Here is a 71,412-nt window from a genome sequence, read left to right on the forward strand (position 1 = left end):
CTCGTTCTGCTAGAGGTGTTGAGGCCAGGGAAGCCAGCGACTTGGCATTTTCCTTCCTGTCCCCAGCGTGATGCCTGGAGACAGGACAAATATAGCGTAAACAATAGTCACAGCCTGCAATTTGGGTGCCACAGCCTTGGATGTCAGCTTCTTCTCCTTTTGTGACTTAAAAAAAAAAAAACATTTAATGAGAGAGAAAGGCACTGGGTGTTTAGAAATAAAGTCTCCTTTTTCAGGTCAAGGTCTAGGCTCAGATTTGAATGGCTAGAGCAGAGCCCTCCCTGTTTCTTGGCCCAGGTTAACAGATGTCTTAATTTGATGGCAGTGCTGCCTCACTGTGGTAGACACTGTGTGGGCCACTAGGAAGAGAGAGGACCCAGAGCTTGGGAGGGGCTGTGGTCCGTCAGGTAGGGATGGATGCAGAATGAGTCTGAATATGCAAAATAAAGGTCCAGATGCTGAGTACTTCGGAGGGGAGGATGGAGGAGAGGAGGGCGTAAGTGGGGACCCTATGGTGGACATCAGGAGCTGCAGACCGTCAGATGTTCTATCTCCCCGACCCCACTAGTTAAGTTGTTCACTGCAGAACAAGATGTCTGACAAAAAAACAAGCTAAGTCTGTCATGGCAGCAGAAGCTTGAAGCAGCTCGACACACCGAGTCCGTAGTGAGGAAGCAGAGAGAGGTGAACGCTAGGGTTAGATTACAGTGGAAAGTTCAAGATCATCCCCGCTCACCTATCAGGTTTGAAGCTCACAAGGACTCCCAGAGATCCTGTCTCAAAAAACTCATATTGGTTTCTTTTCCTGTGGCGGTGATAATATAGCAAAGGAAAGCAACTCACAGTAAGAAAGGGCCAATGGCTCACGGGGGGTGGGAGTGGGGATACAAGATGGCAGGTGCCTGAGGCAGCTGGTCTAATCCAAAGTAAGGAGAGAGAGAGACAGACAGACAGACAGGCAGACAGACAAAGAGACAGACAGACAGTGACAGACAGAGACAGACAGACAGACAGACAGAGACAGACAGAGAGCAACAGAGACAGAGATTCAGTGCAGACATGTCCTTGAAGACAAGACCAGAGGTTTGTTTCCATGGTGATACAAGTCCACAATCTGTGTTAACCATCACAGTTTTCCACCACCACCACTGAGACCCAAATGACCATCTACTGACTCGCTTCCCTGCTTCCCTTGAGAACCCCCTCACTGACAACCAGTATTTCGCAGAATCCTTGCACAAACGTCTAGGGATTTGCCTAACTAGAAGAGACAGAAATGAAGAAATGACAGACAGAGAGACAGATAGACAGGAAAGCTGAGATCTGATAAGCTAAACCCCCTGGTAGAAAAGCCCTAGCACCCCAGAAGCTCACAGTGTGTTTATTATATACAGTTGAACGGGGAGGTAGGCTTATGGGATACAGGCTTAGTTAATCTTGGTAGGAACAGTCTCTGTGGGGGAGGGGAGTCTTCAGGCCACAAATATCTCAGGAGAGAAAGCCGTGGTAGACATCTGCACACAGTCGACAGTCACTCTCAGGCCCCTAAGAAGGTTTTGCCATCTCCCTCTGAGCCTTGCCCTGGGCACTGGGGAGACGCTTTGTCTTTTTCCTGTGGGTCTGACAGGACCGTGCCAACAGCCTGCCTCTTCTCCCTGTCTTCCAGATGCTGCCTCCTCTGTGTCTCCCCAACACAGCATTGATAATACTTCTGCCCTCTGCCTTCTACACACACTGTCTTTCTGATTCCAGGGCCTATCTAAGTCTCGTTAGTTCTTTTTGGGCTTGCTTGCGTCCCACATGGCTATCCCTTGGAGCTCTGGGCTTAGATGGGATAAAGCTTGTTGCTGGCTTTAATGTTCTAAGTCTCCGTCTCAAAGGTTTTTTTTTTTTGTTTTGTTTGTTTTGTTTTGTTTTAAGATGAGGGTTCTCTAGGTTGCCTTAGCTGGCCTTGAACTTAAAATCCTCCTGCTTTCCCCGGGAGCTAGAATCACAGGTGACTGTCAGGTACCATGTGGGTTCTGGGAACTTAACCAGGGCCATTTGCAAGAACACCAAGTGCCCTCGACCGACCCCTGAGCCCCGCCTTCAGCCCCAGTTTGCAGTGGTTTTTGAACAAAGCTCTGTTTTCATTTTGCTGTTACCCTGCCCTGCGAACTGTGGGGCAGATCCCACCTCTTACCCGGACACCCTGTTCCTCCCAAGCCTAAGTCTGCAATGAGCCAGATGCCCCCTCACTGGGACCTGTCCCCCTCACTTTCCCAAAGGCACCGAGCAATCCCTCTGGACCACGGATCAATTCCAGTCTCTCTATAAGTCCATCCCTGTGACCTACACCTTGACCTTCACCTCTCTGTCTATCGTTTGTTTCCTGTTCAGACCAGTCTGCCCATCAGTTGTCCCACGAGCCCCCTGAGACTAGTGGTCCATCTGGGTTGAGTGAACGGCCTGGGACCAGGAGAAGGGTGGGTATCGGATGGGGCTGGGCTTGTAGTCGAGAAGCGTGGCAGGGGTCTGCTTCCCCACTCAGCGTGTTGTTTTGTGCCAGGCTTTCTCACCCCACAGCTGCTGCTTCTTTGTCACTAGTGGGACCCTGTGTCCCTTCAGCTTAACTCATCCTGTGATCTGGGTTACTCCAAAGGCTTTGAAGTTTGAGGATTTTAAGGTTAAAAAAAAAATCTCATTTTAGGGCTGGAGAGATGGCTCAGTGGTTAAGAGCATTGACTGCTCTTCCTAGAGGTCCTGAGTTCAAATCCCAGCAACCACATGGTGGCTCACCACCATCTGTAAATAGGATCTGATGCCCTCTGCTGGTGTGTCTGAAGATAGTGACAGTGTACTCACATACATAAAATAAATCTTTTCTCAAAAGCTCTTTTCATCATAAGATAACGTTGTATACATTGATCATGTTAAGACACAAAAATCATGGGCTAGAGAGATGACTCCGTGGCTGAGAGCACTGACGGCTTTTCCAGAGGATTTCAGAGGACCTGGGTTCAAATACCAGCACCCACATGCCAGATCATAACTATAACTCCAGTACCAGGGGATCTGATGCCCTCTTCTGACCCCATCGAGCACTCTTTGAACATGTGCATACATATGTGTGTGAAAAAATAGTAAAATAAGTTTTAAAGACACAAACACAGCCAATCTAATACAATTTCAGGCAGCTTTATTTACTTGTTTGTTTGTCTGTGGGTACTGGTGTCCATGTGCCTCAGCATGTTTGTGGAGGTCAAAGGACATCATTCCAAAGTTTGTTCTTTCCTTCCACCACGGGGTCCTGAAGACTGAACTCAGGTTTACCCCCGAGCCATCTTGCCAGCCCCGTGGGGAGGGCTCTACTGTTTACTTTCCTTATTGGTGTTTGTGAGTTTGTTCCCCAGTCTGGTCTTGAACTCTTGCCCCTCACACGTACCTGGTGTTCTGATCTGGTTTTCATTCTGGGCTGTGGCTGGGCCGGCACTAGAACACGTGGTAGCCACTTGGAGACAGGTTAGCTCTTTGTCGGTAACAGGGTGGGGCAACTGTTTTACCACAGTTATACTGCTCAGTTACCGGCTTGGCGAGTGTTTCTATTGCAGCTTCTCATTCTTCTGCTGGACAAAATAAAAGCAATTTCTTTCACCCGCCCTCTTCCTCCCTCTCTTCCTCAGCACTCTTTCTCTACCTCCTCTCCTTTTTCTTTTTTCCTTGATTTTTTTTCCAAACTAGTTTCTCATGTAACGCATGTAGCTAAGAATGACTTTGAACTTCTGATCCTCCTGCCTCCATCTCCGTAGTAGTGGGATTAGAGTGTGCGCTATAAAGCCTATTCCATGCAGTGTTGGGGTCTGAACTCGGGGCTCTGAGCACGTTAGGTGAATATTCTGCCATTTCTTTTGAAATGGATGCCTGCATGCGTGAATTTGTGTGTGTGTGTGTGTGTGTGGTGTATGTGTGTGTATGTATGTATGTGTATGTGAGTGTGTGTATATGTGTATGTGAGTGTGTATGTGTGGTATATATGTGTGTATGTGTGTGTATGTGAGTGTGTATGTGTGTGTGCATGTGTGTGTTTGTGTGTGTGTGTGAGTTTATATGTTTAGATCTGGAATTCACTCTTTAACCCAAGCTGGACTCAGACTCTTGGCAATCCTCCTGTCTCAGACTTCTAAGCTCTTCCTTCCTTTCTCTTCTTCTTTCTCAGTCCCGCTCTTTCTTGGTTTATTTCTGAGACATAAAATCCTTGTTATTTTTTCAAGCTGGCAGCAAAGCCCTGGATTCGAGTGAGCCTCTCCCCTCAGCCTCCCAGTGTCTGGAGCTGCAGACAAGCCCAGCTTTCCCCTTTAGCCGAGCGCCAGTTAGTAATCCAGGCAGGACAGCTCTCATGTCAGCATTGCTCCATCTGTGTCCCATTACAGGGCTTAGACCTTCCTGGCCCCGAAGGCTGTGAAATTCTAGACCTGAACCAGCCGGAGCAATTTGTTTCTGACGTCAGCAGTTGATCCTCAAAGCCCTGAAGCTGGGAAGGAAGCAACTGGAATTTTTCTCTCCCAGTTGGAGGTGCTGAGACATGGCTCTAGGAGCAGAGAGAGGGAATGCTATCCAGGCGGAGTGCCCATGGTGTGCTGCTGGGGAGGTTGCTTGTCCCTCAGTATTTGCGGTACATTTCCAGAGGATATTCACATTTGTGTTTTGATAACGAGTTGAGACTTCTGCTCCTTCTCCGTCTCCTTCTCTTCTTCTTCTTCTTCTTCTTCTTCTTCTTCTTCTTCTTCTTCTTCTTCTTCTTCTCCTCCTCCTCCTCCTCCTCCTCCTCCTCCTCCTCCTCCTCCTCCTCCTCCTCTTTCTCTTTCTCCTCCTCCTCCTCCTCCTCTTCCTCCTCCTCCTCCTCCTCCTCCTTCTCCTTCTCTTTCTCTTTCTCTTTCTCCTCCTTCTCCTCCTCCTCCTCCCCCTTCTCCTTCTCCTCTTCCTCCTCCTCCTTCTTTCTTTTTCTCTTCTTCTTCTAGAGAAACACTACCACCACCAACTTAAGACTGCTTCTGAGACAGAATTCAAATCGTATTTCTTTGAAGCATTCAATTAAAAGTGGCACATGTCTATAACCTTAGCACCCAGGAAGCTCTACAAGGAGGGTCTAGGATTCAGGCTACCAGAATTTCATTTCTGTTGCTGTGGTAAAACTTTCAGACCAAAGCAACTTAGGGGAGAAAGAGTTTATTTAGCTCACAGTTCCCAAGTAGCGTCCATCACTGTGGGAAAATAAGACAGGAGCTTTAAATAGCCAGCCATATTGAAAGGATGAATAAACCCCATTTGTCTATATTTAAGGGCCAGGGCCAATTTCAAAAAGAAGGCCAAAAGGCCATAAGACTCCAGGAACAGACCATAAAATCCAGAACAAGATCATAAAACCCCTGCCCAAAGAACAGCCTGGGGATAACCACAAAAATGGGGAAATACCTTATCTCAGAACGGGCCATCAGTGCCTGGCAGCCCTCTTTCATCACATGGGTGAACATTCATGACACAGAAATGCGGAGGAATGATCACCTGTGACCCTCAATCCCCAACCAGTGAACATTTAGATTACCTAATCCTTCTAGAGAGTTCCTCTGCTTCCCTTCAAGGAGGCTTGCATACTTTTGTCTGGGCTCACAATTTTGGAGAATGGTTGACCCACACATGCTGGTGGTTTCTGCAGAATAAATGCCCTCTGCCTTTGCATACTATCTGAGTCTATGGTCTTCCTTCAGCTGGTTTCGGACCCTTACACTATTCCATCCACAGTCAAGAGCAGAAAAAAAAACTGAATGCATGCTTGCTTGCTCATAGCCAGCTAATTCCAATGCTCATATAATTCAGGACTTCCTACCTAGGGAATGCTGCTACCCACAGTGGGCAGGTCCTCCCACATCAAGTAACTTAACTAAGACGATTCCCTGCAGACATACTCACAGGCCAGCACTTTGTGGACAATTCTTTATTGAGACTCCTTTCCCAGGTGGTTATAGGTTGTGTCAACTTGACAGTTAAAGCTAACCAAATAAAACACAAGCCCATCCTGGAATACATAGTGAGACCCTGTCTCACAAGGAAAAGGGGAAGGGCTATTATTTCTTAATTACTTATTTGTTATATGTAAGAACACTGTAGCTGTCTTCAGACACACCAGAAGAGGCACCAGATCTTATTCTAGATGGTCATGAGCCACCATGTGGTTGCTAAAATTTGAACTATGGAAGAGCAGTCAGTGCTCTTAACCCCTGAGCCATCTCTCAAGCCCAAAGGGTTATCATTATTGTGACAGTTGATTACTTATTCCCTGAGACATGAGGGCTAGGACTGTATTCCTCTTGGTGACAGATTCTCCTATCCAGCTAATTCAAGCCTATCTTATCAGCCATTTTCCGAGCCACAGACTCAGCCTGGGCCTCTTAGGGGAACTGAGAGGAAAGGACAGTTGCTGTGAATTGGATGTGAGACACTGACTTTTGATGGGGCATGTATGGGAACAAAGAGAGTGTCAGCCTTGTCCCCACTTAACAGAAGCAGCATGAAGTCCCAGAGCAGTGGTCTCAACCTTCCTAGTACTGTGACTCTTTAACACAGTTCCTCTTGTTGTGGTGACCCTCCCAACCACAAAATTATTTCATTGCTACATCATAACTGTAATTTTGCTACTGAAATGAATTCTAATGTAAATGTCTGTGTTTTCCGATGGTCCTAGGTGACCCTTGTGAAAAGGTCATTGAACCCCAAAGGGGTCCCAAACCATAGGTTGGAAACTGCTGTCCTGGAGGCGGTTGGAGCTATGCATTCAATTCCCTAGTACTGCAGTGTAGATGTGAGGTATCCCCCAAGGGTGCAGGTATTGGGAGCTTGGTTCCCAGCCTAGCGCTTCTGGTGGAGTTGAAGATGTAGCTCGGTTAATAGAGTGCCTGAGGCAAGGGGAACGTATACCACATCATGAGCCACCCACGCCTACATCTGAATTCTCACTTTGCTGATTCTCACTCACCGTGAGTGTGGGGACATCTCTTACCCCCCTAAATGTGACCATCACGTTTAAGACGGAGCTCATAGCTAGCTCACAGCATTCTCACAGGATTGTGTTTAGAGTGAAGTTAGATGTTGTACTGGCTGGTTTTGTGTCAACTAGACGCATGCTGGAATTATCACAGAGAAAGGAACCTCCCTTGAGGAAATGCCTCCATGAGATCCAGCTGTAAGGCATTTTCTCAACTAGTGATCAAGGGGAAAGAGCCCAGCTCACATGGGTGGTGCCATCCCTGGGCTGGTAGACCTGTGTTCTATAAGAAAGTAAGCTGAGCAAGCCAGGGGGAGCAAGCCAGTAAGCAACATCCCTCCATGGCCTCTGCATCAGCTCCTGCTTCCTGACCTGCTTGAGTTCCAGTCCTGACTTCCTTTGGTGATGAACAGCAATGTGGAAGTGTAAGCTGAATAAACCCTTTCCTCCACAACTTGCTTCTTGGTCATGATGTTTTGTGCAGGAATGGAAACCCTGACTAAGACAGATGCCCTGAGGAAATAGCCCCCTCCTGTCCCAAACTTAGAAGCCTGTCAGTCAACACCCATTAACACAGAGAAACATCTCAACTATTTTATTTGTTTTTCCCCCCAAGTTTTCTTGTTCTTGTATATTTTTTAATATAAGAAAAATGGTCAGTTTCCACTATAAAAGCAATAATGTTTAAAGGTTTGCTGAGGTTCCGGCTGTAATTTTATTCCATCCAAGAGCCTAAGAATATTCTGAGGAGCCATTTGAGGGCAAGGGAAGTAATAGAGAAAATGATTTGAACTATAAAAATTTCAATTTTCACCCAAGCTTTTAGGCACTCATCCCAGCAGAGAGGGAAAGTCCCCTCATGTCCCCTCAATGTCCCTCTGTTTGCTCATTCCTTTCACGGGCCATCTCAGCCGTACGATCTCTCAGAAAGTCGGCTAGGACTCTTCCCCGGGTCTCATCTGCAGAATGCTGCTCTTCAAAGACCGGGTCTTGTTTCAAGGCAGCAATTAAGCCTCCCTGTGCCCGAGCCTCTTCTGCACATTGTCATCTTGCACAGAGGTGCTTCCAGCCCGATCTCCACACTTCAAGGGATTGAAAGTCACTGCGGCTCTGAGGCAAGTGGTCACCCGTGGACAGCTCCTGAATAACTAATCAGCAGAAGGAAATGAAGCCTCTCAACACACAGCTAGTCTTCTGCCTCGACAGGGCTTGTGATTAAGCTAGGGAAGAGGCCGGGATTCGTGTGTGTGTGTGTGTGTGTGTGTGTGTGTGTGTGTGTGTCCATCAAGGGTTGGGGAAGACATGACAGCAAAAGTCATGAACAAGTCAGCAATGAGGGCACCAGCCCCTGGGATGGTACAGTCCACTTTTTAAGGTGGGTCTTCATATCTATAGGGACCTAATTAAGAAAAACCTTCATAGGCGTGTCCTAATCTAAATTGTCCCCTGTGGGCGTACCAGGCCTGGAGGCTCGCTTTATAGACGATTCAAGATCATCTTACCGATAATGGTCAGCCAGCCATAATTGGACATGCTAAAAAAATGGGTGTGAAATTGTGTGCCCACCTTTTCCCGGACAGCCCACACGCCCAACTCGTTCCCATCCTTCGCTCAAAAAAAACCCACCGTCTTTGGAGGTCATTCACTCCCCGAAGATGGGACATTGGACTTCCTCTCAGACACAGGCCCATCCAAATGGAGCCTTGCTAAACTGACTCACGTGGTCCCAGCCAAGTGTTTCCACTTTAAGCACAGTGCTGATTAAGTACAGTTCCGTAGTAATTTCGAGCACTAGCTACTCTTTCAGAGGACCCAGGTTTGGGTCCTATCATCCACGTCAGGCCGTAACTCTGGTCCCCAGGGATCTGCTATCTTGGGCTTGCGTGTGCACCTGCACTGTCAAGCACATCCTGTCCCCAGTCCCCATAATTAAAACAAAAGATTTAGGGAGGGAGAGCATTCTGTGATAAACTAGCCTGGTCAAATCGGGGTTTAGGGGTGCTGAGAAACATGGACTCATGCCTACGGCTTAGATCTTCTCAATGCCAACACCATGTATCTGACCCAGAGCAGGTTCAAGGCCTCTGGGCACACAGGACTTAATACATGCTTTCTGCCTGGCTTGATTTTTTTTTTTTTTTTTTTTTTTTTTTGCACAATTCACTCATTTGCTGCGCCGAGTTATTTTTTTGAATGGTGTTTGTCTTCTCTGTGTCCCTCTTCCCTTTCCTTCTGCCGTCTCTGTTTCCTCCATGAAAACCCAACAGCACCTCATCCTTCTGGGGCAGAGAATAACGGTGGTATGGGTTTAGGGAAAGGAGAAAGAGATATTGGCACACACCAAGGCTTAATTTCGTCCTCCTGTGAAAGTTTGGCTATGGCTTGTTCCTCGTCAAGTTCGTGTTGAGATGTAGCCAGGGGTGCTCACCAGACAATGTTCGGTTCAAAATTATGAGCCAAACAATTCCCACTATTTTCAAAACCACCCAGCTCTGTGTATCTTACTTTAGCATCACAAGCTGGATGAATGCACCTCTCCTTGGCGCCCCTTTGAGGAATACACCGCACCCTTTGTACGAAGGAAGGATTTACCTCAGGGAGGCAGCTTTGCCTGAGTCACATGACTTGAAGGTCGTAGGGAAAAGAAAGCAGGCGTGGAGGTGCCTCCTGGGAGCACCTCAGACAGAGGCTGTATTCTTGTTTCCTCCTTTGCTTTTTGCACTTGCTTAATTTTACGTTAGTGAGGGAGAGGATCGTCAGGAGCTCTTCTCTGTAGCCTTCTTCTGTTTGTGCTGGGTGTGTGAGTCCATTGCACTACGACATTGGCCGGAAGCGTAGTCACACCCCACAGGGTCTCAGATGGCTGGTGTGACTCTCAGGCCTCTTGCGCTTCCGTCGTCCCACTGGTTTTAAATCCGAGATTTCCCCCATGCAGGTCATCCAACTATGGTTTCCCAGCCTCCAGCGTAGTAAGAAAGAAATCCCTGTTCTCTAGAAACTACCCAGTCTTGGGTACCCTGTTAGAGGAACACAGTGTAGGAGCTCTGTGAGGTAGAGGCCAGCTTCTTGGGTTCGTTCACCTGTGGACCCAGCATGAGCTACAGCTCCACTTCCAAGGGATCTTGGCCTCTGTGACACTAGGCTTGAAAGTGGCACATAAGCACACGTGCAGGCCAGACACCCGTACCCACAAAATAAAACAAAATGGGAAATAAATAAAACCTTAACATTTGCCAGCTGGATGGTATTTGAGGGGTCTGGTTACGCTAAGTCAAGGTTGGACAACAACTGTAGGTTGGCCCTGGGTCATGACTTCAGGAAAAAAAAAATTAAATGAATTTGTTCTATGAGAAATAGTTCGGGATACTCAGAATGTGCGATGAGGAATGTTAGGCAAGTTATGATCATATTTAAACCACATGCTGTGTATCTCTCCTATCAGAAAAGCCAATAATTACTCGTGCGTGCACAAGGAGAAAAAGTGGGGAAACACATATCATCAGTGTGCTGCTGGTTCTGACCAGGATTCAGCCCAGTGGATAATATGCATCCAGACGCGCTCCCCAGATGACAGTCTTCACTAGAACAACCATAAATCATCATCGGGACGTAACAGGGAGCCGCAGCCCTGAGAGTCAAGAGGAGCTGGCAGCTTATGGGAAAAGTAGGCTCTATTTATTTCCCACCTGCCAGTGGAAATGGATTCATTTTTCCCTCTCCAAGGGCCAGCCGGCCTCGTGCATTCCTCTTCAGATCTTGCCTCTCGGAGATCAGACTGCCAGCCCGGCTGTTTGAGGTCCAGATAATTAAACATCATGACTACTGCTTCTTGGTAGGAGTAGGCTGCAGGAAATCCAAAGCAAAACAACTTGACCCCCCCCCCCGATTAACTCACTGGTTGCTTCTCTGAGAGGTTCATCATCCTTGGGGGGAACCGATCTGATTGGATTTTCATGTAAGCATCAGTATAGCGTGCTCTCCCGATCCCACAGAGCTGATAAGAAAGACACAGAACAAATGATTTGGAACTTTTTTCTCCCCTTTACCGGGCAGTGGTGGCACACACCTTTAATCCCAGCACTCGGGAGGCAGAGGCAGGCGAATCTCTGAGTTCAAGGCCAGCCTGGTCTACAGAGTGAATTTCAGGTATAGGCAGGGGTTACACAGAGAAATCCTGTCTCAGAAACCAAGACTTGTTTTCTTCATATTCTCTTATTTACTGGGAATGTGTGTGTGTGTGTGGGCAGGGGATCCCTGTGCCGTGGCGTGGAGGTCAGAGGACAACTTGCTTCGAGTTGGTTCTCTCTTACTCTGTGGTAGGAGAGAGCTATCTCAGTGGGTCTGAATTTTTTAGATTTATTTATTTAATGTGTGTATATGTGAGCATGCACACTCTACGGTGTGAACCTGGGGGTCAGAGGACAAACTGGGGAAACGATCTCTCGTCTTCTGCCATGTGGGTTCTGGGGATCAAGCTCAGATCGTCATGGTTGTGGGCAAGTGCCTTTACCCACTGAGTCACCTCACTGGCTAAAGGATTATTCCTACTGAGGCAGGAGCTTTCCTGGATCCCTGAGTGGTCCTCCGGTCTCCACCCTCTTCAGAGCTGAGCTTACCAGGTGTTTACAGGAATACCTGGCTTGTTACCATGCCGGGCACTCCTGAGTCCAAGGCAGGCAGAACTTCGTGAGTTCAAGGCTAGAACGGTCTACGCAGTGAATTCCAGGACAGCCAGGAAGGAATACGTAGGTTCTGATTTATAAACAATAAGCTCTTACGGAACAGAGAGGAGGGAGCTGGGTGGGACACACTCAGTTTCTGCAAGTTGGTTTTTCTACGTTGAAAGGCCACAGGCAGCCACTTCCCATGGCAGGGCAAGTCCTGAGGCGCCAAGCAGCTGCTCTCCGCGGGTTATGTCCAGCAGTGACCTTGACCCGGCTGCTATTGCACGAATCTGACTTAACGTGTTATAACGAACCTTCTAGAACTGAACCCAGAGGGACCCAGTGTCCTTTCAGGACCACAGCCCGGAGGCTAAAGTGTGATGTCTTCACCAGCACAGCCGAGCTTGTTCTCTTTACCTTTGAAAGGGAGCTCCGCTTTCCGTAGCCCGAATTCTGCACTTGGGAGAGATCAAACGGGGACAAGGAGAAGGCAGGGAACAGGACGGGGAAGGACAGAGAAGGTGAGAGAGCTGAAGCTTTGGACAGTGCTGGGAGGTGGGGTCTGGAACCGGAAACCACTGAGCACACTCGGAAGCTACAGAGACCAGTGCTGGGGGCTGGTTACTTGGGTCTAATGCTATTCAAGTGTTAGTGACAAATAGCATCTACTTTAATGATTTTAGGCTACGGGGTGCTATTTCTAGAGTTTGACACCGTTAAGAGTCAGCCTGAGTTCCAAGACTCTGATCATATTTTCTCTAAGACAAGGATCTTCACTGAGCATGCGCAGTGTACCTCAAAGGGGTCCTGGCTTGAGGAAGTGTGGGCGAGCAAACTGGCAGATCTGTGAGGCCGGAAGAGCACCAAGCATTTGGAGAAGGACGGTGGGGAGCAGGAGGGGGGTCCTAGAATAGGTGCAACCCACACACGGAAAGGTGCCCGAGGAGGCCAGAAGAGTCACCTGATTTGGGTGATGGGAACCAAACTTGAGTCCCCTAAAAGAACAGCTTTAGCTGCAGACCCATGCCCAGGTATTTGAAGGTTGAACAGGAGCAGAGATGGGGAATCTCTTCCAGACAGAGATGTGATCCAGAGAGAAGGAACTTTACTCATAACGGCGCAAAGGCCCAACAAAGTGGTGCGAATCTCTCTACGAACGGTTCACTAACCTGTAAAAACCCAGGCTTCCCCCTTCCCGGCCCATGTTAGCATTCCGTTTCTAAGTCTGTTATAGGGACCAGGGCTATGGAGTGAATGTGTTCTCCCAACAAAGCCTTGCTGCAAAAAGATAAGCCTTATTCCTGACTCTCTCATCTCTCCGGGTTTACTGTTATTCTGACATGACGCCCCAGCCAAAGGGACCCTACTGTCACCAGGGACTGAAACAATGGGGCTGCCCAGCTGTTCTGGAAACCAGATAGGGCCACAGAGTATTTACTGAAAGGAAAGGGATAGCAGGCTTGGCTTGATGCTTTAATTTCTCTTGTCTCTTCTGACCCACTGAAGCCAGCCCTAAGCTGCCTTTTCTCCTAGTTCCTAGCCCACAGAAACTCAGTAAATTGTATCTTCAAATTGAACCAAATGTTTCCAACTCCTGGATTCTCTTAGCATCAGAAGAAAATGGCAGGAGCTGGAAGACCCAGGTTTGATTTCCAGGACCCACGTGGGAAGCTTAGAACGTTCTACAACTCCAGTTCCAGGATATCCAGCGCCCCCTTCTGGCAACTGTGGGCATTGCATGAATGCAATCCACAGACAAAACCGGCAGTCAAAACACCCATAGTTATAAAACAAAAGTGAGTAAGCCTCAGGAAATTTTAATAAAAAGATGACAACAACTTCCCTGAGTACCTTAAAGGATCTTAAAACAAACAAGAGCCAGGCGCGGTGGCGCACATCTTTAGTCTCAGCACTTTGAGGCAGGGGCAGGTGGATCTCTGTGAGTTAATTGGAGGCCAGCCTGTCTACACGGTGGGTCCCAGGCCACCCGGAGCTACATAGTGAGACCGTGAGTCAAAAATAAAATAAGAACAAAATAATGGACACACAATCTATCACTAAAAGGCTGTGAGGGCTCAGTGGGCTAGTAAATCCTTGTTTGGAGAGATCACCCGGCTACTCGTCTCGATGCAAGGTGACCTTACTGGGTTCAGGAAGTGCTGAAGCCCCCCAAAGCCTTGGGCATCTTTACAGTGCACATGCATGTGACTGGGCCAGGTAAAAACATAAGAAGAGTTGAATAAGAAGAATTCGTCCACAAATTCAACCCCATGTCATCTTCAGTCCTTCCCCGCTCCTTTCCCTCCATTCCCGGTTTACCCAGACATCATCTACCTCAGAACTATCTGTTCTCCTCAAACCTGTTATCTCTGGCAAAGGCTCCTGGCTGCCTAAATCTATCCTGCCTCCTTCCTCAGGCCCTGGGGCCTGCCCCTTTCCCTAGCTCCTCTCAAAATAAAACATGGCCACAGGCCACTTACGGAAGAGAAAAGAGCAGGCTGGGTTTTGGTGCCTTCGGCAGCCCCTTCAGGTTCTCTCATCCCTTCTTCCTGCTGGCTCAGCAGGTGAGACCCAGCCCCATCCAGAAGGAGGTTTACAGAGATGGGGTGGATTCTGTATGCTTGTGTGAATGGGAAAGACCACGAGGCGCCCAAGTCTGGAACTTCCCTCCCAGGGCCTCTCAAGACCAAGCCACTTCTTCTGAGTTTCTCTCTCTGTCTGTCTCCTCTCTGTCTCTCTGTCTCTCTGTCTCTCTGTCTCTGTCTCTGTCTCTCTCTCTCTCTCTCTCTCTCTCTCTCTCTCTCCCCCTCCCTCGATAGTCACCCAGCAGCACCCAGAAAGCTTTAGACATGGCCCCTGTCTTTACTTACCTCCCCACCTCTGAGATTAAAAATTTACAGCACTGTGTGGCTTTCCCCTCCCCGACGTGAGACAGAGTCTCACTGTGTTGCCTTGGCCGACCTGGAACTCAATATGTAGACCAGGTTGGCTTCAAACTCAGACTCACAGAGATCAACCTGTCTTTGCCTTCTGGGTGCTAGAGTTAAAAGTCACTGAGAGTTTCTTTAAACAAGCAAGCAAACATACGTACAAGCTTGGCAATCAAACCTTAGCATCACTGAGTGAGCCATTTCTCCCCTACCCTCATTTCTGACTTCCCTAACAAACCTGGGCTCTCTTTATTATAGCAGCCAAAGCCTCCCTTAATAATGTCAAAAGTGCTTGACGACAATCCTGGCTTGGTCTTTCTTATCCACTGCAGTGTACCCACTGTCTGAGGTAGTAGCTAACCCCTGTGCCAATGAATGGAGAGTCTGCCTGCATTAGATTTGTGCATTAGGCTGTGTGGCCTTGGCCATACGGGCCTCAGTCTCCTCACCTGTACAATGGGGGAGAACAGCTCGACCTGTATATTTAAAACTCAGAGAGCCACACCTCATATTCTAAAAGTGCTCAGTTAAATGGTAAAAGTGATCATAATGACCGTTTTTTTGTTTTGTTTTTGTTTTATTGAGAAAGATTTTCTCTATGTGCTCTGCCTGTCCTATAACTTCCTATGTAGACCAGGCTGGCCTTGAACTTACAGAGATGTTCCTGCCTCTGCCTCTCCAGTGCTGGAATTAAAGGCCACTGCCACCTGACTGATGACTATTTTTTTTTAACGTTCATCTTTATTTTATGTGCATTTGTTTTGCCTGCATGTGTGTTTAGTTCATGCATGCATGCAGTATCCACAGAGGCCAGAAGAGGACGTCAGCTGCCTTGGAACTGGACTTAAGGATGGTTGTGAGTACCCTGTGGATGCCGGGATTTGAACTCAGGACCTGTGGAAGAGCAGCCAGTGCTCTTAACCACTGAACCATCCCTCAAGTTCCATGATGACTGTTTTACTGAGGAAGTATTGTGTTCTCCGAAGTCTCTGGGGTCTCCATGAATACAGAAAGGATGTCATATGGAAGTAAAGCTTTAGGTAAGGTGTCTTTTACTGAGCAACTTACTGTTCTGTGAACTCAGTGGGACGGCTTTGGGAGATGCATGCAAATGCATCCAAGTCACATACAGATTCACATTAAAGTAGTCTGTGAGGACCACCTCCGCATTTCCTAGAGAGAAATCTGGTGGCTTTGTACCAAGCCTCCCTGCGTTCTGTCAGGTGTGTAATCTGTCCTCTCTGAAAGACGCGCCTGGTAGGGAGAGGTGTGCGCGTGGCTGTGCGTGTGTCTCAGAGGCAGAGGGGTTGATGGCAGCGGCTTCAGAGCTGCTTAGCAATGAGACAGAAGCTGCAGGCCCAAGGCTGTGGGCTTCAGTATTGGTGCTGGCGAGATGGCTGAATGGGTTAAGGTTCTTGACGATCTTAGTTTCAGTCTTTGGGGCCCACGTGATAGAAGGAGAGGATTGGCTCCCACGGACTTTCTTCTGACCTCCACATTCCCACAGTGATAACCAGTGTGCTCCCCGTGCCCCTCCCCCACCCCCGTCCATACAAAATAAATATATAAAATACAATTTAAACTATCCTTTGGGATGTCAGAGTGCTCTGGACAGCTGTCACCCTCTTAGTCACCAGGGTTGACTAGGCTGGTCTGGGTGACTAGGTGGGCATCCGTGCTCCCCGCAGGTCCTTCCCAAAGGTGAGTGGTCCAGGGAAGAGAGCCGCACTTCTCAATAAAGGAGGGTGGCTTTTGGGTTCAGGGGAGGAATTGTGCTCCACAGTCACCTACAAACAAGCTCTCAAGGTCCAGACAGGTTGGTGCACAGCTTTAAACCCAGCACGCAGAAGGCAAAGGCAGGCGGATCTGTCAGTTCGAGGCCAACCTGGTCTATACAGTGAGTTCTAGGACAGCTAGGGCTACATCAAAAGACAGTGACTCAACAACAAAACAAAGAAGCAAAGGGACGAAATTACTGATAGTTTTGGCATGTTGATGTACACCTCTGGTCTGCCGTGCCAGTGTGTGTGTGTGTGTGTGTGTGTAAGCCAAAGGTTAGCATCAAGCGTCTTCCTCGTGTTTTACCACCTTACTTTTTGAGGCAGGGTCTCGTACTGAACCTGGAGCACACCAAATGCTAGCTGGCCAGTACACTCGGGGGGGACATGCCTGTCTCTTCACCTTCAGCACCAGAGTTACACGCACATGCCACCAGCTTGTAAGTGGGGCTAGGGATCTGAACGTAGGACTTCCTACCTGCACAGCGAACACTTCACGCACGCGGCCATTTCCACAGCCCCAGCTGGGCAGCCTTATTCCAAGAGGAAGGTGAAAGAAGGTGGTGTGGAAGGAGGGTTAGCGCAGAGCCACGAAGCAGTCTGGGCAGCAATGAACTTCCAAAAGTAATTCAGTCTTCAAGCGCTTGGTCCAATTATCATTCCGGACAGCAGGCTCATTTGTTCCTACAAGCATGCACCCGTTCATTCATTCTGACAACGATTCACAGGGCTCTCCGGTCTGCTCTCTGCAGGGTTCCAGGACATAAGGGCAGAAAAGACACGCTCGTTTTCTTTGTTCCCATTAGAAGGAATCTTTTTCTCGCTGCCCTTGCTCACCGGGGCTTTTTTATCTCAGAGCTTAACCACCCAGAGCAGGAGACAAACGTATCACCCAGAAACACCATACGCGAGTTGGGCCTGGCAGCCTAGGCTGCAAGAGATACAGAGGGAGAAAGGTCTGGCTGTACCTGGGAAGGTCAAAGCCACACGAGGAAGGCACTGTGTCTCAAGGATGTGCGGGAGCCTGCCAGGTGGGCTGACAGAAGGGATGCTGTGTGCCGGGGCGCAGAAGCATGAAGCCACACGGCTCTGTGTTCCAACTGGGAAGTTTGGTCAATGGTATCAAGATGTACTTTTTTCCCTGGTGGCTCGGCTCTTACAAATGCTGGTGACATTTATGGGCCCCGGGTGCTTGCTCCTCAATGTGGCAAACAGCGACTCCGCGTTGTTTGTCCTCCGCTGTTCCCTACGCTTTGTCTCTTCAAGGAGACTGAGTCACCGAGAACTGGGGCTATCTGGTGTCCCCGCCTGCCGGAGATCCGGGACAGTACCTTCCCCTGGACTCTCAGGGAGGCAAAAGATGGAGTTTTCAGAAAGTGTAGGAATGGAAAAAAATTCTCCCACCTTCATGATGACCCTCTTCACTGAGCACCCCTCCAGTGACCAGCAGTTGAGAGTCTGTATAGTAGTATCTCACTTAATCACGACCTGGGAGGCACGTACTGAGTCCCCACTTTACAGGGGAGTGAGGGAAGATTTGGAGGCATGGCCTTGCTTGTAGAACAGAAGCAGCCTAGGAATGCTGACTTTGGGGCCGGGAAGATGACTCAGAGGGTAAAGATGCTTGCACTGCAATCATGAGTATCCAAGCTTGTATTTTCAGAACCTACGTAATGACCAGATATGGCAAAGCGTCCCTGTAACTGCAGGATTAGAGGATGGGGGAGAAGCACAGAGAGAGGAGGATCCCAGGGCCATGACGGCCAGCTAGTCCAGTCGGAGGATGACCTCCAGCTTGAGACCATGTCTCCAAAAGCTGTGGTGGCGAGTGATAGAGGAAGATACTGGAAGTCAACCCCCAGCCTCAACACAGTCATGCCTGGGTCGATGCATGCTTGCATATGGGTAGCACACAGGCAGACGGATGCTGGCTTTGACTGCAGACCAACTGGTGTGAGGGCCGAGGCTCTGATCTCTGCTTTACCCAAGCTTATATACTCTCATCTCAGCATACGTCGTCCAACAGTGTGACTTGATTTGTTTTAGTGTGTGTGTGTGTGTGTGTGTGTGTGTGTGTTGACTGTGTGTATGTTTATGTACTGTGTGCATTCAGTGTCTGTGGAAGCCAGAAGAGGGTATCAGATTTTCTGGACCTGGAGTTTGGAGGTGATTGTAAGCCATCACATGGGTGCGAAGAATTGAACCCACATTACAGCTCTTAACTGCTGAGCCATCTCTCCAGGAAGCCCGGAGCACCAGCAAAATTCATGTTACTTCTTGTGGCTCTTTTCCTAAACCCGAGAACCCTTTAGGCTAGGGCTGTATCCGTTCCATCTTTCTACCCCACACGTAGCAAAACAGTTATTCTCCTAAGAAGGAGCATCCAAAAGGTCTGGGTAAATTTGGAAAATCAAGTTTCCTTAAGTAATTGCAGATTCTGGGGAGAGACAAGCTGGGAGGAGCCTTTTAAGAAAGTTTGTGGGGGGCAGAATAAGCTGTGGGGTGCTGCCTTCTTGTGAGCAAACTCTAAGTCTATTTGGAACCCTAATTCCCAGGCTAGTGCTGGGGTACAACTGGGGTGTTCTGTGACACACACACACACACACACACACACACACCCTGACATATCACAGGACCAGATCAGAGGCTGTGTTTGGAGAGACAACACCCTTGCTCTATCCCAGAAGGCTAAGCGAGTGTCTACATCTAGGTGGGACGCCGTGGAGGGAATGTGAAACCTGGCTAAGCATCATGTGCAGTCTACAGCTGGTTAATGGTTTAAACGTTTCTTGAGTGCCTCTTGTATGTTGAGGTGGATTTTGGGAACTGAGACCCAGCATCTCTGATGGTTTACAGCGATTGTCAACTTGATGAGAGTCACTGAAGAGGCACCCTTCAGGGTGGGTTGTCGAGGATGCCTCCAGGAGGGACAAGCCCATCCCCCAAGAGTGGGCAGTCGTTTCCAGTGGCCCAGGTATAAACATGTCCCAAGAGAAATCAATGCGTACCACCTGACGTGGCTTCCTTCCGGTGAGGGAGTTTAGTACTGTTGCTGTTGCTCCACTACTGCCCAGTGCCATCAGAAACCAGCTTCTTTGGTTTTCTAACCTGGACTGACACCAGCGGCGCTCCAGGAATCCTCCAGACCCTCAGCACCAGACCGAAACTGCCGAGACATCCAGCCACTGAAGCTATCGATCGGCTTCTAAGTTCTCAGCTTTTTCCAGCGTGCAAGGCAACCGTTGTTGGGCCACCGAGACCACAGTGTGTGAGCCACCCTGATAAAGTCCCTTTGTAATACGCATTCGTGACATTGGTTTTGTTTCTCTAGAGAACCTTCACTGATACAGTGTCCCATTTCCATTTTAATGAGGGACAATGGAAGGAGGAGGGACAATGGAAGGAAAGAAACGGTAATAAGCATCTTGACAAGAAGACAGGGACGTCTAGACTGATGGAGAGGCTGGGAAGTAGAGGCAGGCCTGTAGCAGATGATATTCGGACTGAGAAAACCCAAAAGACAGAATGGCACCAATTAACCCAGAAGTTCTCTCTCTCTCTCTCTCTCTCTCTCTCTCTCTCTCTCTCTCTGTGTGTGTGTGTGTGTGTGTTGTGTGTGTGTGGTGGGGGTGGGTGAGGAGCTCGGTATCTATACAAAGGATACAACTAAGCAATGACCTTGAGGCAGAAACCGATAAGAAATAACATAAAGAGAAGGTCAGGCTAGCCAGAGGCTGGTAAACTAGAGGCAAAGAAAGGGTCACGCGCTCCCGTGGAAAAGAAACATAGAGCCGGATCTGGTGAGATTTTACTAAAAGTGATTGTATTAGTTAGCTGCTGCTGTATAACAAATTGCACCCTCCCACTCCCATTGACTAGCTTAAACGTAACCATGGTTTTATATCAATTTCTCTGAGTAAGAAAGGACTTCGGGTTGGCCTGTGGACAGCTTCAAGTTCAACCTGGGAGGTTCTGCTTTAAGCTGTGGATGTTGGCCAGGCTCAGTTCCTCGTGGGCCGTGGCTCTGAGGACACCCTTTCGTCATTGCTATGTGGGCCACTCCAGGCTGGCAGCTTGCTCCATTGAACTGTGCAAGCCAAGAAGGTGACAGTCTGCTGGCAATGTGGAAAGAAACCACTGTCCTTTGCCACCCGGTCTCAGATGTGATATCTTTCAAGGCTGGGAGCTGTCTTGCAGGAACAAGCCACGGGTTCCATCTGCCCTCATTCGAGAAACACCTAGAGGTGTGATCCCGAGAACTTAGAAATCTTTCTGCCACACACAGGAACCTGCTGGCAGTATCTGAGCAGGGGGTGACAAATTCTCATGTATATTTTCAATGGGCACTTTGGTGTCCTTGACTATCAGATTTCTGAGTTGCGGGTTGGGCAGGAGAGTTAGCAAGGTGCATGGCTTGGGTAAGGAGATAATGGGAAAAGGGTCTTGTCAGCGGATAAGAGAGGGGGACAGGTGGAGAGGGAACGGGGGTGGGTAACAGGTGGGCTTGCTGGAACACATCTTGTCCATAGGATGATGATGATGCCTGGGACTCACGCTTTTCTCTTTAAGAGACAGGATGCCATTAACCCATCCTCCTCCCACCCTCCATGAGACCACACACTTGATGGATGGTTGGCTGCCATTAGGAGCACTGGCCATGAGTACCAGGCCAATGGACCAATCCCATGTCCTGAGTCCCACACACATCCTAACTTGCTCATGCTCAGACTAAGCAAGCTACTGAGCAAAGTGAAGGGTTACTCCCCATCCCACTACAAGTGAGTCAGAGCTGGAAAAGAAAGTGCATGCGTGCGTGTGCGTGTGTCTGTGTGTGTGTGTGTGCGCGTGTGTGTAGAAGAAATACCTGCCTCCATTTCCCTTTTGAAACCTGTGTGAGCAGCACATAGCACCCCTGGTGGCGATGGTGCAGAAGTGTCGGGAGTTGAGTTGAATCTTTCAGTAAGGGACACAGACATCTATCTGTATCAAGCTGCTGCTTCAGGAAAGGGGATAGAGTATGTTCTCATTTCGGGAGGGAGGGTGGTGGCGGGGGAGGGAGGGAGAGGGGGATGTCCTCCTGCCTCCTGCCTGCCCTGGCAGCCAGGCACTGATCAAAAAGTGATTCACACCAGTAATCCAAATGACATCACCCAACACAAGCCACAATCCTTATGATTCCAACAGAGCCTTCGACGTACTGGCATCATCTTGCTTAGGGGACAAGGCCTGGGACTTTGGCTAATTTAGATGTCAGTCTGGCAATGAAAGGGGAAAGCCTGTCAGTTGCATTGGTTTTGTTCTCCTGGCTCCACTGGGGGATTTCCAGGGGACTTCCATGAATGCAGCTCCCCTGGACCTCTCCTCCTAGCTAATGGAGAAGGTTGGGAAAAGGACAGGACAGAAAGATCTCTGAATGAAGAGTGGGGAGTATAGGGAGGTTTAAGGATGAAGGGGATGGTGGGAAAGAGGAGGGGACAGGCAGAATAAGACCTTATGTTAATTTTTTTTAAAAAAATGTATTTATTTGGAGCTGGAGACATGGCACAGCAATTAAGATCCACCGGCTGCTCTTCTGGAGGAGCTAGGTTTTGATTTCCGGCACCCACATGATGGCTCACAATCATCTAGAACTCCAGTTTCCAGGGATCCAAGTCCTCATTTGACCTCCTTGGGCAGTAGGCACACACGTAGTGCACAAACGTACAGGCAGGCAAAACATGCAAGCACATAAGATAAAAATTTTCATGCAACCAGTAAGACATTTTTAGAAATTAAATTCCATTCCTGTATTTAGTGTGCTGGTGTGTATGTGTACAGGTGTCTGTGTAGGCACACGTATACCGCAGCGTACCTGGGTAGGTCAGAGGACAACTTGTCCTCTCTCCTTCTACCATCTGGGTCCCTCTCGGGGATGGAACTCCGTTCATCCGGCTTGATAGAAAAGACTTATCTCAATGACCCGAATGTTAGGGTTTTTAAAAGCATCCAGCAGAATACCTTCGGTATTTTATATCTCATTTAGTCTCTTGAGTAGGAATCTTGGTGTGTTTGTTACCTCTCAGAGTAAACACAGGAACACTCCTGACACACTCAGGAAGTTTCTCCAGGCCTCTTTACCTGCATTTTGTCCTCTTCCCGAAGAGGTTAGTCCCACGTGGGTCCGGGAAGAGTGGGAGAATGGCCAAGTGAGGACCCACAATGCTCCATCTATTTCCAGCTCTTATCCCTGGCTCATGGATGACTTTCATGGTCATGGTTTTTGTATTTCTTGCGAGACGAAGAAACATCAGAGGAGGCAAAGCTTTTATTTTCCCAAGGAAGGAGAGTCCTACAGCATGGTGGGTGCTTCCTGATTCTCCCGAGCCTCAACCTTGTCCTGTTGATATTAATCAATGAAGAAAACAAGTCAGATTGGGATCCAAGGGACTCTGGGAGACACTCAAGGTGAAAAGAATAAAACAAGGAGTTCCCGACAGGGAGATTTGTGGCTACTCTGTAGAACGACGTTTTCCAAGTCACGTTTCCACAAAAATGATCTTCCTCACGCCCTCACACTGTCTGTGGAAGGGCTGAGGAAACGTTCCCTCTTAATTCCAGGACAAGGGAGTTACAGCCAAGGAGAGGCATTTCTCGGCTGTTTTGTCCCCGAAAGCTCCTTGCGTTATTTTGCTATCAAGCATGGCCCTGTTTTGTGAGTCATGATTGGCTAAACACTGTGCACATACTAGATAGAAAAAGGCTGTTGCTGATTCAGATCACCTGTGAGTGAGTACCATGTCTACGCTTCCTGGGTAAAAGCTCACCTCTCACCTGGCTAAATTTTCACAGACAAGGTCTGTTCAAGAAGATGGAGGAACCTGCCCTATGACTCTGGAGTCGGTGGTAGGGTCAGGTCCAGACACCAGGGGAAGAACTGGGGATCTGACTCACAGTGCAAAGCTGCAGTGAGCCAGACCCCTTGACAGGAAGACACCTGCGCACACTTAGACCTACAGCTCCGACAGGGGTGACCGGTGTCACTCAGCCCAGAACAGAGCCTGAGGCTGAAAGAGAGCAAGAGCTCTTTTCAGGGTGCTTTTGCATGGTTTGGGGTAGTGGCGCGTGCTCTTTCTGCTTGGCTTCTTGCATACTTAACAGCATCAGTGTGGCTAAGATACCTTCACTCACCCCGACCTTCCCTCCCATACTGCCTCTTCAAAACACAGAGCCCCCCGAGACTAAGAATTGCAAGACAATCTGTGGATCTGGAGAGAATCGTAACACATGACAGGGACTGCAGGTCTAGCTTGGTGGCCAGGGTGTGGGCAAGGGAGGAGTGATTGAAGGGGTTCAACGTCAGCCCCTCCTGGAACTCATGCAAGTTCTTGGGCCTTTGGCTCTGCCCCAAAGGCTCAACTGCCCGATCCCTGGCTCAGAGGCACCAACTGGCTTTCAAACTGGAAAAAGAGGTCATCCAACTGCTTTCCAAACTGGGAAAAAATACCCAGCTCCGAGGCTTCGGAATAGCTGGCTCCACCAATCCCCCGCAGTGCCAGAGGCTGGGGCAGGGTCAACGTGGGGGGGGGGCACAGTAACTTACAGCTGTTCCGTGGGTTATTTCGGGCCAGGGGCTGAGCTTTTCAGTTCCAGGGTGTTGGATTAAAATAGCCACCTGCCCGGGTAGTTCCCTGTAGCGCTGTAGGGGGCTTTCCCAAAAGGAAAATGTTCAGAGCTGAGGTGGGGGAATAGAAAAGGGGGTTGACTTGAGGAATGGCAAGGAAGGAACTCTATCACCATCTAAGGCCAACCTCACCTCTGTGGAGCTGGGCTCTAAGCATTGGCATCCCTCTGACCAGATCACTTTCCTGGGCCATCAAAATGAAGGGTTGATGGTGAAAGAGGAGTTGGTAACTCCCAAACACTGCTTCTGGCCTTCCTCGGTCCTCGAAGGGAGTGGTGAGATGTCCCTAACCCTTCCTTGCCTTTTCACAGATGGTTCCACGGGAGTTCAGGGAACGCTAGGAGGCTCTGGTTCTAGGTCACTCACCTCCAAACTGCCCCAGTGCCTCTTGCTTTGGCTTGGCTCAGAGCCACAGAAGATCCGTGCTGGGGGGAAAATCAGTTCCATCTCCAAGCTCAGGACCAGCATGGAAAACGCTGACTGGCTCTGGCTATCTTTCCAGTCACAGCGGGACCTTGGCAGCCACCCGTCAGGCTCACACCCTCCTTCTGAAGGAGGTGGGACAAAAGCAGGTGGGAGTAAGGAGGGGTCGGAGGGAAACCCAGCCATCCTGGAGCCTAGCCAGTTCTCAGCTTCGCAGCCCCAGGCGGGGACTTGACAGCCTGCGGGCTTTGTCCGGGACTTGGAGATAGAGTGACCTGGGCCCCTTTGGCAGAGACGAAGGTGGCGCTCCGGGCGCATGCCCCAGACACGCCCCATAGAAATCGCTCCAGGGATCCGTCACTGAACTTAGTCTTGAGCACCGCTGGCCAGGTCTGTGCGACAGGTCCCATTTCTCCGCCCGAGTGGGGTCGCGCTGGGCTCCCTCCGCGATCTCTACCTGTGCTTTGGAATGTTCCAGAGGGTCAGTTTCCTTTGCGGGTGAATTCTGCGCCCAGCACCTCTCCTCCGCCTCCTCCCTCCCTGCCGTCCGGACACCCCGGGTCGTTCTGTCCCCGCGGCACTCTCTTCGCCCCCGCGCACCCCGGCGCAGCCTCCCCTCCCCGCGCCGCTGCCCTGGGGCTCTCGGCGCCCCGGAGCCAGGGCCCCCGCTGCGTCCTCCTCGCCGCGAGCGGAGTCCTCCGGAGTCCCCGGGGTCATGAGTCTCTGTGCTGCCCCCCGCCGCCCCACGGGTGCCGTTGCGGCGCTGGGGCTAGGTAGCCTCCTGGTGTTGCTCGGGCCGGGACGCGCGTGCCCCGTGGGCTGTGTCTGCACCGACCCTCACACGGTGGACTGTCGCGATCGCGGGCTGCCCAGCGTGCCCGATCCTTTCCCCCTGGACGTGCGCAAGTTGCTAGTGGCCGGCAACCGCATCCAGCAGATCCCCGAGGACTTCTTCATCTTCCATGGAGATCTGGTGTATCTGGATTTCAGGAACAACTCGCTGCGCTCGCTGGAGGAGGGCACGTTCAGCGGCTCGGCCAAACTGGCCTTTCTGGACCTGAGCTACAACAACCTCACCCAGCTGGGAGCCGGCGCCTTCCGCTCGGCGGGAAGGCTGGTCAAGCTGAGCCTGGCCAACAACAACCTGGCGGGGGTACACGAGGCCGCCTTCGAGAGCCTGGAGTCCCTGCAGGTACTGGAACTCAACGACAACAACCTGCGCAGTCTCAACGTGGCAGCTTTGGATGCGCTGCCGGCCTTGCGCACTGTACGCCTGGACGGGAACCCCTGGCTGTGTGACTGTGACTTCGCCCACCTCTTCTCCTGGATTCAGGAGAACGCATCCAAACTACCCAAAGGTGAGACGGAGGGTGGCTGGAAGCCAGGGCTGGGTGGAGTAGTGAAGGAAAGAGTCCAGCACGGTCTGGATGTGTGAGGCCTCACTTCGGGGCTCACCAGAAAAACCCCCCTAATGAGGGTCTCCGTGGTGTAACTCCGTAAGATCAGTTGTTTGAAAATCTCAGATATGTTGGCGAAAAAGAGTGTTAAAGAACACATCCGGAACTCTTCTAAGTTTCTCCCTTTCTTGACGTCCTATCCAAGTTTTTTCTCCATCACTGGGATCCACATCCTCTCTGGGAGCTTTTAGGTCCTAGGACAGGTGGCTGTCAACAGTGTACTGTTCCTTCCTAGTGGGCAAACCCCATGCTGTGTAGGACACCATTTCCAGACCCCAGAGGAGGAGAGGCGCCGGCCAGTCCTGAACATGATCTAGCTGCCACAGATTCGAAACCGGTCCCCTCTGTTCTCATCCCTCTTTGACGCTTCAGTCCATCCCTGGTGAGGAAAATTGCCAGTGAGGACAAAGGCAGCTTAGCCTGGTATTGAAAACGTGGGACAGAGACCCTTTGGGTGGGCGCCTCCCCTGTTTTCCTGCTGCCCCTCCTGATGACCCGTACACATACCCAATTGGCTGATGGGAACACAAGGGCACTGGGAACACAGTACGAAGGAAGTAAAGGCAGGGACTCTAACATTCATGGGGTGCGTGCCAGGAGGTGATATCCTTACCTTCAGTGCTGCCAATGGGTCTTCTACTCAAGAGGCTTGGAGCACTGGCCCAAATTGACCTCTCAGAAAAAGCCCTTAAGACCTCGGTGAAATTGGCTGCAGTCCAGTATAGCAGACATTATAAAAGGTGCCATAGCTGTGAACTTATCTTTTGTCTTCCCATCGAGAGCTCAGGAACACTGTTCCTCTGTGTATGGAATGCCTGTGCCTACCTGAGCCCTGCTGTCTCTCCTGGGACACTTTCCCAGATGGCTTCCCACTATGTAACAGTTTCTAAACGGTTTGGCTTGCAAGGTGCAGAGTCTCCTAGGTTTGAAAGATGCCCTTGTTCTCCTGCCTGCCTCCTCAGATCTGCCAGGAGATTCTGAATGACAGAAATGTCCTGTGAAAGCCCTCACTGGAGAGAGGGTCACCTTGTCTTTGATTGCCCCTGTCTTAGTGGACTGCTTTTCTGTTACCTGACTGTGTATCCAGTTCTCCAGTTGGGGACAGGAGCTTAGGTTCTGTTTTCAGTGCTGCCTTAGGTAACTGGGACCTTAAGTGGGTCCTTGATGCTTCTGTACTTTGGCTTCTTATCTCTTGAGTACTTGGGTTGACCTCTAACGCCTCCACAGAGCTTTGGGTCACAGTTGGAAGTAAGGGGTTTGCATTTTGCTTTAAGGTCCTGGGCACTTTAGGTTTTTGAAGCTTGCCATTTTTATGTGTTGTCAGGACCAAAACCACAGTAATGGGGGTATAACCCCAGAGCAAGGGGAGCTAGTGTCTCCCAGTGACCATCCATCATCCATGGGAGAGAGCAGGCAGCGGGTGAACATATGAAGCTGGGGCAGAATGAACAGACACCAAACAGAGACAGCATAAGGGTCGTAGGAACAGGACAAGGCTGGGAGGAAGACTGGTTTCATCCATCAGGAATGGATGGTGACAGCTGGAAAGTACCTCCCAGGGCACAGAGCCAAAGGCAGCTCCAGTCTTGATCCAGCAGCTTACAGAGTGTGGCCAAGGCAGTGTCCCCAAAGTGAGCCAGAAGCAGGGAGGGTGAAGGGACTGGCTCAGGCTGAGGACGGAATGCAAGACTAGAGTTCTGATCCGAACTCGGGGTTATCATTCTGGATGAGGTCCTGTCCTTCCCAAGCCTCAGTTTCCCTGCTTCTGAATTGAAAATGTGGGCACTTTCCTCCCACCTGCTGCGAGGCTGTAAAGCAGTCTCCTCGATGAAAGGGAAGAGGATGCCCAGTATTCGGTGGATGCTCCAGGGGCATTAATCCCTGCCCCTCCTGCATCATGCTTGATAGTTCTTCAAACTTTAATTGGTACATGGTAACTGTACATATTCATGGGGCACATAACCTGGTAATTTAATATGTAGATGATGTGTAGCTATTAAATAAGAGGAATTTACAATTTCTATTCTATCAACCATTGATCTTTTTTTGTTTTTTTTGTTTTTTTTTTTTTGTTTTTTTGTTTTTTTTTTTTTTTTTTTTTTTTTGTTCTGGCCTTGTTGAGGCTCCTCCTGGCCTTAATAAATCATCTGTATGTTGATATGGGGACTAGAGATGGCTTCGTCTGTAAAGAGCTTGCCACACAAGCATAAGAACCAATGCCCTCGCACCCTCTTAAAGATCAGGCATGATGGTGTGTGTCTGTAATCTCAGGGCTAGTGTGGGATGGGTGGAGACAAGGGACCCCCAGGAGCTCATTAGCCAGCCAATCTAGCTGTTTCCGGAGCTCCCAGATTCAGTGAGAGACCCTCTCTCAAAAAAAGATGGTGGAGGGGACTAGAGAGATGGCTCAATGGTTAAGAGAACTTACTTGCAGAAGATCAGAATTCAGTTCCCAGCACCCAGGATGTGACTCCTCCAGGGACTCTAAAGACCTCTTCTTCCCTGTCCAAAACACTCCCATGTAGTGCACATAGCATTCCCACAGCAGGCCTCTATACACATAATTAACAATAAAAACAAAACAATTTAAAGGTTACTTAAAAGGTTAGGCCGAGAGCAACCGAGGAAGACACGTGACCTTTGGCCTCCATCTGCGGGCACACTCACACATGTCTGCTCGTACCTGGCTGTACATATGCACCAAACATATACACATAATAGATAATAGGCAATTAAATGAATAATTTAATCAGTTAAATGATTAAATATAGGCAGGTGCTGTTGAACACTAAGGTTTATGCCTCCTTAGCATCCATTATAAGGGCTCCCTTCGCCCTGCCCCCTTTGCCCCGCCCCCCCTTCCCAGTCTGTCTTTCGTGAAGGTCAAAGCTAAAAATGTCCAAGGCCCAGCTGGGGCACTGAAGCATGTTTGCTTGTTTGTGTGTTTGCAGTGTCACATGCTCTACCACTGTGCGACATCCCCAGTGTTGCGTTGCCTTTCTGTAACTCACGTCGTCTATAAATGGAGATGGCACAGCACCCGCTAGGTGGGCTTCTCGGAAGGTTGGGAAGAAACAGTGGCAGGGGGCTTCGTGGGACTTTTAAGTGGTGGTGGTGTTAAGACTGCTTCCCCCTCACCCCCACTGCAATGAAGGTCTGCGTGCAGAGAGGCCAGCTCACTCCAAAACAAGGCTGGATTGACCTGACTCCCAGCTCATTAGCTATTCGGACCACCCACTTGCTGCCAAATGAGGACACAAGCTCCAGGCTCTCTCAGCACAAGCCCTGCCTCTCCCCAGATAGGGAGCCCCCAGGCCAGAGTAGAGAATGGCTCCCTCCTGCCTTGCTCTCTGCACCTTTGCACCCTTCTCCTGGATAGAGCAGCGCCTCCTCCTTGTGACCTTGGCTGCCTCAGCCAGTAGCAAAGATGTGTTGTCTCCCAGGTGAGCCCCCTTTGTGGCCACACCGGGATGGGGCGTATTCAGTCTCAACATAGTCCCCTAGAAAGGAGGGGCGAGGGAAGGAAAGGCCAGGCTCTTTCATTGGAACTGAGGCCTGACAAGAAACTGCCCTGCTGGAGGAGGGAGGGCTAGGAAAGCCAGCACCTCCAGTGGCCAGTCAGCAAAATAAGCCAGCCAACAAGTCGAGCAGAAATCCTAGGGTGCCCAATTAGTGTTGGATCTCAGATCAACGAGGAATCCAGTTTTAATGTATGCTATTCTTAAAGCTTTGAAGACCGAACGTGCGGTACTTACATAATGCGTATTTAGTATTTCCATGAACCTTTACTTGTCTTTCATACGAAATGCAGGCCTAATTGGGCATCCTATATGTGTGTTTTGATGTATACTTTGATGGGTATGTGTCTTTGTAAATGCCAAGGTCTTTTCAAAGGCAGTTTTCGCCTTCCACCATGTGGGTCATGGGCGTATAACTCGGGTTATCAAGCTTGGTGACAAGGGCCTTTATCTACTAAGGCATCTTGCCAGTCCACATTTATTTTGCTTTTGTTTTTGGTTTTTGTTGTTGTTGTTTTTTATGATGGGCTTTTGCTGCGAAGCCTAGATTGGCCTGGAACTCATCATTTCCCTGCCCCAGGCTCCCAAGTTCTAGGGTCACCAGCACCCACTTTCATGCCCAGCTCTCTGGCAGCCCTACCCTGCTGTCCACAGTGAGGGAGCCCTTTGTCGTGTCTAAGTGGCTTTCACTTAGCTTCTGTGCTTGGTGGACACCCAACAATTTTCCCAACAAGAAACAAAATCAGCACCAGCGAGAGCGCTGGCGAAGGGCTGAATAGTTAGTTAATGGCTTAGACAACCTTGCACTCTGGAATGTATCACCTCAGGCCTCATTCTTCTGGGAGGCATGGGAAGGAATAGTGGCATCTTTTCCCTGCATCAGGCTGCTTCTGCCTTCCAGTCCCAGGTTCTGTACCCATTCTGGTGGCTCACCATGACAGACTAGGCTCTTGAGTAGTGAGAGACAGTGGGTGGCTGGGGCACGGAGCTAATCTCTCTTTAATCGGAAAGTACTCTGGACCTGGATGCCAGTTAGACTCTGGGAATCACCTAGGTAACTAGCCAGGTGGTGGTGGTGGGGAATGTCAGGAGGTGACCAGGAAGCATCTTGTGATGACACTTTTGTCACAGATGCTGTGTTCCTTAAGACTTTCCTTTGTCATGGTGTCCTTTCCATTGGTCTGGGTTGGATGGCATCACCTGAGAGCCATCCTGAAGCTTCCTGTGAATCTCCAGGTCACCAGACCTCTCGAGTGATCACCAGGGAAGACTGGGAACTGTATTGTATAAGCCCCACCTGGGACTTTTCTGTAATGAAACACCATTACCAAAAGTAAAGGGGGAGGGAAGGGCTTATTTGGTTTAGACTTCATCATTCAGGAACCTGGAGCTGATGCAGAGGTCCTGGAGGGATGCTGCTTACTGGCTTGATCCTCGTGGATTGCTCAGCTACACTCTTCTAGAACCCAGGACCACCAGCCCAAGGATGGCAGCACTCACAATAGGCTGGACCCTCCCACGTCAATCAAGAAAATGCCTTACAGGCTTGCCTACAGACTGATCTTACAAAGGCATTTTCTTAATTGAGGATTCTTCCTCTCAGATGATTTTAAAGATTTTATATATGTATCACTGTAAGTGTCTTCAGAGACACCAAAAGAGGGCATCATATCTCATTACAGATGCTTGTGACCCACCATGTGGTTGCTGGGATTTGAACTCAGGACCTCTGGCAGAGCAGTCAGTGCTCTTAACCGCTAGACTGGATGCCTGGCTTTGGAGGTGCATGGAGCAGGAAACAGCTGGAGAGGGCAGATGCCAGGAAAGGTGCTGATAGGTCTCATCAGGGATGCTGGTTTGGCCAGGTCCCCTTTTGTGCCTTCCCTTTCTAGCCATGATCTTGATGTCCTCTGCAGTCAAACCCCTTGGTACCAGAGAGAAGGTGCTTGACTCTGTTATCCTGTGATCTTGACACTTGGAGATGTAGACTGTGCGGCTGGGAGGAGGGTCTATGGCTGAAGCAAGCAGAAGTGCCCTGCCTCTGCTTTGCTCTGAGAAACAACACAACAGATCTGTAGGGAGCGTCCTGGCCCTTGGGGGCTGGGAGCCCGAATGGGCACCTCTCAGGAGTCCTTTCATGATCCAGTGCCATGGCAGACAGGGAGCTTATCTAGGCCCTGTGTCATACGCATCACTTAACCTTTTCATCTCGGGGCCAGTGAGGGAGCCCGTCCTGAGCCCCGGAAACCGCCTCAATTTTCTGATGTCAGCAGGCTCGCCTCAAGCAAATTAATAGGGATTACTGTCATCCAGATTGGAGAGGAAAAAAAAAAAAGGGTAAAGCTTGCCTGAAGTCACATGGTTGCTTTCTCTTAGACAACTCCAAGGTGACTCTCTTTTCTTCTAAAAATAAAATGAAAGCAAATTTGTTTTCCTGATTGTAAGAGTAACAAGCTTCAGTTATTAGACTGGCGTGAAGTAGATACATGTTACTTGGCCGAATTAAAAGTTAAAGGCAAACAAAAGGAAGCAACAGTAACAAAAACCAAACCAAACCAAACCAAACCAAACCAAACCAAACCAAACCAAACCAAACCAAATCAAATCAAATCAAATCAAATCAAACCAAACCAAATCAAACCAAACCAAACCAAATTAAACCAAACCAAACCAAACCAGAGGAACAAACCAAAAAAACCCAGAGGATGGAAAAATGGCTCAGTAGCTGAGAGCATTGGTTGCTCTTGCAGAGGACCTGGGTTCAGTTCCCCATGCCAGCATGGTGGCTCACAACCCGCTGTAATTCCAGTTCCAGGGAATCTGATGTCTTCTTATGACCCCCACGTACACTGCACATTCTCCATGCACTTGCGTGCATGTAGGCAAAAACTCATACACATATTAAAAAAAAAAAAAAAAAAAAAAAAGACAACCACCACCACCATAACAACAAAACAACAAAATCCTTTACTATTAAAGTTCTGTGTTTAAAAAGAAGTTTAGCTGGGTGTTGTGGCGCACACCTTTAATCCCAGTGCTCAAGAGGCAGAGGCAGGTGGATCTATGAGTTACATACAGTCTAGCCTGGTCTACATAGTGAGTTCCAGAACAGGGCTACACAGAGAAACAGAGAAACCAACCCTGACTCAAACAAACAACCCATCTCTCTCTCTCTCTCTCTCTCTCTCTCTCTCTCTATATATATATATATATATATATATATATATATATATATATATATATACATGTATGTATGTATCATACTGTGACCGGTGGGCATATCTCTGTGAGATCAAGGCCAGCCTAGTCTACATAGTGAGTTCCAGGACAGCCAGAGCTACACAGTGAGGCCCTGTCTCAAAACACAAAAACAAACAAACAAGAAATAAATTAGGCACTAAAAGATAAGTTCTACATTGGCTAGTTTGATTTCAGCTCGATCCAAGGTAGAGTCATCTGAAAGGAGAATACCTCAGTTGAGAAAATGCTTCCATAAGGTCAGGCTCTAGGGCATTTTCCTAATTCGTGACTAATAGGGAAGGGTCCAGCCCTTTGTGGGTAGTGCTTTCACTGGTCTCGGGTCCTGGGTTCTATAAGAAATCAGGCTAAGTAAGCCATGAGAAGCAGGCCAGTAAGTAGCACTCCTCCATCAGCTCCTGCTTCCAGGATCCTGCCTTGTTTGAGTTCCTGTCCCAACTCCCTTCTGCGGGCAGTGTAAGTCAGATTAACCCTTTCCTCCCCAAGTTGCTTTGGTCATGGCGTTTCCTCAGCACAGTAGTATCCGGAACTAAGCCAACTATTTATACAGTTGGCTCCACATCTATAGAGGACCAGAGTGATGAAAAGGAAGGAGAATGGGGGTTAGCAGGGGCCAGGGAGTGGACATTTAATGGGCACAATTTCTATTTGAGAGGTATAAGAGCTCTGGCTGCATGGTGCCAGGCTGAGCCCTTGACCCAACGTCGTGCATACATCCTTCTGTCCATGAAATCAGCTTATTATTTAAGCAGACGGAGTGTCTGCCAGCCGAGACAGGAAAGATAATTGGGAATTTTCCCCTGTGTGATGATGGATATTTAATGAAAGTGGCAGTAGAAAACAAAGGTTAGCACTATAAGAAATTAGAGCCCATGCTCCTTGGCACCCGAGAGCAAGAGCAAGCCTCACGGTGCTCCTGGCATACCTCCTTATGCAGTGTTCCTCTCTGGCACAAAATATTTCCAGCTGAGGCCACAGCACATACACTTTCTCCAGATGTTCAGACTGATGAAGAACAGGTATCTGGAAAAACACCAAACAGGGTGTCAGAAGACTTGGGGTCCAGGCCAGAGTCTAGGTGTCTGACCTAGTTAGCTTTCTATTGCTGGGATAAACATAATGAAGTCAACTCGGGGAGAAAAAGAGTTTACTTCATCTTATAGGTCAGAAGCAAAGGGAAGTAAAAGTAGAAACACATCCTACAGGTTGCAGACCATTGTTGAAGGAAATCAGAGAAACTCATTCAGGAAAGGACTCATCACAGAAACCCTGGAGAAAAGCTACTTACTAGCTTGCTCTCAGGACCACCTGCGTAGGGACAGTACCGCCCATAGTGGGCTGGGTCTTTAAAAAAAAAAAAAGATTTATTTATTTATTATGTATACAGCATTCTGCCTGCAAGTATGCCTGTAAGCCAGAAGGGGGCACCAGATCCCATTACAGATGGTTGTGAGCCACCATGTGGTTGCTGGGAATCGAACTCGGGACCTCAGGAAGAGGCAATTCTTCAACTGTGGAGCCCACCCTCAACATTAGCAGTCACAGTGACCTTAGGCAAGTTGTCAGACTCCTCTTCACCTCTCATCTCTGCTGCGAGGAGGAGCTGGGGAAGGAGGGAAGTTCAGGCATCTTCTCACACACATCTAACCTTCCACCCCTGTGCTGCGTGAGGACAGAAAGGGCTGAAAACCTGGCAATGGGCATGAAAGGCCTCAAAGCACTATTCTCCCAGCATTTGTTAAAAAACTTGAACGTTTTGCAGGGAAAAGCAAGAAAGCAAGGAAGGAAGAGCTCTACCAGCACAGGGTGTGCCCCTTTTGCCCCGTGAGAGGCAAGAGGAGGAAGCAGGTTTGTGGGATAGCTTTGTGAAAGAGCAGGTTGTAGCTGCCTCCCTCCAAGGTGTGGAAGGAGCTCCTGAGAACTGCAGCCCTGGCTGTGAGGTGGGTAGGTTGGGCTGGCTTTACCAAATCCCTTCCCCAAAGCCTACCCTGTCACTAAGGCCTCCGACGCTTCTGCAAGTCTTGGCCCCTCGATCGCACAATAGAGAAGACAGCTCAACTGGTGACCAGAGAAATACAAAATTTATCCGTGATACTCTTTTCTACGGCCTGTCAGGTTAATGATGACAAGTAGCTGACCAGCCAGAGCTGGAGAGAAGGCTCAGCTCTTAAGGACAGTTGCTGTTAATCCCAATGACCTAAGTTTGATTCCCGGGTCCTATATGGTGGAAGAGAACCGATTCCTGCCTGCTGTCCCCCGACCTCTGCAAGGGCGCTGTGGCACATGCCCTTGACCCAAAATAAAAAGACAAGAACGCAATAACGTTTTCAATAGGAGAGAAGACAATCCTGGAAACATTTGGGAGATGAGTGAGAACTTCTAACTTCTCTCATTAAGTACCCTGCAGCCATTAAATGTGTACTTTTGCGTGCGTTTTCATGTGGTATATATATATGTGTGTGTGTGTGTGTGTGTGTGTGTGTGTGTGGTGTATATTCACAGCACATGAGACATTGTGAAAAAGTACATTCGGAGGTCAGAGTTCACATGCCATGTTCTACTCTAGACAGGGTCCCTCACAGAACCTAGGGCTAGGCTGGCAGCCAGCAGGTCCCAGCCATTCACCTGACTGTTCCTCCCGCAGCACTGTGCTCACAAGTGTGCATGTGGTCTGTCTGCCTAAAAAAAAAAAAAAAAAAAAAAAAAAAAAATGGTGCTGAGCTTACAGGTACATTAGCAACCTCACCTACGTTTCATTACATACATTCTGGAGACTGCAACTTCGGTAGTCATGCTTTCTCAGCAAGCTAATTTAACCATCCCATAATCTTAGTTTCCAAAGTATATTCTGTTCTCTTGTACCAAGACTCAGGAGTCTGAAGTGGGAGGATGTCTTAATGCCAGGAGTTTGATACCAGCCTGGGAAACACAGTGAGACAAATCCATAAAAGTGCTAGCTTATATTTGGCGAAAGGAAAGATATTCCCCGTGGGGTCATCAAACATGGTGCCGGAGGGATTTCTACCAGACAGATTGGTCTTAGGGGATTTGCTAGGTCCACTTAGGAGAGAACCTAGGGAGGTCTAAACTATTGTGCAAACTGTATTTGTAAGTTTTTCCATCTGCCTTCCGTTTGTTTATAGCTGGTGTCTCAGTGCGTATGCAGGATTTGCCTGATAAGCAGAATCAGGAGAGCAGAAGCCTATCTTTAACAACAGAGATGCTTAGGAGAGCCTGTGGCCAATCGCATTGAGGAGCTCTCTTGAGGCCAGAGCCGGAGAAAGGCCCCCTGAGAGATCTGGGCCCAGCCTGTTCCTTGGCGAGGGGCCGGACCAGGCTTGAGAGATTAATCTCGATCCACCATCTGCTGTGTCACTGTCTATTTCTAGGATGGCAGTTTGTCACCCTCGCCACTCAGGTGTCAGCTGTGGGGAGAAGTCATCATTCAGGGGATGCAGCCTGGGGGTGCGGGCAGGAGGAGTACCCCGGTTACTCTCTGGAGTGAGGCACCCATCCCAAGAGAGAAGCTGGGCCAGGACAAGAGTGAGCTGGTTGGTGTGATGAATGGAAGGAAGGACGAGCCACCACAAGGTGCAAACCAGGGAGACACTTAAGCTGCCCACAGGGAAGTCACCCCAAGGGGAGCTGATCTGCCAGCTAATCCTTGGAGCTGAAGAGCAGGCTCAGAAAAGGAGAGAGATACAGCTCAGCTGGTAGAGCTCTCCCATGGCATGCAGGAAGCCCTGGGTGCCACCTCTGGCACTGAAAATTGGGTGTGGTTGACACAGGCCTGGTAGGTCGAGGCAGGAGGATTGCCCATCGGAGGCCAACTTTGGTGAAGCTCTATCTCAAAAGAAACCAAAACCCTCGAACAAACAATAATCTGGAGGGGGAGATGGTTTTGGGGCTTTGGGGGAGCAGAAACCCACCGGGGGGGGGGGAAGCAGGAAGGGTTGCCGGGCTATGTGGGCTCTGCTTTCTTTTGAAGTATTGAACTTTAGTGTTGTTTGTGCTGGCACAGAGAGCTACTAATCCCACTGTGGTCATTCCCTCGTGGCTGGGGGAGAAGTGGCTGTGTGTGCTCATATATGCATGTGTTCGTGAGTGTATGTGTGTGTATACATGTGTGTGTGTGTGTGTGTGTGAGAGAGAGAGAGAGAGAGAGAGAGAGAGAGAGAGAGAGAGAGAGTTTAAGCCTAAGGATGATCTTGGCTATCCCTTCATAGATTCATAGATGACATCTGTCTTAGTTTGGTTTCTCTTGCTATGATAAAACCCTGACGAAAACCAATTTGGGGAAGAAAAGATTTCTTTGTACAGTCTGTCATCAGGAAAAGCCAAGGCAGGAACTGAAAAAGATTTTAGAGGACAGTGTTTGCTGGCTTGCTCCCCCTGGCTTGCTCAGCCTGCTTTCTTATACAACCCAGGACCACCTGCCCAGAGTTAGCACCACCCAGAATGGGCTGGGCCCTCCCACATCAATCATCAATCAAGAAACTGTTTCACAGACACATCTCTCCAGTCAATCTGATGGAAGCAACCCCTCAGCTGATGTCCCCTTCTAGGTGACCTCAGTCTGTGTCAAGTTGACAGAAACCAACCAACATACCATCCATCCTGTCTTCTGAGACAGAGTCTTTCGCCAGCCTGGGACTCACCAAGTGGGGCTGGGGTTGCAAGCTCCTAGCGTGGTGCATTGTTTTCATAAAGAGGACTCTGGGTATTAGAATCAGGGTCTCATGCCTTCTATCTCCTCTGTGGGCCAGCAGTTTTAAGGAGTTGTGCTAAAGTACATTGTCTTAGTTAGGGTTTTACTGCTGTGAACAGACACCATGACCAATGCAACTCTTGTAAGGACAACATTTAATTGGGGCTGGCTTACAGGGTCATAGGTTCAGTCCATCATCACCAAGGCAGGGACATGGCAGCATCCAGGCAGGCATGGTACAGGCAGAGCTGAGAGTTCTACATCTTTATCTGAAGGCTACTAGTAGAACACTGTCTCCCAGGCAGCTAGGATGAGGGTATTAAACCCCCCCCCCCACCCCACAGTGACATGCCCACTCCAACAAGGTCACACCACCCAAGTGCCCCTCTCTGGGCCAAGTGTATACAAACCATCACATACACTCAGTGGTAAGAGGTGACTGCGCCCCCCCCAAGAAAACCTGGAGAGACTGAGAAACCTGGCAGAGTGGGGGTGGCAACAATGGGAAGTGGGGGATGGTTACATAGATGCTACCTGTAGGGGGCTGAAATGTGAGCCCCAAAGGTTACAGAGCCAGACTCTGCTGTTATAGTGAACTTACTTAGAGTCTGCAGCTGTGTTAGCTTTAAGAATCTAGAGATAAGACCATCCTTGGTTGGGGTCAGGGAACAGGGTGGGGGTGAGGGTGGGAGTTGGAGGATGACTGTGTCACTCCAATGACAATTGTCCTTGTAGGAGAGAGGCTGAGTGACAGAAACATAGAGCAGAAGAGCCTGGGAAGATAGGCTAGAGCAGGAAGTGAGGCAGGCACAAGCCAAGGAATATTGAAGTTGGAAGAGAAAGGCGACCTCCCCCCAGTCTCCTCTAGTGTTTTCAGTGGTAGCCCTGATTTTGACCTCCACAGTTGTGTGTGTGTGTGTGTGTGTGAGAGAGAGAGAGAGAGAGAGAGAGAGAGAGAGAGGGAGGGAGGGAGGGAGGGAGAGGGAGACAGTAGAGAGAGAAGCTCTCAGAAGGACAAACAGACACATCTGAGAACACACATACTCAAAGAGTCCTGGAACATACACCCTGCTATGTGTGGGCTCCTCAAGAGAGTGTCACATCTAATAGTTATATATCCTGGTTCGTTGTCTGTCAACTTGACATATGCTACAGCTATCTATTAAGAGAGAAACTCCAAAATGCTTCCTGATGGATTGGCCTGTGGGCCTATCTTTGGAGGCATTTTAAAAAAATGTTTATTTATTTATACGAGTATACTGTCCCTGTCTTCAGACACAACACACCAGAAGAGGACACCAGATCCCATTACAGATGGTTGTGAGCCACCATGTGGTTTCTGGGAATTGAACTCAGAACCTCCAGAAGAGCAGTCAGTGCTCTTGTCCGCTGAGCCATCTCTCCAGCCCCTGGAGGCATTTTCCTAATTCATGATTGGTGCAGGAGGGCCTAGCCTTCTGTGGGCTGTGCCACCCCTGGGCTGGTGTCCTCGGCTGCATGAGAAAGCAGGCTGCGCACGGGGAGCAAGCCTGTAAGCAGAGCTCGTCCACGGCCTCTGGTTCAGATCGCGCCTTCATGCTCATGCCTTGAGTTCCTGTCATGGCTTGTCAGATGATGGATTCAATGCCCAGCATCGTGTAAACCAGGCATGGTGGAGTATGCCTGTGATTTAGCGCTTCCAGAGGTGAAAGCTGGTGAATTTGAATGGCGAGGCCATATTTGGCCACATACAAGTTCAAGTCTAGTCTCCGGTATTTGAAATCTGCCTTAAAAATAAAACCTGGGGCTGGAAAAACAGTTCGGTGGTTTGAAAAGTGTATTGTTCTTTCAGGGGACTGGAGTTTGATTCCCAACACCCACAGCAGACAGTTCATAACTACCTGTAATTCCAGCTCCAGGGGATCGGACATGTCTGGTCTTCTTTTTCTGGATATATGTGTACACATTCGACAAACACACACACACATGCACACACACACACACACACACACACACACACGCACATACATACAAAACTTTAGTCAATCAATCAATCAATCAATCAATCAATCAATCAATAAACCATAAGTCTAATGAACTCAGTGGACCACACACAAACCATGCACAGCCAGGTGATGGTGATGAACTCCTTTAATCCCAGCACTTGGGAGGCAGAGGCAGAGGCAGAGGCAGAGGCAGAGGCAGAGGCAGAGGCAGAGGCAGAGGCAGATAGATCTCTCTTGGTTTGAGGCCAGGTATTGGGGGTGGGAATGAGATCAGGAGAAGGTGTGTGTGTGTGTGTGTGTGTGTGTGTGTGTGTAAATGGCTAAATACAAATATGTTATACACATATAGAAAATTATCAAGCCATCAGACAAACGACAATTCCAGAATGAGAAACCCAGCCTATGACAAGACACTGTTTAAGTCAGAAGGGAACCCTGAAGTCACAGACCCCAACATCGAAGCCCCGCACCAGCCACACATACTGCTGCAGATGTCTCCAAGGACAGATCTCCACCCTCTTCCGGTCGGCCCATCCATCCAGCTGATTGTCTTTGTCCAGCCCCTCTTGTTTGTCTGCCCCCTGCGAGCTCAGGAGAGCCATTAAGTCAGGAAGTCTTATCAGCACTGACTGCCGGAGCCTAGCCTCCACCCTGGTGGGCTGCACAGCGGTTACCCAAATAAGCCTTTTTCTTTCCTTCCAGCCACAGGGAAATGTGAAGTGACATTTCCTAAAAACGTCGCTTTGTAAAAATGCCAAGGCTAATCTCGAGGCACAAAGAGCCTTGTGGAAATCGGAATTGACTCCGGGAGCTGCAGCTTTGGGGAGAGGATTGGGCTTAAAGGTGTGCGCCTGGGTGTGCACAGCTACTTGAGTTAGAGGGCTGCATGTCGCCTGAGGGGGTTAGAACCCTGCTCATGCTCCCTCAGGCTCAGACTGGACTCCTCTTTCTTGTTTTTAGGGCATTTGGCTAGAGGCTAGCGTAGCCATCAAGAAGAGGCAGACTGACTGATTTTAGCACTGAAGAAAGAGATGCGTTAGAGAGTCCCACTCGGGAAATCTCAGAACTTCCCTGTTGGGCCCAAAGACTTTTCAATTGTTCAGACTAAGTTTGGTGTTGGAGTTTGATTTTTTTTTTTCTTAAGTATATATAATTTAAAGATTTCAACTGTGTGTGTGTGTGTGTGTGTGTGTGCGCGTGCGTGCGTGTGTAGACCAGAGGTAGGCATCAGATTCCTTGGAGCTGGAGTTATAAGCAGTTGTGAGCCGTGCTACAACCCTAACTTGGGTACTCTAGAAGAAAGTACTCTTAACCGCTGAGCTCTCTCTCCAGTTCTATGGCTTTTTTTTTTTTCAGACAAGATTTCATGTAGCTCAGGCTGGCCCAGTCTTCCTGCTTGCAAGCTCTAGTGTTACAGGCGTGCATTATGCCATGTGGGGAAAAACCGAGGCTCTGTGCACATTAGGCATGTGCCCTGACAATGGAGCTACATCCCACTCCCGCCATGGAGTTTGAGCTTCTTAAGAAACAGCCAAACGCTTGGGATGTAGCTCAATGGTACTGTATTTGCCTATGATGAGCAAGACCCAGGCTCCTATCCTCAGCACCACCAAAAGAGAGAGAGAGAGACAGAGAGAGAGTTAGGGGGGGGGCGTGGGTAGGTGATAGGAAAGAAGGGGACAGGGAGGGAGAAAAGAAGGAAGTGTAAAAGAAAGAAAAAAGCAAAAAAGGAAGCCATGTTAAAGATGGACATGGTGACCTAACAAGAAGTGCAGGGTAAAAGATTCAGACAGCAGAGTTGATCTGGGCCCATGGTTCCAGAGAGTTGGGTCCATGATTGTGAAACAAAGGCAGGGGCAAGAAGAGCTCATGTTTTCAACCACAGCATGAAACAGAGAATTCGAATGGCACCATTGGGGCCATACATTCTGTCTTAGGGTTTTATTGCTGTGAACAGACACCATGACCAAGGCAACTCTGTTTTTTTTTTTTTTTTTTTTTTTGATTGTTTGATTGTTTTTGATTCCATCAGCAGACTCTGAAGGAATGGCCAACCGATGACTGGCCCAAACTTGAGACCCATCTCCTGGGTAAGAACCAGTCCCTGACACTATTAATAATACTCTGTGTTACGCCTGAGGACATGAGCCTAGCATAACTGTCCCTTAGAAGCTCCACTAGGCAGCCAATGGGAACAGATGCAGAGACCCACAGCCAGACATTAGATGGAACTTGGGGAGTCTCGTGGAAGAGCTGGGGGAAGGACTGTGGGACTGGGGGATCTAGGAACACCACTGGAAGACCAACAGAGTCAACTTGCCTGGACTCTTGGTAGTTCCCAGAGACTGAACCACCAACCAAAGAACATACGTAGACTGGACTTACCTCCCCACTCCACACATATGTAGCAGATGTGCAGTTTGGTTTTCATGCAGGTTCCCAACAACTGGAGCAGGGGCTGCCCCCAACTCTTTTGCCTGCCTGTGGAACCTGTTCCCCTGAAACAGTCTTCCCAGGCTGCTTGTCTGGCCCCAGTGGGAGAGGGTGTGCCTGGTTCCGCAGTGATGCGCCAGAACTGGAGCCCAGTGGGGCTTCCCCCTTTTCAGATGATAAGGGGATAGGGGACGGGGAGAGGAATGTGTGTGGGGGGGGGTGGGGACTGGGAAGAGAAGGGCTGAGATCAGGATGTAAGGTGAAGAAATAAATTAGTGGAAAAAAAAAAGGATGGGCCGATGGCTCATTCCTGTAATCCCAGCACTTGGGAGGCAGAGGTAGGCAGATCTCTGTGGGTTTGAGGCCAGCCTGGTCTACAGAGTGAGTTCCAGGATTGCCAGGGTTGTTACACAGAAACCTTGTCTCAAACAAACAAACAAACAAAAAACAAAGAGAAAAAGAAAGGAAAGGAAAAGAAAAGCAGAAAAACATAACTAAAGGGGCTGGAGAGATGCCTCAGTAATTTTTTTTTCTTGCTAATCCCAGAGATTTTTTTTTTTTTTTAAGATTTATTCATTTTATTCATATGAGTACATTGTAGCTGTCTTCAGACACACCAGAAGAGGGCACCCGATCTTATTACAGATGGTTGTGAGCCACCATGTGGTTGCTGGGATTTGAACTCAGGACCTCTAGAAGAGCAGTCGGTGCTTTTAGCCGCTGAGCCATCTCTTCAGCCCCGATGCCTCAGTAATTAAAAATACATACTATTTGTTCTTTTAGAGACCTGAATTCTGTTTCCAGCAACCTATGTCAAGCAATTCTAGATGATCCAATGCCTCTGGCTTCCAAGGACATGTAAATACATACATAAACACACATACAGACACACATATATAGACACACATGCACACACCCAAAAGGCACACATACAGACACATATGCACACACACAGAGGCATACACATGCAGACACTCATGCACACACACACAGACACCATACAGACACACAGGCACACACACAGACACACATACAGACACATATGCACACACACACAAACACCATACAGACACACATGCATACACACAGACACACATATAGACACATATGCACACACACAGAGACATACACATACAGACACACATGCACACACACACACTGAGGCACATACATACAGACACACATGCACACACACAGACACATATGCACACACACAGAGACATACACATACAGACACACATGCACACACACAGAGAGACACACACACATACAGACACACATACATACACACAGACACATACAGACACACATGTACACACACAGACATACACATACAGACACATGCACACACACACTGAAAAGAAGTAGTAGGATCTACAGAATCAATGTACAGTACATGCACATGTATGGCGAGAAAGTCAATTCTATTAATTTATACATTTAATGTGTCAATAATTATAAGGTAGGCATGGTGAATACGGGCCTTGAATCCCAGAACCCAGAAACAGGCAGGCAGATCTCTATGATTTTGAAGCCAGCCTGCTCTACATAGTGAGTTTTGGGCCATCCAAGGCTACCCTGCCTCAAAAAATATATTTGTATACGGAAAATCAAAGCCAAGCACAAACCAAAGAGTTCTGGTGTCTAAATCCTTGGGTCTATAGAGCAGCTACATTGATTTAGGGAGAAGCCAGAGTTGCCAGGCAACTGTTCCCTTGGGAGGAACACATGCAAGGGGCATCTGTGGATGTATGAGGGATGGACCGGGACTGAAGGAGGGAGGAAGCTCAAATATTCTGTTCCAACTTTGTTTCTGAGCTGGAGAAGACGAGGCACACTGATAAGAACCCCAAGTGTGGTTTGGGGGTGCTGGGCACTGAGTGAGAATGTTCTTTGCTGGGCACAAGGGGACTTATTAAGAAGCTTGGAAGAAAGCATCTTTACTCTCAGATGATGTTGGGAAAGGGTAGAGGGTGAGCTCTTTGCAGCTTGGGAACACAGAACCAGAGAACCAGAGAGGCTTTCCCGGGTATTTCCTGGGTAAGGCAGGGGTTGACTGTTGCTAAACTTCCTGTCAAAATGGTGCCTTCCTTTTTTCTCCCTGGAAAAAGCCCACCTTACAAACCACCCCACAGGTAACAGGACGTCTTGAGTCCATGAAGCCATGTTACCAAAGCAAGTTTTGTGAGAACTCCTTCCCTGAGGGACTTCTGAGCAGTCACAGGCTGCAGTCTAACCCTCTCTCCGTCCATCCATCTCTCCCCAGGCCTCGATGCCATCCAGTGTTCACTGCCCATGGAGGACCGGAGGGTGGCCCTGAGGGAGCTGTCCGAAGCCAGTTTCAGCGAGTGTAAGTTCAGCCTGTCTCTCACAGACCTGTTCATCATCATCTTCTCTGGGGTGGCTGTGTCCATTGCGGCCATCATCTCTAGCTTCTTCCTGGCCACCGTGGTACAGTGTTTCCAGAGGTGCGCCCCTAACAAGGACACAGAGGATGAGGATGACGACGAAGATGACTGAGCCGACTCCTGCTCTTGGCTTTCCCACACGCAGCCAGTGGCTCCTCTCCAAGGGAGAATGATGCCGAAGACAGAATAGCATCGCTCCAGGCAGGAAACGAGATGGAGCTTGCCTAGATGCGCCTGCTGGGACAGCCGATCCCAGAGCGTAGAATCAGCAGAGTAGAGATGCAGAAAGGATGGAGAGATTCACTCTTAAGCAGAGCCCGCCTCCCAGGCTGGGGCAACTCATGTGTGTGACGATAATCAAGTCAGGCTTCATGGCTTACAGCTTTACAACCCCCCCCAAGCTGAAGTGAGAACTCACAGCTTCTGACCTCAGAGGTGTTTGGGCCGTTCTTATTACAAGCTGTACTACGGACCACGAACCATCTTCCTCCTAAAATACAGTAGTGTTCTCAGTGTAGATTCAAGCTGAGCTCATTCTCCGTGGGAGCAGGAATCCTTTTCTTCTATAGAAGACCTCCAGCAGCCTTGGGATGTTAGACCAAGAACAAACAAATGTATTTGCAATAGACAATGTCTGTCTCCCCTGTGTTGCTGTGTCGATACCTCACAGCCAATGTGATGAATGTGGGTTGATTCGAGATGACCTAAGCCAGCAGCACGGAGCTGGTGGGCTGGGGGGCTGAGACCTGAGGCGGAGGCTTACAAGAAGTCCTTGGGGGTGTTTTAAGGACCCACTCCTTCAGGGTGTTTTGGAGAGGGCCCTTTGGATATGATTCGGTCATGAGAATGGTGTCATTCTCGGTGCATTTATGCCCTTGTAATTCAGACTCTGGAGGCCTCCCTGCCCCTTCTAGCAGCTGAGGACCCAGTGAATGGGTTTATGAACCGGGGAGGGGTCTCTCACATCTCACAGGAACTCAACCATACTGGTGCCCCAGTCTCCACCTTCGAGCCTCCCAAACTGAGAGGAATAAATGTCCGTTATTTATAAACCCTCATGTCTGTGATTCTTTTGAGGGGTGGAGGGAGGAATAGCAGCTCAAGGATACTAGGGCACCATCTTTAGCTGAAATGTTACCCCCATCCCCCCAAAAAAGCTAAGACTGGGAAGGCATGCATGGTGGTCACCTGGACTCCAGTCCTTATCCTAAGAGGACCTAGCAGAGGACTGACATTTGTGGCGTTGAGTTTTGATGGCCGCTCTGCTTGTCAGTCTTCTGTCTGTGGTGTACCCTGAGTGCTCCCCCTGAGGGTACTACATCAGCCAATAGCTGAGCCTTTCTCTGTGTTGGAGTGGTTGCAGATCTATCAGCTGTAGAAGTTTTGGGAAACTCTTCTAGAAACCAGGAGGTAGACAAGGAGGTTAAACTGGACTGACCAAGTGTCCACGATGCAAAACACAACAAAAACAAACAAACAAACAAAAAAAAAATGGTTTGATTCCACACACTGTTAATCCTAGCTACTGCTCTCCCAAGTCATGGTTTGGTTTCCTTGTATGAACCTTGTATAAACAGTCAGGGTTACATGCTACATAACAAAACTCTGTCTTAAAAAAAAAAAAAAAAAAAAAAAAAGCCTGTTATCCCAGTACCCAGGAGGTGCAGGCAGGAGGATTACCTTAAGTTTGAGGCTGGGCTGGGCTACATAGTACAAGTGAAAAAAAAAAAAAAAAAGAACAAAATCCTTACACAGAGACTTGGCCTCTGAACAACCTCTACCAGAGTCATCAGTGGCCTCAGGGTATGTGTGACATTTCCTTGGAACATAGGCTGTGACAGTGTTTTCTGGAGTAAGGGAGACAGCACTTTGCTTCAGACAGAGTATGACGCAGATATGTCATGAGCCCCAGTGGACTAATGGAAGATGACTTGTGCTGGCTACAGTAAGTAGGGATGGGGGCCCTGGACCAGCGGCTCCGGAGAAATTGCTAGATTATGTTAGGGAACCACGCCTTTGTTCTTAATAATGTGCACCTTAAAGGCCAGGTGTCAGAGGTACATCCCTATAATCCCAGCACTTGGGAGGTAGAGGCAGGAGGGTCAGTTGCTCACGGCCAGTCTGGGTTTCATGCAATCCTGTTTCAACAGGACAAAAAGTTGGGGGCCAGAGAGACGGCACAACAGTTTAGATCAGTCATTTCTCCCGCAGAGAATCCTGGTTTGGTTCCCGGCACCCACGTGGCAGCTCACAACCATCTGTAACTCTACTTGTAGGGGAACCAGTGCCTCCTCCTGACCTCCAGGGGCTACTATATGCACACAGTACACATAAGCTCACACACATAATTTATCGCTTACATGATTATTACTGAGCACTTGCTGACTTCCAGGTTCTGGGTTGTACTGGATCACATGGGCACATCACATTAGAAACATAACCTTTTTGTTTGTTTGTTTTTTAAATACAAAGAGACAAAACCATCACTTAAGAAGTAGTAGCAGATTCTTAAGAAGGAAATAAATGAAGTCCTAGGACAGAGAGCACGGCTGGATGCTGCGTGCATCAGGGATCTCCAGAGAAACATGGCATTCAAGAGAAGCCGTATCAGGAGATTTATTGAAGGCACCGGCTCATATAGGTGTGTGAGAGTGAGTACCACATTCTGCAGTGGGCAAGCTAGAGACAGGGAAATGATGCTGCAGTCCCAGGCCAGGGCAGTAGAAGGCTCAGTTCAGAGTCAGGGAGTGTGAGCTTCTCTTCTGCTGCCTTTGTAATTTGGTGAGACTCTCAATCACCCCTCTACTTGCCTTCATCATGGAGTCATGCAGAGGGGCTGACTTCTTACTTGGTTTCCAAGGCAACCTCAGCCCCTTAGTGGGGCTCTGACTCTTGAAGAGGGTAGCCTTCTGCTGAGCAGACCACATGGGCAAACTGAAGTTGAGCATCACATGAAATTAGGTGTTGGGCTGGAGAGATGGCTCAGTGGTTAAGAGCACTGGTTGCTCTCCCAGAGGTCCTGAGTTCAAATCCCGGCAAACACAAGGTGGCTCACAACTATCTGTAATGGAATCTGATGTCTTCCTTATTCTAGTGTGATGGCGGCTTTACAGTGTACTCATACATAAAAGTGTACTCATACATTTAAAAGAAAAAAAATATACTGTCTTCCAGGCAGCTAGGGCGAGGGTGTAAAAGCACACACCCATGGTGACACACCTGCTCCAACAAGGCCACACCTCCTCATAGTGCCACTCCCTGGGCTGAGCATATACAAACCATCACACCCTATTTGGTTCTCCTGGTTGTCAGCTGGGGTGCTGTTTGCTTGTGCACAATCCTTCTGGACTAGACCCTAAACTTCAGGTGCAAAGCCTACGGTTATCCTTCTTGCTACACGCCCGGTGAAGACTTGCCTTGAATTTGGCATGATCCTAACAAATATTAGTGAAATCAGTCGGTGGGTGGGTGGGGGGGTATGGATGACGTGCGGGTACTTGCGTGGGTTGTGCACTGATTCATAAAAACGGGTGGTGGGTGAATGGCAAAGTGTCCCGTCTGGGTGGATGAGCAGCTGAAAGGATAGATGCATGGGTGGGATGTGCACATGGGTAAACAGACAGGAAGATACATGGCCAAGCGGGTTGGTTGTATGTGGACGAGTAAATACACGGGTGTGTGGGCAAAAGGACGGCTGAATGTGTGGGTCAGTGTCAAAAGATGTCTATCCAGGTGTATGTCTAGCTAGCAGGGGGGTTATGGGTAAATATATGGTGGATGTAGAGGTAGCAGGAGGGTTATGGGGGGGTCCATGGTGGGTAGGAAACTGGTGGGCTGCATTGAAGATGGTGAATGTGTGTAAGGGTATCTAGCCAGGTGAGTGGACTGTAGCTAGGACGGTTGTGAGTAGGTGGGTGGTGTGGATGGTCAGGCGACTGGATGGGTGATACGCAGCTAAGCAGATAGACAAGTGACCAATTTCCTTCCATTGCCGAAGATCTGAAAGCCACATATGCCCTGTGAGGAATCCAGCCAAGAAAAAGTCCTCTTTTCCTTTCAGAAGACACACAGGGCGCAGCCCGGAGCTCAGGGCTACAGTGATGTCAAGAGCTACGTTGGGTGCTGAGAATTTGCACATCTCTATTGCAACGTGGACTGCTGGTTATGGATGTAACCCTGGACCTCACCAGGGCTTTTACCCCCTCAAGGCAGGGATGATAAGGTTTTTGGGTCACACCTCTGGGACACATCAGGGCAGCTCCGTCCACCTGGCACAAACAATCTTGGCATCGTGACTGTGTGCTGAGTGGTTTTCATTTGTGACCATCTGACCCCTAATTACTTCTGTTAATTACTTGGACAGACTTTCTGTGCAAAAAGAGCTTAGAACCCAGGGAAGTAGGAAAGGGGTGTCCTTTATCTGTCCTTGTCCACCACCTGCTCCCATAGGAGACCACTGGTTCAGGTTCTTCGGTTTCCCAGGGATTTATTCTCTCATTGGCTCTGTGCCGAAACCAAGGTCAGCCTGTCATTTTGATGGGTCCTCTCAGGAGCCAATTCTTTAGCTAATCCCATGTCTTCTAAAGTGACTGATTGCCTACCAGGGAACACGTGCGACAGTGGGAAAGGGAGGGGAGGAGAGGGACAAGGCCCCTGGTCATCTGTCCAACGCAGCATCAACCTCTTCAGCTCTTTGTGCTCCCCTCCCCATCCCCTGCCCAAGCAAAGGGCAGTGTGGGGGGACCCTGTCCATGAATAGGTCAGCACTTCACTGGGGGTGGGAAGGAGGGTTAGGGAGATGCATGGTTGTAGTCCCAGCTTTTGGGAGGATGAAGAAAGATGAATGTTATGAGTTCTAGGCCAGCCTAAGCTACAGAGTAACACTCTGTCTCAAAAAAATAAAAAAATAAAAATAAAAAATAAAAAAGGAAGAAAGAAAGAAAAGAAGACATCTCAGATAACAGCATATGCACACAGATGCTGTCAAGATGGGTCACTAGGAAAAGGTACTTGTTGCCTGCAGCCTGTGTGGTGGGAGGAGAGAATTGACTCTTGAATTGTCCTGTTAACTTCTGCAAGAGTGCTACACATACACATACACACACACACACACACACACACACACACACACACACACACTCACCACACTCACCACACTCACGCACTCCAAAATCAAAAGTCCAGACAAACACAACCTATGCCTTGCTAAGTACAATGCCCATACTAGAAAACCTGCAGCACTTAGGACCAAAAACACAGGGCTAGCCTGGGCTGCTGTTCCACAAGGATTAAGAAGCTCAGTACCATGCTGGACAAGGCTGGAAAGGTGGCTCAGCAGTTAAGAACAGAAGACCCAGGTTCATTCTTACCATCCACGTGGCAGATCCTAACCACCTATAACTCCACTTTCAGGGAAGCTGATTCCCACCTCTGGCATGTTAGGATACCAGGCACACACGTGGCACACATACATGGCAGGCAAAACTCTAATTCACCTGAAAACTTGTTTTTTGTTTTTTTTGTTTTTCAAGACAGGGTTTCCTTATGTAGTTCTGGCTGTTTTAGAACTCTCTCTGGAGACCAGGCTGGCCTCAAACTCACAGAGATCCACCTGCTTCTGCCTCCTGAGTGCTGGGATTAGAGGTGTGGACTACCTGGTTTACCTAAAATCTTTTTAAAGTTATTCTAGTTGTGTGTACTGGCACTCACTCGGTGGGGCAGAGGATAATGGATAGCTGTGAGTTTGAGACTAGCCTGGTCTACATAGTGAGTTTCAGGCCAGCCAGGGCTATATAAAGAAACCCTTTCTCAAAAACAAGAATGATGAAAAAGACATCCTTGACAAGAATGAAATACTGATACAGAAATATATAAATACATAAAAATAGATAAGAAAACTATATTTATCTTAATAAGCCCCAACGTTTGCTTCATATGAATAACTAGTTACCAGCCAGGTTACAGGAAGTGAGATCACCGGAAGTGAGATCACCGGAAGTGAGGTCACAGGAAGTGAGAACAGTAACTGACACAAGCCAGAGGCCATGCTAGAGTCTGGCTACCTCCTTATAGAGAGCGCAGGAATGGTCCTCAGTTCTAAGTGCTCTGCAGCTCCCGCCAGGAATCCTTCCCCAAGTCTGATCCTAAGATGGCTCAGCTCTGGAATCCCTGTCCTAATTTATCCTATCACCCCGAATGTTTATCTGTTTTCCTCTCTGTTGGGGGACTGCTGTTGGATGGATGGATGGATAGGTGGGCAGATAAATGGGAGGGTAGGAAGGTAGATAGCTGACGGGTAGATGGACGGGTGGATGGATAGATAAGTAGGTGGATGGATGGATGGGAAGGTGGGTAGATAGGTGGATAAATGGATAGGTGGGTGGGTGGAAAGAACTCCTTAAAGGCTTTGCAACTCCACAGTGCTTGCTGGCACCGTCTCCCAGCAGGTACTTGCTGTAGAGAGTCATTGGGAGTAATTTGTGTGTCCATTCCTTAGGGGAGAGGCTGGTGTGGGAGACTTGAAGATGGGCCCATTTCCTACCCTCAAGGAAAACCTGGGAAGGTACCTTGTGCCTCAGGAGCATGTAATTCGGATCCAGACTGTATCCAGACAAGGGCACAGAGATCTGACAGAGTGGAGTGGAACACAGGGCATGAATGAATGAATGAATGAATGAATGAATGTGATCTGCCCACGGTGTTTCTCTGAGCTTAATGTCCTCCCCTCTAACCTACATGGTGACAAGAGCTGGGATGCTCACCGTGAGTGTGAGCCTCAGCTCTCCTCTTACTGTGTGACATGGGTCAACTTACTCAGTCTTCTCCACCTTGGTTTTCTCTTCTATAAAATGGACAGGGTGTATCACTAACCTCATGCGGTTCTTGTGGGGAACTCAGTGGAACCTCGACTGCATGGGGTACATCCCGGAGGTCCATTTCGATTTCAGATGGAAGACTGGGAAGATGTCAGGGGCCTGGGGCTTTCCTCCCTTCTGCACGGAGCGAGGAACATCCCTCAGGTGACTCCGGTGCTTCCCCTCACGGCTCCTCTCCACTGCCCTTTAAATTCTGTGCAGTGTGTTCTGCTGAATTCTCTCTGCACCAGTCAAGGAGAGAGGGCTCGTGCCTCTCCCCAGGGCAGACAGACACCAGTCCTTACCTAGCTCCGACTGGACCAAGCTTAAGAAGGTCCGGAGCTTTCTGTTTTTGATATATATATATAAATAATTTTTTTGGTTGTTTTGAGCCAAGGTCTTATGGAACCCAGGCTGCGGCTCAAACTGAAGGTGACCTTGAACATGTGGTTCTCCTGCCCATACAACCCAACTGCTGGAATGACAGACATGCAGACTCCTGACTCTGGATCTACTGAACTGAAAACAAACAAAGCCAAAACACATAGAGCATCCTGTATTTAGCTATTTAGTCAGAGTTGACCAGGGTGGGTTTGAAGAAAAGGGTTCATTTGCCTCCTACTTATCAGATGCCCTAGAGAATGATGGCACACCCCCCCCCCCCGCCCCAGCCCCAACAGTACTTGTTCCTTTACCCTCTCTTTCATGACCTCTGCTCTGCCCTCCCATTCCCAAAGCCCGGATAGGGAGTTCCGTGAAGGAGACTTAGAAATTCTGTTCAGCTTCAGATCCATTCCCATCCCATCCTGTTGTCATGGTAATAAGGATGACCTGGGGATGCAGAACTGCTGGACGCCCTGCTTCCTTACAAACTTGCTCTGAATGCACAGCGGATGGGGCTGTGTTCACTGAGCCTCCAGGGAAGCAGCGGTGGCTGCAGACCCACTTCAAGGGCTGCTCAGACGTAGATGACTGGGCTCTGCCTCCTGGAGCCGGCCACCTGCAAGGACCAGGACATTCAGTATGCGGCTGGGCACCCTCTCCTAGAGAAGAGACAAACACCAGTCCTGGGATTCAGAGGTCAGAGGGAGGGCTTCTCTGAGAAAGTAAGACCCGATGGGTGTAGTCACAGGGGACTCGAAGGTGAACACGGAGATAGCAAAGGGGAGAGACCCCCACATCCTGGACATCTTTGTCTCTCCAGCCAAACCCAAGGCAGCCAAGCGCTGTTCCCTGAGTCAGCTAGTACTCCAGCCTGGGCAGGCGGTGACTTTTAATCTTGGGGGAGAGAGAGGGTGTTTCTGTCTGGCCTGGAGGCAACCCAATGTCCCCTTCAACGTGCAGCTGGGATTTATCTCTCCTGGACACTCCTCCCAGTCACTAAGGAGGCTGCAGCTTCAATAGACCAGGGTGCTCTTGGGATGAGCCCGGATTCATTCAGGAGACAGAAGCCACTCAGGGAGAGAAAAGAGCTGTTGATACCAGAAAAGAATGGCTGAGCCGCTGAAAGAGTTGGGATAAATCCAGACACAACAACAGCTTCAGGGTGCTGGGAGGGGGCAGGGGAGCTGCCTGAATAATGAATTTATTTATCACTGTGACCAGACTGCCTTCAAGGTAGCCAGGGACACTGTGGACACTCTGGAGAATTCGGTTTGAGGTCTGAGAACAAAACCAAACTTTTGGATCACACTCTTTGATGAAGACACAGAATAGATTTAAACTTCCAAGGGCATCTGAATAGAGCTAAAGAAAGTTAAGGAGTGAGGAGGGAGTGGAGAGATGGCTCAGAGGTTATTGTGTATACTGCTGCTCTCTTAGAGGATCTACGTGAGAGTCTCAGCACCCATGTCAGACGACTGTGAGCTGCCTGTAACTCTAGCTCCAGGTCTGGAATCTTCTTCTGACCTGCATACGCACCAGCACTCACACAAAAATACACATTAATAAAAAAAGAAGTTAAGGAGAGAGCAAGACCGCCCCCGTGTGGCTGTACAGAGCACTACATTCTGAAGCGTCTGACCTTGGAAATGGTATTTTTATTTTTCAGAATTTTTACTTTCTGTCCCTATCTCCATCCGCATCCCCACCCCAGGCTCCATCTCTAGCAGTGCACAAAGCCTGTCGTGGTGGGCTTGTAAGATGGCTCAGCAGATAAAGGTTCGAGCCACCGAGCCTGATGACCTGAATTTGATCCCTGAGTCCAACAAGATAGATGGAGACTCTGAATGACTGGGAAAGTTGTCCTCTGCCCTTCAGACCTACTCTATGGTATATATATACACACACACACACACACACACAAATATGCACAGGCACACACAATGTAATACAACAATAATAATAATAAAATAAAAAACTCACCCTGGGTTGCCTGGGGTGATGGTGCACACCTGCAATCCTAGCACTCAGAAGGCTGTGGTAGATGAACTGATACCTTCCTACTCTACATAGCCAGTAAGACCCCATCCCAAACAGACAACCAACCCCCAACTTCTACCCCCTAAACCCTGTCATTGTCTATAATCCCAGCACCAGGAGAAAGTAGACAAAAGACAAAGGAACTCAAGGTCATCCTTGGCTGCCAGCTCTGAGGTCTTCCTGTGCTCCATCCAAGGATTCAGAGCTAAGGTGGATAGATACGTAGACTATGCTGAAAGCTTCTGGGGAGATGAGCGGTATTTCCATCACTAACAGAAGCATCACAGGTGAGAACCAGCAAGGCTACGGTTTTTAAAGACTTGTTTTTATTGGGCTGGAGAGATGGCTCTCGGCTTCAGAGCACTGACAGCTCTTCCAGAGGACCTGGGTTTGATTCCCAGGACCCATGTGGTGGCTCTAGTTCCAGGGCATCCAGTAGCCTTTGCTGTCCTCCATGGGCACATACATAAGTGCAGGAAAAAAATACCCATACACAAAAATAAAATAAAAATAACGAATCTATTTTTATTTATGTGAACATGTATATGTCTGTGGGAGTGGGTGCCACGAATGTGTGGGTGTCCACGGAGACATCTGCCAACCCGAAATTAGTCTCCTTCCTTTCTTCCTCCTTCCTTCCCCTACCTTCTCTCCCCCCCCCCACCCCGTAGGAGAGGCAACTAATTTATTTTATTTTATATTTTGTGGACCTGAGGACGGAGCCAGGACTTTGAACTTTCTAGACAGGTGCTCTCTTTGTTTGAGCCCCATCCCCCAAATCATTTTTTCTTTCTTTCTTTCTTTCTTTCTTTCTTTCTTTCTCTTTCTTTCTTCCTTTTCTGGGCAATTAGATGCTGAAAACTATTCAGGCTAACAAAGTGGGCGGGGCCACTGCACCAGGGCAGCATCTATGGTCTCTCTCCAGAGGAAAGATGGATTTGAATTTCTAACAAGGTTGAGCCTTCTTTCTGTGGCCACATCAAAGTAGGTCATGAATCTGCTCCCACAGATTTCCCCATCAGAAAGAGAGCTGGCTCCCAGCCTGGCTCTTGATGGGAACTTAATAGATTATTTCTCACCCGGAGGCCTTTAGACTGTATGGAGATTCTGGGGCTAGGGAGTCAGATCACAATGTTAAGTGGCAGGGGGGAAAATAGCTTGTTTTGACAGCAAGTTAACTTTCAGACAAGTTCGCTGGCGCCCTCTCATGAATATGGATGTGTTTAAAGACATGAATGAGAAGCATTTACTGCCCAGTGTAGTTTTCTCAAAGTGTCTCTTTCCTGTGATGCACGGGATGGAGGCCCAGCTCTTGTGGGTGCTTGGCCAGTGTTCTGTGTCTGAGCTGTACCCTTGGCTGATTTAGTTTTGTAATGAACTGATTTTATTTATGTACAGGAGTGTGTGTGTATGTGTGTGTGTGTGCCTGCCTGTCTGTGAACTACATATGTTCATTGTTTCCAGAGGACAGAAGATGGTGGCAGATCCTTTGAGATCAATCATAGGAGGTTGCAAGAGCAACTAATGATCTAGTGCTGAGTCACCTCTTCAGTCTGTCTGTCTGTCTATCTATCCATCCATCCTGTCTGTCCATCTGTCTGTCTGTGTCTGTCTGCCTGTCTATCTATCTAACTATCTATCTACCTACCTACCTACCTTTCCACCTACCTACCTATCCATCCATCCATCCATCCATCCTGTCTGTCCATCTGTCTGCCTGTCTATCTATCTATCTATCTATCTATCTATCTATCTATCTATCTATCTATCTATCTACCTTTCCACCTACCTATCCATCCATCCATCCATCCATCCATCCATCCATCTATCTACCTACCTTTCCACCTACCTATCCATCCATCCATCCATCCATCCATCCATCTATCTATCTATCTACCTACCTTTCCACCTACCTACCCATCCATCCATCCGTCCGTCCGTCCGTCCGTCCGTCCGTCTGTCTGTCTATCTATCTATCTATCTATCTACCGCAGGATCTCAGAAAGGGCCCAAACCCTGCTCCCAGAATCCTCAGACTGGGTTAGTGTTCTCACGTCCCTGACTATCAATCGAGGCCTTGCCAGGACTCGCACAGGTAATATTACACCTGCTAGGGCTGCATCTCTGGAACTAGGAAAACTGACTGGGTGGTGTAGTTCAGTGGTAGAGCTCTTGCCTAGCACCTGTGAGGCCCTGAGTTGTTCTTCAGCATCACGAAATGTAGAGGAAGCAGAATTGGGAGTCACTAATAACCTGGTCATGCCCAGTACAGAGGATTTAGATGAGACACGGGCAGTCCAATAATCAAACCAAGGGGAAGATTCTGTGGGCCACACATAGTAACCAGAATGCTGGGCTCTCGGAGCAAACAGAAATGCCAACAGACTAGGGGACTCCAACCTAAGGCCTGGGTATCTATCTTGTTGAACAAAGCTGTTAAGTGTAGGAGCAAATGTCACTTTGAAGATGACATTTTTGAGCTGAGGCAGAGTGGTCACTTAGTATGCACTAAGTCCTGAATTCAGTCCTCAGCATGAACTTCAGTGTGTGTCTGTGAGCTCAGGATTGGGGACGGGAAAGCAGGAAGATCAGGCAGATTTTGGTAGCAGGATTCATGCGCCAGAGATTGGCGTGCGTTTAATGGATTCCGGTTCTGTTTGCTACGGCTCCTGATGAGTTGGCTCTTCCATGGTCCGTATTTTCCCCTCCTAAGAACTCCTTTCCTGGATTGGAATGCTCTTACAGAGAACTTGAGTTCAGTTCTGAGACTCCACTTGGCTGGGTCACAGCCACCTGTAACTCAAGTTCCAGGAGGATCTGGTGCCCTCTCATGGCTTCTGTAGGTACTGCATGCCCCTGATGCCCTTGCATAAAGAACAAAAGTCCAAAATAATAATAATAAATAAAAAAAAAAACTATTATGTTTTAAATTACTTTTGTTTGTTATCTACTTGTAGTGCTGTAGATGGAACCCCAGGGTCTCAGGATCACACTGAATGTACCTGACAAGTCATATCTTTCTTGCTCTTAAAAATGGCAACCAGACTATTTACACTCAAACATTTCCTAATAGTGGTTGTTTAAAAGTGGAAATGGTGCCACACATTTAATACCAGCATTCTGGAGGCAGGTGGATCGCTGTAAGTTCAAATCTACATAGTGAATTCAAGGCCAGCCAGGACTACACAGACAGACTGTGTTACACAAGCAAACAACCGAAGACACCTCTGAACCCCCAGGTCTGGTCCTCAGTGACGTTCTCTATCTAGCCTGGTGCACCACTCTGTCTCCCCGCCACCCCAAGCCCTACCTTCTGGGGAAACCAAGGCATTATCTCTGTGCCTGAAAGGATGAAGTTGGGCTTAAGCTGCCCTTTCACAGTTACTAAGGCTTCTAATACCTTTGTGCAGATTTCGCCTTACACCTCCGTCCTTCCCTGAAGCCCCACATCCCGAGGCTTTGGGTATTGGCAGAGCACTCACCCAGCATGTGGGAAGCCCTGAGTTTGACACCGAGACCATCTCTGGGCTAGCCTGGTCTACATGGCAAGTTCTAGACCAACCTGGGTTACATATACCAAAGCCTTGTTTCAGGAAGACAAAATGAAAGAGAAAAACTCTACAGGTGACACTGGGAATGTTAAGTTGCTAATTTTTTTCCCCTGGGAGATAACCTGTTTTATATCCTTATTATTTTAAAGTGGCTAAAGAAACCAGCAAGAATAATGGCATGTATCATCAGCTGTCTTTTGAGACAGCTTTTTGAGCTCGGCTTGTCCTGGAACTCCAGGTTTCCTTCCCTCTGTGCAGCAGAGGGGGTCTGTGCCACGATGCCCGGCTGCTTTTTATTTTTCTGAGAAATAGACTAACCTTTTGCTATCTTTCTTCCCAAACGGTTGTACTCAACATATTTAAAAAAATCTGTTTGTGGAGTGAATCTATGACTGAGCCTTGACTTTAACCCCATCTTAATTCTTTCCCTGTGGGGAGAACACAGATCAGACTCAAACACTTGTGTGTTTGTAGTGTCCTGGAGCTTGCTGTGTAGACCTGGATTGCTTTGAACTCACCCTAACCATTCTACCTCTGCCGACAGCGTGCACCGCCACAGCCCGATCTTTTCCTTTTTTCAGGCAGAGTCTCATCAACTAGTTAGTTTAGGCTGGAGCCTGGAAGTCAATAAATATTTAGTTAGTCTGGGCTTAAAGTCACAGAGATCCTCCTGCCTCAGCCTCCTGAATGCTGGATTTAAAGGTGGCACTACCTCAGCCCTGCCCTTTGTGTGTGTGTGTGTGTGTGTGTGTGTGTGTGTTGGCAGTGTCTTATCCAGCAGTCTTGGCCAGGGCCTGGAAGTCAATATTTAATTAAGACAATGCTGGGCCTAAAGTCAGAAATCCTCCTGCCTCTGCCTTCGGCGTGAAGGTGGACACAACACCTCCCCCCACCCCCCGCGCCAGTTTTTTTTTTTTTTTAAGACATGGTCTCATCCAGTAGTCTTGGCCAGAGTGTGGAAGTCGATATTTAGTTAGATAAGGCTGGACCTACAGTCACAGAGATGCATGTGCCTCAGCCTCCTGGGGCTAAAGTTTCCCGCTACGTCCGGCTCTAGATTCAAAAAACGTTGGAGGAGGAAAAACAAAAACAAAGAAAAAAGAAAAAAAAAAAAAGCCCACGAAAGTGGGCGGAGCCCGGAACATCCAATCAGGTGGCGGCTTGTGTTGGTGGGCGGGGCCCGGATTTACTTCAACGGCGTGGGAGCCGAACGTTGTGTGAAAGCTTCGGAGACCACGAGAGCGCGGCGGCTTCACGTCAGGTCTGTTTGAGGCCAGCCAGGGAAACGGAGAAACCGAGGGCCCTGCTGCGGCGCGGAGCCATCTTCCGTCTGTCCGTCTCTGGTGAGCCACTTCGTTCCGTAATTATCCCACGTAGACCGGACAATGGTTTCTCCGAGGCCGGAGGATCACTTCAGCCCGTAGTAAAGCCATTAAAATCAACACCCCGCTCCGCGTCCCGCATCCATCCCGGTACCTCGTGGAGACTTGACTAACAGGACAGGTTCTTTCTCACTGCTTGTTTTGGAAGTAGGCCTTCGTCTGTGGCCCGGGGGCTGGCCAGGAAATCAGTGCGTCGCGGGCCTCGGGCCTCAAACACTTCCGGCGTGCTAGGATTAAGTGCTGAGTCATCGAGCCCCGAGTAACTGAAGAACTGCGTGAATTTCGGATCTTCCAGCTTTGCACTTCGCGGTTGCTAGAACTAGGCGTCTGTGCTAGCCCATCCTGTTGAACCGCGCCTTCCGTCCGCCAAATCGTTTTCCCGGTCAACCACTGCTTCGTTTGAACTTTGTCCCCTCAGACTAACAACAGCTTTACTAACCTCACATGGGGGGTAGGCTGGGCCCTTAGGCCATCATCTGGGCATCTCGCCCCTCCCTGGTGTGTGTAATTCTGCTTGTTAGTTAGTGATCTCAAGGTGCTAGACCGGTGGGGTCAAGCCCTGCATTAGATTCATTACATTTAGGAAGTAGCAACGAAATGGTTTTATGGCTGAGGGTGGGTGGGTGGGTGGGTGAGGGTCACAGCATTAGGAAGGCTGAGAATCATTGTATTAGCCGGGTGGTGGTAGCCCCATCACCCAAGGGGCAAAAAGGCTAGCCTGGTCTACACTAAGCCAGATTTGTCTGAGATGAGTAGATTTTTGTTCATATTTTCCCAATTTACGTGGCGGGCCATAAGAGATGGCATAGGCGAGTGGGTGGGGGTTGGGTTTTTTTGTTTTTTGTTTTTGAGGCGAGATTTCTCTATAACCTCCCTGGTTGTCCTGTGTCAATACACTGGGCAGCCTGGAACTTATGTAAATCCCTCTACCTTAGGTTTGAGTGTCCTGATGGTAATGTGAGTCACCACTCCAGACTCAGAAGAAACTTTTCTCCTACAGAAATTCAACCCTAGGCATTTCAAGTATTTAGTCAGGTGATGGTGAATGCCTTTAATCTCAACACTTTCCAGGCAGAGGCAGGAGGAGGATCCGTTGCGTTCAAGACCTGCCTAGTCGAGTAGAGTGAGTTCTCCGTCAGGGCTGTAATTCAGAGAAACCACATCTCAAAAGCAAAAAAAAAAAAAAAAAAAAAAAAAAAAAACCACACACACATAGAACCAAAACCAAGTATAAATAACAAATGAATGATAAAAATGTTTAGTTTGATATTTAGTGATAGTAACTTATTAGTAAAAATGCTCTAACATGTATGATGCTCAGGTTCAGTGCTAAGTGCCAATAAAATAAACATTACTCAAATATTATAATAAACATCCAGTTTTGCTGTTAGTGCAAGCCTACAGTCCTAGTCCTCTGAGGTAGGAGGGTTGCCATTTCATGTGCAAAACCTAATTTGTGACAACAGAATTTACCAAAGGCAAAGACTGGATGAAAATATTTCCTTTAGCCCCAGAGGCAGTTGGCTATCTTTCCAGGCTCCTTAGGCTACATAGTAAAAACCCTGCCCATCTGATACTCCCCCCTCCCCCCAAAAAAAGAGTTGTCAGCCAGACCACAAGATGCCTGAGTGAAGGCATTAGAGAAGGTGCTGCAGCCTTACTCTTCATTGTTCCTGAAACTGGCTATGGATTCATAATGTCTTCTATTTATGAGTTATTTGTCTTTTTGAGATAGTGTTATTATATAGCCCTGGTTGGCCTCAAACTCATGAGATTCCTCTGACTCTGAGTTTTGTGTTTGGTTTGCATATCCTTGAATTATATTCTAAGAACGCTCTGGGTTGGAGACAGAGATTACAATTTTTTGTGTAAGACAGACTAACATAGTTTGCTATGTGGCTGAGGCAGGGCTTGAACCCCTGATATTCTTCTACCTTCTAAGTGCTGGCCCATGAACAATGCATTCTTAGCATAATTTCCTTCTTTCTAATCTCCCAACCCCGGGCCCACAAAGCTGACCCCCAACTCTGTACATTTCTGCTTCCTGAGTGCTGGGGTGGGCCATTTCCACCCCCTGCTGCTTCACATAGTTTTGAATGACACATTTCCCTCAGGGAGCTGGGCTTAACTTCTAGAATGCACAGGACTCCCAGCACAGGACTGCTGGGACTGGAATCCATTCCCAAACTGGAAATGGATGGTAATAAGGTGTACTGTGGCTATGGGTATGAGACCATAGTCCTGGGGCCAAAAGGGAATGGGATGGTGTTGTGGTCAGTGTAGCACTGAGTGGAAGGAGCTAAATTGAGCTCTGCCACTCTTGGAGCAGTGACTGTGGTCCTGACTTAGCTCCTGTCATGGGTGAGGAGAATCTCAGCACTTACATCTTTTTCTAACTGTTGTCCCAGGAATCCTCCTCCCGGAGATCCATCAGGATGAGCTGCAAGACCTCACCCACACTCCAGGAGCTGGCAGAGGACAGCCTGCTGAAGAACCAGGCCTTGGCCATCTCTGCTCTGGATGACTTACCCTCACTTTTCTTCCCATCACTGTTCAAAAAGGCCTGCAGAAATAGATATGTTGGGATCATAAAGGCGATGGTGCAGGCTTGGCCCTTCCCCTGTCTTCCACTAGGGGCCATGATCAGTAGGAAGACTGCCTACAGGAGAATCTTAGAGATTATCCTGTATGGGTTTGATGCCTTGCTTTCCCAGAAAGTTTCCCACAGGTGAGTGATACCCAGAGGGGATAAACAGAGACAGTTGGGGTAAGGTAGAATGGGGGAGAGAAGGGAGACATGGAATGGGATGGAGGCTTCTGATGGCCCCAGTGTGGAGACCTACAAGGGCTTCAGCCATTGCTGAGCCATCTGGGAAAGGGCTGTGGAGTGTACAGGATTCACGCGTCAGCAGTGGCTGAAGGACTCTGCCCCTGCTTCTCAAAGGGACTGGACTGGATCCATGGTCAAAGGCATGGGAGCCAGAACGTGGTTAGTGCCTAGGTGCTGAGACTCTTCTGTTTTACCCACAGGAGGTGCAAGCTGCGTGTGCTGGATTTACGGGTTATGCCTTTGAAGCTGTGGAACAGGTTGCCTGTGTTCGGGGCTGCTGGTTGGAGTGAGAATCCAGCAGTGGTGGGCCATTCAGGAACAGAGGTGAAACAGCCATTGAAGGTGCTGATAGACCTGGTCCTCAAGGAAAGCCCACTAGATTCCACAGAGTCCTTCCTCGTTCAGTGGGTGGAAAACAGGAATGGTTTGGTGAGGTTGTGCTGTAGCAAGCTGCAGATGTGGGCTATGTCCATTTACTACCACAGAAAACTCTTGGAGATTTTAGATCTGGACTCCATCCAGGAACTGCGTGTGTACTGCATCAGTAATCCCATCTGCCTGCTTAACTTCGCCCCTTACCTGGGCCGTATGAGGAACCTGCGCTGCCTCATTCTCTCTCACCTCTGGCAGGCCTTCTCTATGACCCCAGTGGAGAAGCAGCAGGTTATCACCCAGTTCACCTCTCAGTTCCTCAAACTGAAATGCCTCCAGATCCTGCATCTGGATACTGTCTTCTTCCTGGAGGGTCATCTGGATGAGCTATTCTGGTAAGGAGGGACGGTCAGGTTTCTCATCAGGATAAAGTGAAGCCTTGCCCTTTAGGCATTAGTGGGCATGTGCTTTCTGCAGCTACTGGGAGATTGGCATTACCAAGGCATTAAGTATCAGGGCATGTCTGCTGTTCTGGAGAGGTGGTCACACAGCCAGTAATTTGAAGGAGCAGGGCCAAGCTGGAGTTGATGGTCTGGAAAGGGCGTATCATGCTAGGAACCTTCTCAGTAACGAGAGCAAGTGAGAATGGGTTCTGAGTTCTTTCTTAGCAAGTGTCTAAGGGAAACTGGAAAAGGGAAAAGGAGGACACTGAAGATGTACTGTATATCTGTACAGTCCCTGTCACGGGGTTTTTTTAGATGAGGCCAACACTACATTTATTTAGATGTAGTCCAGACTGGGAAAGTACAGTTGGCTTGTACTTCCCACAATCCTCCTGTGTCAGGTCCCTAGTGGTATCATATCACAGGTATATACTGCCATACCCTGTGTGGGTTTTGACCTCAAGCAGAGGGTGAGGAGATGGGAAATGGGACGTTCTGCCTGGGCTGGTCTTTCATCTGTAGAGAGGAACTGTAGTCTTGAATTGAGTTGTTCCTACAGTGATGGTGATGGGCCTCAGTACAGATTCGAGTGGGCAGTCTCTATCATGGAATATCATGGGTACTGACTTTAATCCTGTGATTGATTGGGAAGATCTTTAACCACATGCATATTCCCAGAAATGCCTTCTTGTTTCTTTTCTTCTTTTTCTTTTTTTTAGGTGGCTGAAGACACCCTTAGAGACCCTGTCAGTGATTGATTGTAATCTCTCAAAATCAGACTGGATCCACATATCTGAGTTCCAGTGCACAAGTCAGCTAAAACACCTGAATTTGAAATGCGTCAAACTGACCCATTTGAGCCCAGAGCCCCTGCGCGTTCTGTTACTAAAATCTGCGTCTACCCTGATGTCCCTGGATTTGGAGGGCTGTCAAATGATGGAATCCCAACTTAGTGCCATCCTACCTGCCCTGAGATGCTGTACACAGCTCACCAAGTTTAATTTCCATGGGAACTGTATCTCCATGCCTATCCTGAGGGAACTGGCATATAACGTTGTCAAGCAGAAATCCCAGGGGTCAAAGATAGGCTTTATCCCAAGCTGTGATCAACCCAGTGGTCTGGACTTGGAAGGTACATCTCAGCCTCAGATTGTGTTTGTAGATGTGGAGAGGACTACTGGGCAGCAAGAACAGGTCTTGTTTTACGCTATCTGCTCTGGAGAATATGTGTTGTGATATCCCTTTAATGTGTTGGGACTTGTTGGATATCTGTGTAACGAGATGCAGATTTAAGCTCTCCTGTGGACACTGGGAGGTGGAGGGCAGCACACAGGTGTCTGGTCAGAGTATGCACAGCACATGGTTTTAGACTGCTGTTCTTGTGAGCGGGAAGAGAAAGTTGACGATAGAGCACAGTTTTTGACATAGGGAGTGTGAAGCACACTGACAGATGTCATGGGAGTGGGTTCTGTTTGGACAGGTACAAAAGGGCATTCCTCCAGCCTAGTTTTCTGGTAAAAAAAAAAAAAACGGGACCATCAGTCCTACCTGGATGATTAGTCCTATGACTACTAGGAACGAACTTGAACTCCTGACTCTTCTACTTTTACCTTCTGAGTATAGGCTTATAGCACCAGCCCCAGCCCCCTGTAGCTCCTTTAATACTGTGGTTGTGCCTTGTCTTTCTAGTCAAACATTAACATTTTTTACAGTAGCAGTTTTTGGGTCTGGAGAGATGGCTTAGTTGAGAGCACTTGATGCTTTTGTAGGGTACCTAGGTTTGATTCCCCACATTCACATGGTTCATAGTCATTCAGACCTACTTACAGGGGATATGTGGTGCATAGTGCATACATGCAGGTGGAACACTCAGACACGTAAATCTAAAATAATTGAAAAATTGGTTTGTACTGCTGAGGCTGAGTGTCTTGTTGAGTCAGCCAGTACCCAGCATCACTGTGACAGACACTATTACATATTTATTCTCCTAAAATGCCACCTCTGAGCTTAGCAAATTGAACCAGGAACATATGGACAAGTAGACAAACCGTAGCAGGACAAAAACCTGACCACCCCCACAACTGGACCTCTTTGATTTTTCCGTGGTTAATGTGTCTACAAATGAGGCTGTGGTTAAATGGCCAGTTTCTATCTTGCTCACATTCCCTTGACAAGGCTCTCATGGAACCAGAAGCTTGATTGTTCCCTTAGACCTATTGGCTAGAGGGCTCCCATGGGTTTGCCAGTCTCTGTGCTGGAGTTACAGGCTCATGCATCTATGACTGATCCCCCCCCCCCTTTGAGAGATGGTCTCTGTATACAGATGATACATCCCTACCTCCTGATTGTTAGGATTGTGTGTAAGCATCACATCAAGTTTTATGCTTTTGCTGGGGATTTGACCCAAAGTTTTCATTTATATAGTATCTGTTTACATGTACATTGGTACATGTGGGGGTCGACAACTTGTAGGAGTTGGTACTCCTACCATATAGGACTTGGGAATTGATCTGATAAGTCAGTTCCTTTATCTACAGAGCCAACTCTGGTCCAAACCTATACCATCTTGCTTGCAAGCTTTCTACCCACTGAGCTACATCCACAGTCTGCCTCTTTAATCCCCCCCCCAACCCGGAACTTTCTGTATAACCAGGCCAGACTCAACTCACAGAGATCCATGGGCTGCCTCTGCTTCCCACTGCTGGGATTAAAGGCCTGGCATCTCCAATTCTTTCATCTTGTCCTAGTTGTATTGTTACCTACATATCATTTCCTATAGTGCAATGTGTGGTTAAGATCATAAAGAAAGTTTGAATTATTAGTGGCTATGTTCAGTGCTTAATGGATTCTGGGCAACAAACTTGTGTGTAGCATGTTGATTTGTTGTTCAATAAATTCTGATGTTATCTAAAGACTATCTGTTTCTGAAGAGCAGACTCCAAACATGTATGAGTATTTTACCTGCTTATCTGCATGTGTGTCATGGGCAATGCAGTGCATGGAGAGGTCAGAAAAGGGTGTCATTCTCTGAAGCTGGAGTTACAGGTAGTTGTGAGCCCCCATGTGAGTGCTGGGAATCGAATCCAGAGCTTCTGTAAGAGCGCAAGTGCTCTGAACCACTGAGCCATCTCATGGCTAGCCAGGCCCAGTGAACTTCCAACTACTTGAGGCAAGAGTCTCTTCAGCTTTACATTGAGAAGAGTCTAGACTGAACTCTATTCTAGGCAGGCCTTGAACTTGCAACCCTCCTGCCTCAGCTTCCTGAAAAGCCTAGATTACAGCCTGTCTGTGAGTCTTGCTCCAATTAATATTCACTTGTTTGGGAAATACTGTCCTTGTAGATTAAGGGGCAATACCCTCGGGGGCTCAGTGTTGCTTGGGAAATGTCCTCTCTGGAGTAAATGTGACAAGGCTCAAGGTGGTGGCTACCATGGTGCCAGGGATAAGATTCCTCACTGGAATCCAACTTGCCACAGCTGGTACTCTCAGGAGATTTCAAGGCTTGGACACAATCCACTGGCCTGATGAGGCATCATGATGGTCTGACTATGAGTTGTATGATTTCATCCTCTGATGAGCTGATAGCATCTGAAATGTCCTCTGCTTTCTGGGGGAACCAAGGTTGTATTCCTCTCTGCTACAAGGACAGTAGGCCCCAGAAATTATGCTTCTGGCCACTGCAGGTTTCTGACAATTTTCTGGATAAGTTTTTTTTTTTCATTATTTTTTAAAGCCAGGGTTTCTCTACATAGTTCTGGCTATCCATGTAGAACATGCAGGCCTGGAATTCAGAGGTCTGCCTCTACTTCCCCAGTGCTAGGATTAAAAAGCTTTATATATATATATATATATATATATATATATATATATATATATATATATATATATATATTCAAAAGAATTTTATGTATAGGAGTACACTGTTGCTGTTTTCAGACGCACCAGAAGAGGGAATTGGATTTTCATTACAGATGGTTCTGAGTCACCATGTGTTTGCTGGGAATTGAATTCAGGACCTCTGGAAGAGCAGTCAGTGGTCTTAACCACTGAGCTATCTCTCCAGCCTGATTAAAAGTTTTTTTAACTCCACACAGTCGTGATTTCCACATGGACAGAGGTCGTCTCTCTCTCTCTCTGCAGGGATATTTTCAGGGTTTGCTTTTTCTGACTGTATCAGGAACAGAGTAAATCTTTTGCAACCATATTCAAAACTACATCACTTATTAATAAAATCCATGGTGGAGGGAATCCGTAATTGGCCCTTCACCTGAATCTCAGTTTATTCTCTTCTGTGCCTGGATATCCAGTCACTATCCCTAAGGGTGAATCGGGTGGAGACTCATGCCCAATCATATGATAGTGTGTTTAGGAGGTAAGCCTCAAAGGGGAGATGTGAGGGAAAAAGTACAGGAAAGCTTCAGAAGAGCCAGAGAAGATGCTTGGACCCCAGTGTCACCTCCTGTTCCTGCTGGGGTCACTTATGCCCATCAGAACACCCACCCTGTCTAACCCAGCCTAGCCACTCCACTGGGCATATGAGACCCAAAATGGCATGAGATTCTGGGATTCTGATTTTTTTTTTTCTGACGAGTAAATTGTAGACAATGTTTTTGACCGTAAAGGCAGCTTGCCTTCATCTCAAGTATTTTTGTTGTGTTCTATTTTGAGGCAGAGTCTTGTTATGGTATGTTTTCACGCTGATCTGGAACGGGCTATGTAGTTCAGCTTGTCTGGAACTTGCCACGTGCCTGCCTCTGTCTCTTGAGTGTCAGAATGGAAAACAATCCTGGTGCAGTGGCTCACAACTTTGATTACAGCACCCTGGAGGCAGAGGCAGGCGGATTGAGGCCCACGTGCCAACATGTCTTGGTTCACATCGAATGAGTAGGTATTTGATTTGTGTGGCAGCTCCCCTTCTGCCTTGAAATAGATGAGCTTACAGGTGTAAGCAGATCTTGAATTGTGCTCGGGTTTATGTTGTGGTGTTTCTTTCTGAGAGGGAGGGGCAGTCTCTTTCTTTTAGCAGTTCTCAACCTGTGGGCCACAACTCCTTTGGCAACCCACTGTCCAAAAATATTTACATTAGGACTCATAACAGTAAAATTACAGTTATGAAGTAGCAATGAAAATACTTTTATGGTAGGTTAAAGGGTCACACACAACAGTAGAAAGGTTGAGAGCCATTGCTCTATGTAGCCCTGGCTGTCCTGTAGACAAGGCTGGCTTCAACTCACATAAATCCGTCTGTTGCTGCCCCTGGATTGCTAGAATTAAAGGGATGTGCTACCTTGCCCAGGTGTCATGGTTTGGAAATGCCTAGCCCAGGGAGTGGCAATATTTGGAAGAATGGCCTTGTTGGGATAGGTGTGTCACTGTGGGCATGGGCTCAAGACCCTCATCCTAGCTGTCTGGAAGCTAGTGTTCTGTTGACAGCCTTCTGATGAAGATGTAGAATTCAGCTCCTCCTGCACCATGCCTCCCTGGATGCTGCCATCTTCCTGACTTGATGATAATGGACTGAACCTCTGAACCTGTAAGCCGGCCCCATTTAAATGTCTTTTGTAAGACTTGCCTTGGTCATGGTGTCTGTTCATAGCAGTAAAACCCTAAGACACCAGGCATTTTACTGTTTACTTCCTTGTTTTAATACCTGAGCAGGACGGACAGGAACTCAATGTGTAACCAAAGCTGCCCTCGAAACTTGCTGCACTCCACCTGTTTTTTTCTTGTGTTGGTGCTAAGAAGACCAAGGGACTAAGGGAATTTTAATTAATTATTAGAGAGACCCCCTAGCTGGCCTGGAACTCTTTATGTAGACCAAGCTAACCTCCAACTCACAGAAACTCTGTGTATTGGAATTAAAGGTGTGCCCCACCAAACCCAGCTTGAGTTTATTTTAAGTTTTTTTTCTTTCCCAGAAGGGAGTAGGAGCATGGGGGGCAGGCAGGAGGTGGTAGAGATGGCTCAGTGGTTAAGGGTACTTGCTCTTGCAAAGGCTCAGGGTTCCATTCCTACGCCCACATAGCAACTCACAGCTGCATCTAACTCCAGCTCCAGGGAATCTGAGTCTTTTCTGACTTCTTAGTTCACTGAATTTCCTTTTGTTTTTACATTCCACAGTCTTTGTGTCAGGCTAGCATGAGTTAATGGTTTTTTCTGTCTAATTTAACATGTTGGTTTTAGGTGAGCACCTTCACACCAGGCTTAGGTTTGAAGACAGTAGGCGCTGCTGCCTATTTCAGAGATTTCCTTCCTGTTACTTTAGAGAGCAGTTGGCCAGCCACAGTGGATCTAACAGTGAGTGAGGCATCAGAATATGTAAAGTACAGCCTGATGTCCACTCTCCCTGAATCAAGGTCTCAAATGACAGACCACTCAGGAAGCAGAGGGCTAAGAGATGAGGTAGAGAGGGTGGGTTGGAATTCCCCCATAGTGTGTCTGAGCTAAGGCGTGAGGACAGAAAAGAGAAAGGACCTCAGAAAGGAGTTAGTACTCACGCCTACAGTTGCCAGGGCAGCAGCTTTCTCTGCCTCTCATTCCCCAAGCATGAGAGGCCCTTTTGAGCCCAGATGGTGACTGAATAGGTGGCAAGGGAGCTGAGAGTGAGGGGCAGAGTAGAAACACTGTGAATAGTGCTGTTCTAGGAGGTAGGGAGTCAGGGGGTCCCACAGTTGGCACACCATCATGTGTGTCCTTTTGGCCTGTTGTGGACAGCACCATGGCTTTCCTCACATCAATGACATTTGTAGAGTGATGGATGGGCTGAGCCAGTCTCACAGTGATAGCCAGCAGTAGAGGAACGGCAGGGGTTGGCAGTCTAGGATACCTAGACTGTAAGGGACCACTGCCCATTGTAATGGTCAACTTTGCTAACTTGACAAGACCTAGAATCATCAGAAGTCAGATCTGGGGATTGTTCTGTGAACCTGTTTCCAGAGAAGTTTAGCTGAGGAGGAAAGACACATTCCAAATATGACTGCCATCATCCCATGGGTCAGGGCCCTGGAGTCAATAAAAAGAGAAATATGAGTACCACATTCACTTTTCTGTTTCCTGACTGACACTGTGAGCCCAGCTGCCTCAGACTGTTGCTTCTATGCCTTCCTTTCCATGAACAGTCTCATCTCCAACTGTAACCTAGATAAACTGGTACCTATGAACTTGTGGGTTCCGTATCTCAGATAGTCCCTTGAGATTACTAAGTAACTGAGTCCCTAAGCCTGGCCATCACATTCCTTAATGACCTTATAATTTTGTTCCACTGGGACAATAAAAGAATTATGGATGTGAGCTCCATACAGATGTTTCTTTTGTGGGAAGGGCCTGGAAGGGTGGGACTGTCCTGGTATCTGTGTATCTATGCTAGCTGGCCTAGCATTCAAGATCCTTCTACCTCAGCCTCTTGAGTTCTAGGTTTACACATGCACCACCAGGCTCAGTTCTAAATGGGTTTGTATCTTGCCTTTTTTGAGAACCAGACTAGTCTCCAACTGTATAGCAAAACTTGTCATGGACTCCTAATTCTTCAACCTCAGCTCCCCAAGTCTTGCAATTAGATTTGCCAAACCAGGCTTGGCCACAATCATCCTAAGAATGGAAAACCAAGAACACTGAGGGATGGAGCCACTCAGTCTGCAGTGTGGCTAGACTGAAGCTTAACACAGTCAAAAGGGGAATGTCTAAAGTGACATCTTGGGCCAATGAGATGGCTCAGAGGATAAAGGCATGCCCTGCCAAGCCCAGTGACCTGGAACCTACAAGGTAAAAGGAAGAGAACATACTCTGGCAAGTTGTCATATGACCTTCACATCTGTTGTATTGATTGTGTTTGAATGTGTGTGTTTGTGAGCGCGTGTACACACACACACACACACACACACACACAGATATTTAAAAAAATTAAAACCACCAACCTATATTTACCTAAGACCAGAATACTTGTGGCCTTGAGTATACATATGCTAACACTTCATTCTCCTCTTATGCCTAAATCTAAACAACAAACCCCATGATACTATACTCACTAATAGAACATTTTAATCTGGGGACCGGGTAGGTGGCTTAGCAGATAAAGGGGCTTGAATATGATCATTGGAACCTATAAGGTATGAGGAGAGAACCAAATCCCACAAATTGTCCTCTGACTTCTACAACCTTCTCTTACCCCAAATACATAGAGTTCTTTGTTTTTCTACATGAATATATATACAGGTGGTGATTTGTTTGGAAGCCAATATATTGTTCCAAACAGTTAGAAAAATATTTCCACATGGACAAAGATGCATGTAATGAGAGGCTAGCAGCTTTCCCAAAAGAGAAAAAATGTTTAGGTGATTGTGTTAAGACTTCAGGATGCAGCTTCTCAGCAGGTCCTGCAAGGAAAAGACCAAGGCCTTGTTCCTCAGCAGGCTTTTCCCTGCCAGCTGCAGGAGTGTGGGTGGGGCCTGGAAGTTCATCTTCAGGCAGAAGGATTTTGGAGAGGCATTTTGAAAAGACAACCATTCAGGCTAAGATTTAGGAGCCCTACTCTCTTATCACAGGATAACATCAGGGCCGGAGTCCCTTCTGTGACATCAAAGGAGACCTCAGGAGATTCCATTCCTTTCCGTTTTTAATGACATCAAAGCTGTGGTGTCCCTTGTGAGCCTTCCTTCACCAGTATTCCACCCAATCTCAATCTCTGCTCCCCCAACCCTGTTCTGCGGGGTACAGGAGACAATGCTGAGCCCCATCCTTTAAGGCGAACCAATGCTGATCATCTCTTATCCCCTCAAAGGAAGGGAAAAGGAAGGTCATACATTCAGCCTACTTGTACTGTCTAATCACCTAATGGGACTGGCTGAGAGCAGCTGAGCAGAATCTGTGATGTGGGTGAACTCACTAATTAAATTGTGTGTGCGCACGTGTGCACACACACACACGAGCGAGTGTAGTCCCATGAATACAGGTGCCCACAGAGGTTAGATGACAGAGTTGAACCCCCTGAGGCCAGAGTTACATGTGGGGTTGTGAGCTGCCCAGTGTGAGTGCTGGGAACCAAACTCAGATCACCTGCAAGAGAAGCACAGACAGGCTGTTAACTGCTGAGTGTCTCCAGTGCTGGTGCCCCGTTCCTTTCACCTTCAAAAGCTGTAGAACCTGCCATGGCTGTGCTTGGCTATATTCTAGCACTTAAGAGACCAGGCAGGAGGATTGCTAATTTGATGCCAGTCTGAGGACACAGCAAGGTCCCATCTAATCCAAGCACGGGAGTGTAACTTCAACTGAATGGCAGTTTCATGTTTTTACATTTATTCACCTGGTGTGTGTGTGTGTGTAC

The 71,412-nt window shown here is 48.3% G+C and overlaps 2 protein-coding genes across 2 annotated transcripts; both read left to right on the forward strand.

Moving 5' to 3' along the window:
• The first annotated feature begins 24,528 nt into the window (after positions 1 to 24,528).
• On the forward strand, positions 24,529 to 45,292 carry LRRC38 (leucine rich repeat containing 38). The gene is made up of 2 exons (XM_080920816.1): positions 24,529 to 25,831; positions 44,099 to 45,292. Exons 1-2 carry the CDS (start codon positions 25,189 to 25,191, stop codon positions 44,350 to 44,352), a joined length of 897 nt encoding a protein of 298 aa, XP_080776942.1. The 5' UTR covers positions 24,529 to 25,188; the 3' UTR covers positions 44,353 to 45,292.
• Positions 45,293 to 60,883: 15,591 nt separating this feature from the next.
• On the forward strand, positions 60,884 to 63,329 carry LOC308424759 (preferentially expressed antigen in melanoma-like protein 1; the record flags this gene model as incomplete). The annotated part of the gene is made up of 3 exons (XM_080921918.1): positions 60,884 to 61,176; positions 61,479 to 62,045; positions 62,813 to 63,329. The coding sequence occupies 3 exons, from the start codon at positions 60,884 to 60,886 to the stop codon at positions 63,327 to 63,329; spliced, it is 1,377 nt and encodes a 458-aa protein (XP_080778044.1).
• Positions 63,330 to 71,412: the final 8,083 nt, after the last annotated feature.

The sequence above is a fragment of the Micromys minutus genome (genome assembly GCF_963924665.1).
Source record: "Micromys minutus genome assembly, chromosome: 9".
Lineage (NCBI taxonomy): Eukaryota > Metazoa > Chordata > Mammalia > Rodentia > Muridae > Micromys > Micromys minutus.

Coding starts and splice junctions, on each gene's coding strand:
- LRRC38 (XM_080920816.1), top strand. CDS start 25,189: ATGAGTCTCTGTGCTGCCCCCCGCCGCCCCACGGGTGCCGTTGCGGCG. Junction 25,832..44,098: donor CGCATCCAAACTACCCAAAG/GTGAGACGGAGG, acceptor ATCTCTCCCCAG/GCCTCGATGCCATCCAGTGT.